Source organism: Puma concolor, chromosome F2 (genome assembly GCF_028749965.1).
Source record: "Puma concolor isolate L17-30 chromosome F2, mPumCon1.1.hap2, whole genome shotgun sequence".
Classification (NCBI taxonomy): Eukaryota; Metazoa; Chordata; class Mammalia; order Carnivora; family Felidae; genus Puma; species Puma concolor.
Genome location: NC_141684.1, coordinates 41,753,586 through 41,825,674, shown reverse-complemented (window position 1 = coordinate 41,825,674; position 72,089 = coordinate 41,753,586). Strand labels below are relative to the sequence as shown.

Below are 72,089 nucleotides of genomic sequence, written 5' to 3'. Positions count from 1 at the left end.
AAAAAAATCGTTTGAAAATTTGAAAAAGTGAATACACTGAAGTTGACTAAAATAAAATGATGGAAGTAAAATAGAATTTGAAAAAATTTACACAAAAGTAAAAAAATATAGTAAAAAAATATTTTTAATAAAAATTGAAAATAAAAATAAATTTTTCTTTATTCAAGAAAAAGAAAAGAAGTGAAAAAGAGAAAAAATAAGAAAGAAAATTGAACAGATGGACCTGCTAACAGATTGAAATAGGACTAAAATTACTTCATTTTTCCCCAGAAGTCAGACTATGAACTGCCTTATAGTCCATAAACCAAGCAGGCGGAGAGACTTGTGTTCTTGTAGAGCGAGGTTGGCCCAGTTGGGCGGGGCTCAGTGTAATGGTTCCATTGTCCACTAGATGGCGCTGCTAGCCTACTGGGGTGGAGTGTTGTTGAGCTCGTAGGTGCATTTGCGCATGTGCGGGAGCGGTGAAAATGGCATCACCCAGTACCCAGTCTCTAATATCGGAGCTCTGTTCTCCCGGATCAGCAGTTGTGCACCTGTCCTCTGTCTTTAGCTTTTGTCCACTCCCCGCTTTTTCACTGTGACCAGGCCCCAGGCAGTACCTCTCCCGAGTTTTGTCTCAGATGCGGCTGTTTTCCCCGGCCCTTTACTTCTGAAGGACTGCAGCTTTGACCTGTTCTGCCCCTCTGCGGGAGGGTCTCAATGAGCAACGACTGAATGTTGGCTGTACCCAGGAACACTTGCTGGACCCTGCTGCTGCCGGTGTCCCGAGACCACGGCCAGGTGCCAGCCCACCCCAGAAAAAGTTCGTGAGATAGTGTAGCAGCACCTTTTCAGAGATTATGGAAAATCACAACACACATCTGGCACCGGACTTCACCCTTAACGACCTTGTTCCAGCACCCGGAAATGTGGCAGTTCTCTGGGGTCTGCTGGGACCAGGTGGTTTCAACAGTCTCTATCAAATGTCCTTCCAGCAGTGGAACTGCTTTCCCTGTGTGGCTCAAGAACCTCCCGGACCCCACTCTGCTCCTGGGGATTAGTCCTTCCTACCAGAACACCACCTGGTATGGAGCTGTGGAGTTGCAGACTTTGCGCTCCCCTTGTTTACAGTCTTAATGGAATTTAAACCCTCTCCTTTCTCCTTTCTCCCTTTTTAATGTAGTTCCTGTGGCTGTTTCCAATTTTCCACTTTTTCTCCACCTGTTTTTGGGGAGGGGTGCTTTTCCCATATTCTTCCCTCTGCCCCAGCCTCTCTCTGCCTGCAAAAGCACCTCCCTTCCCGTGGCTTCTCGCTCCCCAAGTTCACCTCTCCACACTGCATACCTGCTGAACTCTGTGGTTCATGTTGTGCAGCTGTTGTGTTAATCCTCCAATCAGTTTTCTAGGTGTGCAGGATGGTTTGGTGTTAGTCTGGCTGTATTTTATGGACACGAGACACAAAAAACTTCGATGCTCTTCCACCATCTTGGCCCCACCCTCCTCAAGACCGATTTCTGCACTAATTTTTATTATTTCCCTTCTTCTGCTGGTTTCGAGATTTATTTGCTGTTCTTTCTCCAGCTCTTCAAGGTGTAAGGTCAGGTTGTATATCTGAGACCTTTCTTCCTTCTTTAGGAAGGCCTGGATTGCTTTATGCTTTCTTCTTATGACTGCCTTTGCTGCATCCCAGGGGTTTTGGGCTGTGGTGTTATCATTTTCATTGGCTTCCATGTACTTTTTAATTTCCTCTTTAATTTCTTGGTTAACCCATTCATTCTTTAGTAGGATGTTCTTTAATCTCCAAGTATTCATGGTCTTTCCAAATCTTTTCTTGGGGTTGATTTTGAGTTTCATAGTGTTGTGGTATGAAAATAAGCAAGGTATGATCTCGATCTTTTTGTACTTGTTGAGGGCTGATTTGTGACCCAGTATGTGATCTAGTCTGGAGAATGTTCCATGTGACCTTGAGAAGAATGTGTATTCTGCTGCTTTAGGATGAAATGTTCTGAATATATCTGTTAAGTCTGTCCAGTCCAGTGTGTCATTCAAAGCCATTGTTTCCTTGTTGATTTTCTGCTTTGGTGATCTATTGTGGTAAATGGGGTGTTGAAGTCCCCTACTATTATGGTAGTGATATCAATGAGTTTGTGATTAATTGATTATATATTTGGGTGCTTTCATATTGGGGGCATAAATATTTACAATTGTTAGATCTTCTTGGTGGATAGACCCCTTATTAAGATAGAAGTCCCTTCTTTATCTCTTGTTATAGTCTTTATTTTAAAATCTAGTTTGTCTGATTATAAGTATGGCTACACCAGCTTTCTTTTGACAACCATTAGCACAGTAGATGGTTCTCCATACCCTTACTTTCAATTTACAGGTGTTTAGGTCTAAAACGAGTCTCTTGTAAGCAGCATATAGATGGGTCTTGTTTTCTTACCCATTCTGATAAGTATAGCACACTTCTTAAACTTTTTCCTTCTGGTGAAAATTCTTGGCTGATAGTGGCTTCATTTTCTTTAGGCCTTAATGATTATTTTTGGTTCTTGGGCCTTCTCACTCCTCTTAGCATGTATGCTTAATACTACAGGTAGGTCAAGAGAAGCCTGCTGGAAATGAGGTTAGTGATTCTGCCTTATGTGGAGGTGGGGTACAGGGAAGGGAATAATAAAAAGAAATCCAAACCTCCTAATTCTCCTTTTCTCTTGTACCCCCTTTGCAGCCCCAAAGCTCTCCTAGAGGGATCCTAGCTGCACTGCCCTCTGGAAACCCCATAGGGACATACACAGCTCAGCAACATGTCCTGCTGGGGTACCCAGCATAGTGTCTGGACAGCTGCATGATTAGGCCAGAGAGGAGCCCTTTACTTGTCTCCTGGTACCTACATTATTCCCTTGCCTGTGAGTGGCCAGCCAGGATGCCTCTGCCTTATTAGGCCAGGTACTTAATATTGAGTTTATCCCTGCACATGCTTCTCACTTTAGATTAGTATAACCATCTCTAGTTGACACCGGAATTGGCCTCTTTATGCACAATTGGATGTGTGTTCTTTAGGCACAGTGACAAACAAATTTCTTTGATTATTTTATGTTGATTATTATGTCAACCAGTCATCTTTTTTGGTTAAAGAATATAACAATATTTATGGCTACTTTATATTTCATACTTCGATAGGGCACCTGGGTGGCTCAGTCGGTTAAGTATCTGACTTTGGCTCAGGTCATGATCTCGCAGTCTGTGAGTTCGAGCCCTGTGTCAGGTTCTGTGCTGACAGCTCAGAGCCTGGAGCCTGCTTTGGATTCTGTGTCTTCCTCTTTCTCTGCCCCTCCCCCCCCCCCCCCCATGCGCACGTGCTCTCTCTCTCTCACTCATTCAAAAATAAACATTAAAAGATTTAATATTTTATAGTTAGAGATGCTAAAATAGTTAAAACTTAGCTAAGAGAGTCTCCTGTAATATCTCCTAGTTAGGAGGTATTCCTCCAGGAAGCTATTAAAATACTTACTTAGTGAATCCTTTCTTGACTCAGGAGAGTTGATCTTTCACTGGGTTCTGTTCTCCAGATGAACTTGCTTCAATCATGGTCTTTCCTCTTCTTCCCAGAGCACTAACTGAGCTTGCCAGTGGCTCACCCTTACTGAGAGGGGTTTCATTATTCATATGTGTGTTTCTGAGAACCTATAACTGCTTCCTATCACTCTGTGAAGGAAGTGATAGCCTCTTTGGCTATCTTCTTCTTCTGGTCTCTTCTCATTCTTGTCTAACAGAATTAGTTGACAGGGTTTCAACCAAAAAAAGAAGAAAAGGTTTGTGCCTAATGTTTCTGGAGGTTAGTTCCCTTAGGTGTGGGCTCTTCTGGAGTATAAGAACATGAGGTTCAAGATTCTATCTGTTTAGGCTTTTTATGCAGCAACTGGCAGTTAACTATAAACACGCTTGGAGACCTAGCTCCAAGCTTACCTTTTAGATAGATCCCTTTAAGTCCGACCTTGGTCAGGGAGTGCCCTGCCATTGTTTGCATTCATAGTGCGTATTTGTATAGTGTTCTTGGCGACTCTTCTTATTCTGATATCTCTAAGCTAAATCTCACACAGCTATTGAACTTCCATTTTTAAATTGCACTGTAACTTGCACATATCATTTTAAATTTCCTATCGATTAAATCTTTTTTAAGATTAAGATTTATCGATTAATTTTTACATGTGTGTATAGCCATGTAATGACCACTCAGGTTATTTCCAACACTCCAGAAAATTGCCTTGTGCCCACTAGTAATATCTCTGTCAAAGTAGCCACTATTTAGACTTTTATCACCATAGATGCATATCAACTATTTTTAAACATACATATAGAATTCTATAGAGTACACCTTCTGCTTGACATTATATCTGATATTCCTCCATGTTGTTGAAAGTTAGTATTTTTTTTTCTTATTGCTGTCATATCTTATATAAATAGATCATGATCTATTATTCCACTATTGATGAATATTTTGGTTTCCAGTATTGGGCTACTATGACAAAGCTGCTAATGACATTCTTATTCAGGTCTTTTAATGTTCAAACCCACTCATTTTTGTTGGAGACATACTTAGGAGTCATAGGCATATGTGTGTTTGGCTTCAGTAGGAACTTCTGAACCAAAATGTGTTGTACCCACTTACATGCTTACCACCTGTGTAGGAGAGTTTCAGTCCATGTAACTTTCATATCTTGTCTCCCTGACATGACTGGACAGTGTGCAACCAGGCTCATATATTTTGTATTAGACATGGGGCCTGTACAGAGACTGTGGGTGGTAGGAGTGTGATAAGCCTCAAAAGACTGAACAACATGAAGCTCACACTGACCAGATCTCTACATTGCAAAAAGACTACAATAAACTGCAGGAAAATCAAGATCATTTAGATCCCGAGAAAAGGAACAGTATGACTCAAAACTTCCATGCACTGTTTGAAAATCTTACCCCAGTCCTTACGATTTAATGTCAGGATATTACCCAAGGTGAACTGAATGACTCTTTGTAGACAACGCAGCCAAAAAGGCTGTTTAAATAATAGTCTTCTGCAAACAGCGATCTTTTTTATTTGAGAATAATAAAATGGTTTTGTCATCTTAGATGATCTAACATTTTCTAGGAAATAACTGTAGCTCTTTGTTCTAAGCTCTCCTGTAGGTTCAGGCAAGGGTCTGAAATAACTTCTAGCTAGTTAATGACCATGGATGGGACACTCCTTGCAGAGACTGATGCATGATATAGTAGAAAGCACATGATTTGGGTTTAAAATCTCACCTTTGATAAACCCTCGCTATGTGACCATGACCGAAGGTTTGTCTTTCTGGGTTTGTTTGTTCATCTTGGTGAGGACCATGTCTACCTGTCTTTGGGTTGAGAAGATGGTGATTGTGAATATGCACCTCTGGAGATGGCACATAGATGAGGCCTTAAAAAAAAATGTCAGCCTCTCTTCAGTTTTTTTTTTTTTACTAATTTTTTTCAGCTTTATTAAGCTAGAATTGACCTATAACATCATGTAAGTTTAAGGTGTACAACGTGTTGATTGGATATGCTTATATGCTACACATGTTTTCATCAGTAATGCTAGCAGACCTGTTATCACATCACATAATCACCATTTTTTTTTTTTTGTGGTGAGAACATTTAAGACCTACTCACTTAGCAACTTTCAAGTATATAATACAGTATTATTAACTGTAATCACCATGCTGTGCATTAAGTCCCCAGAACTTATTTCATAGTTGGAAGTTTGTACTCTTTGGCCAACACTGCCCTCCTCTAGCCCCTGGTAACTACTAACTCTATTCTGTTTCTAGGAGTTGGACTTTTCAAGATTTCACACATAAGTGATATTGCAATGGTATTTGTCTTTCTGTATATGGCTTATTTCATTTAGCACGATGTTCTCAAGGTCCGTTCATGTTGCAAATGACAGGATTTCATTCTTCATGGCTGAGTAGAATACCATTGTTAATATATACCACATTTTCTTTATCCATTCATCTATTGACAATTAGGTTGTTTGTGTTCTTTGGCTATTGTGAATAATGTAGTGAACATGGGGGTGCAGATATCTCTTTGGGATCCTGTTTTCATTTCCAAGAAGTGGGATCATATGGTAGTCCTGTTTTTAATTTTCTGAGGGACCTGTGTACTGTTTTCCATAATGACTTCCCTTCAATTCCTTGGTGATAGTGATGGTTGATGTTAGCATTGGTTTAGAGTCTGACCTGAATGGGAACCTGGAACCTGGCTCTGACATGAACTACCTGTTTGATTTGGACAAATTACTTAACCCTACTAAGCCTCAGGTTCTTCATTTGTAAGAAGATATTTCCTACTTTATAGTGTTGCAGTGGGATTAAATGAGCACAGTAGACTTCTTAGTTATTTTTTATTTATTTTTTTAATTTTTTTTTCAACGTTTATTTATTTTTGGGACAGAGAGAGACAGAGCATGAACGGGGGAGGGGCAGAGAGAGAGGGAGACACAGAATCGGAAACAGGCTCCAGGCTCTGAGCCATCAGCCCAGAGCCTGACGCGGGGCTCGAACTCACGGACCGCGAGATCGTGACCTGGCTGAAGTCGGACACTTAACCGACTGCGCCACCCAGGTGCCCCTAGACTTCTTAGTTATATGTAAAGCCACCTACTTAGAGGCTGATACATAATAGTAGTTTGATATCTTTGTTTTCCTATTCTAGGATTTCTCCAACACAAGAATTGTGACTCTTTTTTTTTTTTTTTTTTTAATTTTTTTTTTTTTAACGTTTATTTATTTTTTAGACAGAGAGAGACAGAGCATGAACGGGGGAGGGTCAGAGAGAGAGGGAGACACAGAATCGGAAGCAGGCTCCAGGCTCTGGGCCATCATCAGCCCAGAGCCCGACGCGGGGCTCGAACTCACGGACCGTGAGATCGTGACCTGAGCTGAAGTCGGACGCTTAACCGACTGAGCCACCCAGGCGCCCCGAGGCTGATGCATAATAGTAGTTTGATATCTTTGTTTTCCTATTCTAGGATTTCTCCAACACAAGAATTGTGACTCTTAAGGTTTTGAATTTCCCAAGAATCTTAGCATAAAAGGTCAAAGTTGCAAGGTGTTCAGTGATATGAAAGACTTGCAGTTATCTGTTTATCTATAATCAGAATATGCAAATCTTGAGCTTTTAGGGGCAGAAACTAAGTTTTCTAATTGAGTAAAAGAATGGTACTACTAAACGGTTTCAGTTTTATGAATAATCATGTAGTAGGTAGTATATAATCAGCTTTTCAGTTTGTATTTGTTGTATAGGTTTAACCCTTTCCTTCACCTCCCAAAAATAACTGAGAAACACTGCCTGTGAACCCAACTTCCACATCAGTCAAGGTGGATGTACACTGAAGTTCAAAAGGATAGCCTGTTTTCAGGTGGAGACTTTTATTCTTTATTTTTAATTTTATTTAAATCCAAGTTAGTTAACATATAATATAATAATGGTTTCAGGAGTAGAATTTAGTGATTTGTCACTGACCTATAACACCCAGTGCTCATCTGAATAAGTGCCCTCCTTAATGCCCATCACCCATCCGGTGAAGACTTGTAGATCAGTGGTTCTCATTGGGGACATTTCTGAAATCTGGGAGTGGGGTATTAATGTGCAGCACAGAGCCCAAGGATGCACAGTGTCCCCATTACATGTGGAATTGCCTCACATATAAAAAATATCCTATCTCCTGCATTTTTGAATGTCTTCATCTTCAAGGTTAATCCCTCATTTTCCTTATTGCCTTCAGATATGAAGTTGCCAAAGGTAAGTGTATATTATAATATAATTTAGTATGCACCAGTAACTTCTCTTTCATTTTCTTGTCCTTCTACAGAATGGCTTCTGATGTGTTCTCAAAAGCAAACATTCATAAAGAGCAAATATATGTGTCAGATCATTTCATTGTTTTCTGCTACTGTAATCCTGCACAAGCATTTACATGTTGAAACACAAATCATTTTATCTATTATAGTTAAGGTAGTATGTATAAACAGTTTCAGAGATGGATATGTGTGTAGGTTAGGATTTTTCAAAGCCTTTTCAGAATTGTACAGTGATGAGACGGATAGGTTGGATCCCTTCTCCAGAAGTCCTTTGGAGAATTTTTTTTTTTTTTTTTTTTTTACTTTAATGAGCTTTCCAGTTCTATGCCTCTCCAGTGCAGCATTCCTACATTACAGATAAGTCACACTTAGGTTTGGAGAAAAAAAAAAAAGGTGGAGAGTCTTTGCACCGTGCCCTGATTATTCTCCTGTTGTGTACTTAGGATTCTTCTAGGTGTCAGGACTTTTTTGCTATTAAAGGGCAGAGGCACCTAACTGCCAGAAGGACTGACCCTACCTTGTCTTCATTTCTACCCCCTAACACCTTCTTGTTCAGATGCCTTAAACCATACACCTGCCTCTTTGGAGACTTTGCTTCCCTCCTTATCTTCTTATCTGCCTAGGATTTTTGCCCCATCTTCTGCTGGATCTAAGGCATTCCCTCCACTTACGGCTCTTTTCTTTGTTGTTCCTTTTACTCCCTCCTGCCCTCTTACCTGCTTGTCTGGTAAACATATGAAGGGATATGGTATTTATGAGCAGATCCCAACTGAGTAGGAAAGAGTCTTAGGCTCAGGAAGCCACATGGCAGAGCATAACCTAGAGGCACAGCTACCAGAACAAATCATACTAAACAGAGATTCCTTCTTTGGTGCCATTTTGCTCAAAAGGCAGAACTAGTCCAAGATAAGGGTAGTATCAATTCTGGGCATCAAAGAAGGCTCTCCTTTTGAAGCTTTGGGATTCTTTCAACAGTCTGATTTCTTTGTATCCTGTTGAGCTGAGTAGAAACAAAGAATCTTATGCCCTGTTTTCTTGCTAGGGGTGAGTGTAATGTATGAACTAATCCTAATGTAGAGATGATGTAGTGGTTAGAATGCAGGCTCTGGGATCACGTCCTTCACTTGATACTCCCTAGCTATGTCATCTTGGGCAAGTTACAAACTTCTCTGTGCCTCAGTTTCCTCATTTATATAATGGAGATGATAAAAATGCTTACCTCAGGGTAGTATGTAAAGGCTGACTTTTGTCTGTCATATGGTAGGAATTTCTCCTGTCCAAGTATTAACTAGGCCTGACTCTGCTTAGATTCTGAGATCAGATGAGATTGGGCATGTTCAGGGTGGTATGGCCATAGACTGGTAGGAATTTCTAGGTTATAAGTATGTAATTGTAATTTGTGAAGTAGTTTCACTTCCCCTGACCCTCAACAGAGGCCTCATATTTGTCATTAATTTTACAACCTAAGTTCAAGAATAAGTGTTAGTTATACATTTTATTGTGTTGCTAGGTTTTGAAAGATAAGATTAAATTTGTGGCACATTCAGATTCATGTAATGAGTTACTTTATAATGGAAGTCTACAACACTTGGCTTTCCCAAGATATTTACTCCATAGAGCACTATTTTTGCAAAAATGTTCTCCAGAAAAATTTTCTGGTTTGCAGCACGTAAAATGTCACTCTTGGAGACCCATGACCTACACCAGCATGTCAAAGGCTTGTACAAAAGCTTGTCAAAGTACTGTAAAGAAACTTGTTTAATTAAAAAAAAAAAAGTACTATTTAATAGTTTTCCTAGAAAATGGAGCCTGAGCCAAAGTTTGCATCCTAAGGATTTATCAGAGGTGCAATCCTAGGGCAGTAAGAGTGAAGCAAAAAGGGAAGTGACACAGGGAAAGCAGATGCTAGACTACCTGTGTTACCCAGGTAGTCACAGCTTCATCAGTGGGAGCACCTTATGACCACACCAGGAGGGCTGTGTCTTTCAGATCGGCTGTGTGGAACTGCCACACCTTGGAATCATCTGGAGTCCTTTCCCACTGAAGTTTACCCATGAAGTGTTAAAGCCACTGCACTTAGGGGTTGTGTTACCTGGCCTTTTTGGACAGTTTCTGGGCTAGGTAGATCTTTTGCTCTGCAACATGGCCTTGGATCCCTGTTAGATCTGACCACCAGAACCCCTATGGACCCTCTGCAGAGGACACAGTGATGGCTTTGTTAAAGCCTTGTTCTCACTCCAGGGGAGGCTGAGATAGCCTGTGGTGCAGTGCTAGGGGATGAGGCCATGGTGCCTGATGGCTTGAAAGAGTATGAGGACAAGCAAATCTGGAAGGCATATAAAGTGGCCCTGCATTCCTATCTGTGTACAAACTTGGCCGGTATAAATCTCACTTCTTCTCCTCCCCCCTTTTAAAATTATGTTATTTCCTAAAACTTACCTCCTGAGGCATAGATTATGGAGCTGAATTCAAGAACTGTTTATAATGTGGTAGAGAATTAATAAGACTGAATTGCATAGCTTTTGTGAAGATGTTTCTAGATATAGTGATATTTAGAATTTTAGAGCCCTGTGTTTTAGTTAAGATGGTCCATTTTAAATTTGGGCCAACAGTCACACTGAGTTAGAATCCTAATTCATTGTATACAGTATTTCTTTGCAAATAGATGATCCCAAGTAATACACTTAGGAGCAATTGTGTTTCCTCGTAGTGTCTGTTTCTTCTTTTTCTGCAACCCTCAGTTTGTCATTTATCTTCTGACTTTGCTTTTGATTTAAAAAAAAAATCTGTAGATATTTAAAAATTAAGCCTTTTAATAACACTTTTTTAAATCTTGAGACTATTTTAAACTTCCAGAAAAATTTAAAAACTGTACAGAGAATTCCCATATATCCTTCACCTAGAGACCCTACTCAGGGTTTGCCAGTTATCTCCGTGATCTCTATAGCAAGAGGACTGAGGTCTGAATCATGTGTGCTTTTTAATTTTTTAAATTTTAAAGCAAGAGGGAGGGAAGAGGGGCAAAGAGAGATAATTTAAAGCAGGCTCCACACTCAGCGTAGAGCCAGATGTAGGGCTCAATCCCACGATCCTGGGATCATGACCTGAGCCATTAAGAGTTGGATACTCACCTGATTGAGGCACCCAGGTGCCCCAGAATCATGTATACTTTTAGTGATCATGTCTCTCTAGAGTGCTTGAATCTGAATAGTACCTCAGTCTTGTAATGACTTTCATGATATATTTTTAAAGATTATAAGCCAGCCATTTTGTAAAACACTGCTCTATCTGGGTTTTTCTTTTTTTTTCTTTCTTTCTTGCTTTCTTGCTTTCTTGCTTTCTTGCTTTCTTGCTTTCTTGCTTTCTTGCTTTCTTGCTTTCTTGCTTTCTTGCTTTCTTGCTTTCTTGCTTTCTTGCTTTCTTTCTTTCTTGCTTTCTTTCTTTCTTTCTTTCTCTTTCTTTCTTTTTCTTTCTTTCCTTCTTTTTCTTTCTTTCTTTCTTTTTCTTTCTTTCTTTTTCTTTCACAGAGAGAGACAGAGCATGAACGGGGGAGGGGCAGAGAGAGAGGGAGACACAGAATCGGAAACAGGCTCCAGGCTCTGAGCCATCAGCCCAGAGCCCGATGCGGGGCTCGAACTCACGGACCGCGAGATCGTGACCTGGCTGAAGTCGGACGCTCAACTGACTGCGCCACCCAGGTGCCCCCGATCTGGGTTTTTCTAATGTTTCCTTATGACTAGACCCAATGCGTCTGTGTTATTATTATTATTTTTTAAGTTTATATTTTGAGAGAGTGAGCGAGCGTACAAGTGGGAAAGGGGCAGAGAGAGAGGGAGACACAGAATTGGAAGCAGGCTCCAGGCTCTGTGCTGTCAACACAGAGCCTGACTCGGACCTCAAATTTATGAACTGAGAGGTCATGACCTGAACCAAAGTTGGCACTTAACCAACTGAGCCACCCAGGCACCCCATTTTTTTTTTTTAAGTTGACTTATTTTGAGAACAAGCACGAGCAGGAGAGAGACAGAGAGAGAATCCCAAGCAGGCCCTGTGCTGTCGGAGCAGAGTCTTATGTGGGGCTTGAACTCACAAACTGAGATTATGACCTGAGCCAAAATTGAGAGTCAGACGCTTAACTGACTGAGCCACCCAGGCACCCCGAGTCTGTGTTCTTCATAAAACATAATGTGGCATATGTTATTGACTAATTACTGGTGGTTATTAATTTTATCAGTTGGTGAAGATGGTGTCTGCCAGGTTTCTCCACTGTAAATTTCCTTCCCCGCACCTTATTGATGTAATTCATGAGTATTTTGTGGACGTATAGTTTGAGACTGTAAAACCCATTCCTCATTCCACTTTGACCCACTAGTTTGAGAATGCATTGGTTTCTTGCCTCCATTATTATAGTTCTAGTTGGAAAACATGATTTCATGGTGCCACAATTTTGTATTTGTTGACATTCTGCTTTAAGGAAGACCTTTCTTTTCTTTCCACTTATTTTTTCACCTATATATAGGAGAATGAACTACTGGATTCCAATTTGTTTAGTGGGTCTTAATCCATTACTATCCTTATTTATTTTGGTGCTCAAACTGTCCCAGACTTGACATGAAGAGACCTTTCAAATTGGTTTCTGTGTTCTTTTGATACCTCTCCTTCATGTTAGGAGTACTTCCTTACTCGCCCATTAGACTGGTGTTCCAGGTTCATCTTGGTCTTTCTCTGCCCTAGTCTGAGAATCAGCCATTCCTCCAAGGAGCCTTTGTTTCTTTTAGTGGAGGGTGATACATTTTTTTTTGTAGTTTTATGGTTTTATTAACACAAATACTATGTGTGTATAAGCTTGTCTATCCAATTTCTTTGCTGTGCAGCTTGGTGTTGGGATTGGTGACTCTGGCCATCTGGGCTGCTCTTTCTAAAATGGATTTGGCGTTCTTATAAGAGACCTTACAAATAATCTCTGCACAGTAAGATTTGTTGCACATCAGCAGTATGTCAAGCTCCTTGATATTGTGGACTTGGAATTTCCGGAAACAATTAGGCAGCATGTGCTTTGTTTTCTTGTTGCTCCTGGAACCAATGCTGGGCATCAAGATGTAGCCCTTGAGTCTTCTGTGTACCCTATTGTCAATGTCTCTGGATTTGTGCCAGTTGCACTTAATTTTGACCTATTAGTCTGGTGCCGGATGAACTTCTTGGTCCTCTTTTTAACCATGTTGAGCTTTACCAGAGGTCTGAGGGTGGCAATGATGATGAGTAGGAGATGGCTGCCACCTCTGCAGGCAGCACTGAAGAGTTTGGAGAGTGATACTTAGAAATCTATATCTGAACAGTAGCTGTGCTCATTGTTTGTTTGTTTTTTTTAATTTATTTTTTTTTCTTTTTCTTTTTTTTTGTTTTTTATTTATTTATATATGAAATTTATTGTCAAATTGGTTTCCATACAACACCCAGTGCTCATCCCAAAAGGTGCCCTCCTCGATACCCATCACCCACCCTCTCCTCCCTCCCACCCCCCATCAACCCTTAGTTTGTTCTCAGTTCTCAACAGTCTCTTATGCTTTGGCTCTCTCCCACTCTAACCTCTTTTTTTTTTTTTTTTTTCCTTCCCCTCCCCCATGGGTTCCTGTTAAGTTTCTCAGGATCCACATAAGAGTGAAACCATATGGTATCTGTCTTTCTCTGTATGGCTTATTTCACTTAGCATCACACTCTCCAGTTCCATCCACGTTGCTACAAAAGGCCATATTTCATTTTTTCTCATTGCCACGTAGTATTCCATTGTGTATATAAACCACAATTTCTTTATCCATTCATCAGTTGATGGACATTTAGGCTCTTTCCATAATTTGGCTGTTGTTGAGAGTGCTGCTATGAACATTGGGGTACAAGTGCCGCTATGCATCAGTACTCCTGTGTCCCTTGGATAAATTCCTAGCAGTGCTATTGCTGGGTCATAGGGTAGGTCTATTTTTAATTTTCTGAGGAACCTCCACACTGCTTTCCAGAGCGGCTGCACCAATTTGCATTCCCACCAACAGTGCAAGAGGGTTCCCGTTTCTCCACATCCTCTCCAGCATCCATAGTCTCCTGATTTGTTCATTTTGGCCACTCTGACTGGCGTGAGGTGATACCTGAGTGTGGTTTTGATTTGTATTTCCCTGATAAGGAGCGACGCTGAACATCTTTTCATGTGCCTGTTGGCCATCCGGATGTCTTCTTTAGAGAAGTGTCTATTCATGTTTTCTGCCCATTTCTTCACTGGGTTATTTGCTTTTCGGGTGTGGAGTTTGGTGAGCTCTTTATAGATTTTGGATACTAGCCCTTTGTCCGATATGTCATTTGCAAATATCTTTTCCCATTCCGTTGGTTGCCTTTTAGTTTTGTTGGTTGTGTTTTTTTTAATTTAAATTCAGGTTAGTTAACATATAGTGTAGTACTGATTCAGGAGTAGAACCCAGTGATTCATCACTTCCATATAACACCCAATGTTCCCAACAAGTGCCCTCCTTTTTTTTTTTTTTTTGGTGCAAAAAAGGTGATTTTATTTTTTTTTTAAACATTTTTTTTTCAACGTTTTATTTTTTATTTTTGGGACAGAGAGAGACAGAGCATGAACGGGGGAGGGGCAGAGAGAGAGGGAGACACAGAATCGGAAACAGGCTCCAGGCTCTGAGCCATCAGCCCAGAGCCTGACGCGGGGCTCGAACTCACGGACTGCGAGATCGTGACCTGGCTGAAGTCGGACGCTCAACCGACTGCGCCACCCAGGCGCCCCAAAGGTGATTTTATTAAAGCACGGGGACAGGACACAGGTGCAGGAAGAACTGCACTGGGGTCCTGACGTGTAACTCATTATATACCCTTAGGTTGCCCAGGGGGTCAGGGATAGAGTAAGTCTCTAAGGAATTTTGGAAGAAAGGTTTCCAAGACTTTGAGGGGCTAGCTGTTGCTAGGGAAATGCCATTTATTACCATTTAATAAAACTTCAGTCATGAGACCCTTCAGATGTATAGTGGGGGGCCATAAGTTTGGAGTGTGATTGCCAGCATATATTTTGGGGCAGTTGAAATAAAACAAGTTGACTTACAGGGTCTTCAAGGTTGGGATAATGTTAAGCTAAGGTTCTCTTTTGCCCCTAGCAAAGTGTCATTATTGAGGCAGTTGAGCTGAGTTGAGCTCCTTGGACCAACTGTTACTAGTTGAGGGGAGCCTCGAATGCAGGGACCTGAACCCAAATAGAAGGGATAATTGTCCCAAGTGACTGGTAAGAGGTAAGCCAGAGGATAAATGGCATTGTTGTCTTAGGAACAAGGGAGGCCAAATAGGGTACACAGAGAGCAAAAGAGGCCTCTGAGCAATTGCCATAAATGGAGCTATGGGACCTGATGTAGTATTGAGGGGCTCTGGCTTCTTGTTTTATTTCTATTTTTTATTAAAAAAAATTTTTAAAGTTTATTCTGAGAGAGTAAGAGCGTGAGCAGGGGAAGGACAGAGAAGGAGAGAGAATCTCAAGCAGGCTCCACACTGACAATGCATGGCCCAATGAGGGGCTCAAACTCACAAACCGCGCCATCATGATCTGAGCCAAGATCAAGAGTCAGATGGTTAAGTGACTGAGCCATGCAGACACCGCTCTGGCTCCTTGTTTTAAAGACTAGAGTTAAGGCAGACAATAGCAGAACATGGAACTAATGTTTTGTGGGAATAAACTACAGTAAATGTGAGATCCTTTTCCTAGATCAAAGTCCATTTGATCCCTTCATTCTATATGTATGTTTTAAATAATTTTAAATAACACATTTGAAACATATAAGCCATTCTTTTGGTCAGTCACAGAAACCAACTTTGTATAAACCCAGATTTTGACTTATTTTTCCTGTCTCTGTGGGCTCTTTACCTGAAGGCTGTGGCAATTCCAGTTGTAGACACAGGTCCTGATCCAGGACAGGCCTTATCAACAGCTGTGATGCTAACGCTTGGCAGGACTTAGAATTAAATTTTCCTTTAAGACTTGGGAACTGGTGGCTCAGTTAACACTGGGAAACAGTGTGGTACAGTAGAAGGGTTCTGAGCTTTGTGTTCAGAGTCCAGCCTCAAGTTTCTACTCTGTCATTTACCAGTTGTAGGTATGGAAAAGTTGCTTAAATTAAAACTCCTTTCCTTACCTGTGAAATGGAGATTAATCTATACCTTACATGACTTATTTGCAGAACCTGTTTATGAAGTGTACCTAAAGTACAATTTGGGTTTACTGCTCAGAAAATGGTAGCTTCTTTGTAATTAGGACTACTACGGTGTTCCATGTTGCTTCTTGAGTTGCCCTATTGTGAAACATTCCTGGGATACTCTAGGAATGACCACCAGATACTTGCAACTCAGAGGAATAGCAATTTCTTTCTCCATTCCAATGGGACTGGAGGTTTTGCACTCAGCATTTACTTACTCACTTATTCCACTATGTCCTTCTGTATGGTGGAAGCTGGGAAACCTGGGGTTCTGGATGAGATCCATTTCCACCAGTTAGACACACTTGTGTGGTATTTGGAGCACTGCTTAACTATCTGTTAGTGAAAAGCAAGGTAGAGTAGATGCTGGCTTTTTTTGTGGCAATGATTCTACCACTTGACCCCTTGGTGAGGGTCAAGGGGTGACTGTAGTGATGATGGCAGTCAGTTTGTACTGATTTCATTGATTGCAGAAGCATTCCAGGGTTTACTCCCTAGTGTCATGGGGGCAAGAGGCTGTTGTGGAGATGGTAGAAGCTTCTTGATTCTACACCTTCTTCGTGAAGGCAGAGGAAGCGACTCCCTTGGCAGGCAAATTTAGCATTGTTGTTTCACAAGTCCTTCTTGGAGTCAGCCTTGAGCCCATTTATCCAGCATTCTAATGATATTGCAATGAGGACTTGATTGTATTGAATCCCTTTTTCCTGAAGATAGCTAGAATGACTTTGGTTTTTTTCAGTTGAATGCTGTCAGATATAATTTCCACTGTCTAATTTTGTTCACGTTCTATTGGTCATATGCTCAGGCTTGTGACTACAGATCCTGGTCTGGTACCTTGCCTTCCTCTTTTGAGACTTGTTCTGGGACTAGAGCCTTGACTCAAACCTGTCCTGTAGCCATGCACAGATATTCTGATTGGTACCTGCTGGCCTGAGGGAGCTCTAGCTTTTATTGCTGCTTAAGTTCCCCCACTGGGCTCCACTTGTCTGACTGGACTGCCTAGTGCATACTGTTGCTTGGGGTATCCTGAACTTGATACAGCTTTTGAACTCCATGAGTGGACTTCCCAACTGCCTCCCTTAATAGCCATTCATTCTCCCAGCCTGACTCTGGCCTTAAGCTGAGAAGATTCTTGTGGTCTGTTCTCTATGGCCATGAATGATCCATGGCACCATGTACAGTTGGCTTGATCACAGATCTCCATGGGGTTAGTTCCATGGCACTCGCCCTTTACCCAGAAGAGTTTAGGGTGAGCCATCAGTATATATTACTAGGTACTCATTTTAGATCACATGCAGAAATAGTAAATCTTATAAACCAAATTGTGCAAAAATATCAAAAAGTCTACTGTTCATATGTTTCCAGTTAGAGAAGATTTAAACTGCCCCTGAATTAGTTCTCTATTGTGAAGAAATTGAAGGATGCCATTGTTTTTAAAACGTTTCTACTGAAGTCACCATATGTTTCTACCTATGCCATGATTGATAAAAAAGATGATTTTTTCCCCCATCTTTAAGAGGATAGGAATAGTTTTTATTTTGGTTGAATTATAAAATTTGTCAGAGTAGTAAGTAGGTTAAACAGTGCTACACAAATTTTCTTGTAACCAATGAGAAAATAGATAAGTGTACTATGGAGTACTTATTAGAAGAGAGATGGTACAGTAAGATATAAAACAAATTCTTATTTTATTTTTTATTTATTTTAATTTTTTTTTAACGTTTATTTACTTTTGAGAGAGAGAGAGAGAGAGACAGAGCGTGAGCGGGGAAGGGTCAGAGAGAGAGAGGGAGACGCAGAATCCGAAGCAGGCTCCGGGGCTCCGAGCTGTCAGCCCAGAGCCCGACGTGGGGCTCGAACTCACAGATGGTAAGATCATGACCTGAGCTGAAGTCGGACGCTCAACCGACTGAGCCACCCAGGTGCCCCAACAGATTCTTATTTTAAATAAGCGCTTTATCCCCTAGCTAAAATTTGTATTTGAGAGACTGAATGTACACATGGACAATGGTCAGACTATATATACAAATAGAACTTTGACCCACAACCTGCAGCAACCTGCCTAGGAAACTCATTTCTTCCTTTTTTTTTTTTTTCCTCCTTTTTTAAATTAATAGCCAGCCTAGGAAGCCAGAATGTTATCAAATCAGATTTGGAGGAAGTCAGACAGCTATTTTTAGTAATAATCCAGGCAGCCAAACAATAACCTCTGTAACACTTGGCCCCAAGTAATCAGGACTTGATTAATAACTGACAGCTTCCCTAATCTTTGCCCCTGCTTCCAACTTAGGAGCAATTGGAGAAAGCCAAATGTGCCCCCTAATCAGTCACATATCATGCCCCACTTCTAGTTACCCCACCACCTCCAATCAGGGCATACCTAAATCATTCCCTTTTCTCCATTATGAAATACCCCATTCCTCTGCTTGCCTTTGAGTCTTTGACAAAACTGTAGTATGGTGACTGACTTTCTTGCTATAGCAAGCTCTGAATAAATAGCCTGCGCCTGTTCTCATTTGGTTGGTCTTGCTTTATTTCCACATATCAATAGTGTCTACGGAATCTTATAAAGTTGTTTCTTTTTTCCCTCTTGCCTTGAGTATGCTGATATTCTCGAAGTCCTGTGTCAGTAATTTAAGGTTTCTTGATCTCTCAATTTTCCTGTTAGTAGAAATCTGTGTCTTCTGATTTGAACTTTAATTAAGGCTGAATTTGAAAATTTGGCTTATAATTTAAAATTCAACATTCTCTATCCATAATGAAATAGTTTGTCTATGGTTCTAGATTGCATTATAACTAATATTTTTTACCAAAGATTGTTAAATTTGGAACCCATTCTGAATGTTAACTAGAATACACCCATTAATTTAGTTTTATGTGTATGCTTATGTTTCTCCTCTGAGAAATGCAAATAAGCAGGTATCCACAAACTGCAGTGCCTCATTTTTCCTTAAGTGTTTCCTGGCCTTCTAACATCTTCTCCTTATTAGTATCCTCATATTATTACAATCTTTATTTCATTTTATTCTCTCTTCTTCCCTCGCATTATAGTAAGTCATTGTTCTTCAAAGTGTGGTCCTCAAGCCACCTATATTACCCAAGAATCGTGTCAAAATGCAGATTCTTGGGCCTAAGTTAATATCTACTGAAGCAGACTCTGGAGTGGGTTTCAGGAATTTGCATCTCAAACATGTCCCTCAGATGATTTCTGTATATAACACATTCATTTTAATCTTTGCATCTGTCTATATGTGTTTATGTATCTGTTTACAGACTCCAATTTAGGAATCACTGGTCTATATGACAGGCACTTGACAGGCATTATAATTTATTGCCATTTTCAAGATTAGAGAGATAATTTCTACTTTATTATTAAGGGGGACTGTGGCTCAAGATAGTGACTTGTCCATGCCCACAGCTAGGAAATTATAGAACTGGGAGTACAAGCCAGATTTCCAACCCAGAAATAATCCTTTATGTCAAAGAAAAAATCTTTACCTTTTCTATGGGGACTAACCTTAATGCCTTACTGAGTCACTCATCCAATTCAGCTGCCAGAGTCTCTTTGGTAGCTGGGTATAGACCTAGGCTAAGTTGTGAGATATGTTTTTGTCAGTGAAACTTAATCATCATCCCATTTATAAGATAAAGCAACATCTCAGTGGGGAACCTTGAGCAAAGGTGTAAATGATGAATTGCACCCAGGGCAGTTGTGAACGATTGGCTTAGAGCAGCAAGCAATATAGTTTCAGCAGCGAATCCTGTGATTGTTGAGATTGGGACTAAACTTGAACTACGGGGATCTAAGTTCATTTTCTTTTGGCAAAACATCTTTAAGGGAAAGTCTTAAAAAGGCTTATAAAAACTTAAAAGGCCCTTGGACATCAAATGGCTCTTACAAATTAATCAGAAACATACGGATTAGATTTCTCATAAAATACATTTAAGCTTAAAATTATGGGAAAAAGCATCAGGCAAAATGTCTTTTAGGTTTGTCCAAACCAAACCCTAAATGCTTGGGAAAAGTTGGAAATACTTTAACAAAAGCAGGATGACACTGAGTACATACGTGGCATCTTTAGGTGACACAGGAAAACAGAATCCCTTTCTATAGTGGGGTGGGGCCTGAACTCACGTGGAAATGTAGAAAGCAGCTCTAGCAGGTTTTGGTGATGCTGGGTAGTGGGATAAAGGTTTCAAGAGGAGACAGGAAGGGAGGAGGAGAGTTTGGAGTATGAGGAGATGGGCTTTCACTCTTTCTAGGGAGGCTGGCATTCTTCTTCTCCCTCAGTGCTGGCTCATTCCCACCCTTTGCGAGTCTTCCAGGAGCAACCTGGGTGTAAAGGAGTGGTATATGGCCAGGTGGCAGAAAAATCTACATTTAATCCTAGCTCTGTCTTTTCCTAGCTGGCTGATGATCTAAGGCACTACCATCTAAGACAGAGGGATGACTACTGTAATCCATGAGGCTCACTAAGCCTCCATTTCCCATCCATTAAATAGGAGGTAGTACAGTCTTTGGCTGTAGTGTTGTAAAGGTTTGGGTGAGATGATTGTTTAATTCATTGAAGCACTAATTCGTGGCACCTTCTAAGGTTATTCTTCGACATAATCTTAGTGTACTTGTTCTGAGATTTCTAAGGAAAAGGGAGACTTGCTACACAGAATGCATCAAGATTGAGGAATGGAGAAGGGACTGAGGGAAAGAAGGGTTTTCCTTGCGTCCAGGTGGAAGAGAAATTTTAGCACTGAATTTATTATTTTTTAATGTTTATTTATTTTTGAGAGAGAGAGAGAGAGAGAGAGAGACAGACAGTGTGAGTGAGGGAGGGGAAGATAGAGGGAGACACAGAATCCAAAACAGGCTCCAGGCTCTGAGCTGTCAGCACAGAGCCTGATGTGGGGCTTGAACGCAGGGACTGTGAGATAGTGTCCTGAGCCAAAGTTGGATGCTTAATGGGCTGAGCCACCCAGGTGTCCCAGCACTGAATTCAGAACTAAATGTGGAAATGAGTGTTGCCTTGTATTGAGGGATGAATGTGATCTATTAGTTCTTCCTTTGGATGCAGACAGCTTTTGAGTCTTAAAATAAGTATCAGTATGGATGCACAAGTGGTTAGTCTTCTAAATTTGTATTGTTTTGGAAATGATCTAGTTTCTTAATAATATATATTTTTGTATGAACTATTGTTCCAAAGAATTTTGAGGCTGCAAAAATCTTTCCATGGACATGGTACCTTTCCAAAACCAAAAGGAAAGGTTATTGTAAATGAATAATTTGAGTGTTATGAAAATCCTCAATCCAGTTTGATCAGTTTCTTCCCTCCTCTCTGATCTAGGCTTCTGTGTAGACAGCATGGCCTCCATAAGGGTAACTCAACTTTTTGTAAAGCTGACTAGGTCTTTGGAAGTGACCCAACTTTTCTCCCTCCTCCAACCCAAACTCACAGCTTACTCAAAGCTCGGGGAGAGGGAGTACCTGACTAAATTTGTCTATTTTTGGAATCCACCCACAAAAATGATTTCTTTTAAAATGTTTTGGTTACTGTCTTCCAGTTTAAAAAATAGCTTGAATTAAAATGCATAGACACAGCCATCATATAGTTGAATATAAACTCTGGACGTTTTATAAAATGTTAGATACTTTTAGAAATATGTAAGCATCTAGGTATGTTAATAACTTGTTCTTAGATCCTTTACATTTATTTTTGTGTTTGTATTTGTCACCTTGTAGACCATGGATCAAATAAAACACACCTGTCAAGTTGGAAAATGAATGTGAATCTCCTAATTGATTGCATAATCATTTTTTCATCTGCGTGACTACATACATATTTAATTATAGATTTTTGAATGGGAGCTCAAATGCAACAATTTAACGTTACCATGAGAATTCAATTTCTTTTCTTAAATTTATGTTTATGTTTTTGCTTATGCATTATGGTTGTTACACATTTTAGGGGTATGTGTACAATGGAAAACACCCATTTACTGCTGAGAACCTCTTGTTAAAACTGGGTTGTGTAAACTCAGACCAGTGTGTTACATAATAAGACAATTTACAATCATCATGATAACAGAGGCTGTTTTCTGGAAAGAAAAGATAACAATATCTGTAAAACTGCACCTGCAAGGAGGCTATAATTTCTGTGTGGCTGTGACAGACAATGTGAATCATGGATTATTACCATTTTTTTTAAGGGCTCCATGCATTTCCCATTATTTATTATAGCTCCTATAGGACCTGCTCCAGTATACTCCCATGGATTGAGATATATATTCAGACACACAGATGTATATATAGCTATATACTTCTATACATATATTACATGCACACATTACACTTGTAATTTATAGCAAAGAAAATAAATAAGCTCAGTGGTTAAAATCTTGCAAAACACCCAAACTCAGACAAAAGGAAACTTTACATCTGCCTGTTAGGCTTAACTTGAAGGATTCTCAAAGCTGCTGACCAGATTTTCAAGGAGAAAGCTCAATCTCGTTAATGAACCATAGCCAAAGGCCAGGGTTCCCTCTGGTGTACATGTACCCAGTGGCTTCATTTGTCACTTGGCTTTGGGCTCTGCTGAGCTGCATCCAACCCCAAGTGCCCATGGATATGACTGATTCCAGCAAAACCCAATGGAGTTCTTTTTTTTTTTTTTCCCCTCCACTTTTCCTGTTGTCATCACACTGTTTAGAAGCCCCATTGTCTTGGTGCCAAATGATTCCCTGCTGCAAATGAATCACTTCTGTGAAATAATTATAGGATAATCAATTAGATATTTAATAATTCTACATGGCAACAGGGAAAAACAAAGTGTCAAGTTTGATAGGTTTACTTTTTCTTTCTTGATTACCTTCACCATTCTCAAACATTTCTAGTCCTACACTTTCTGTATTGATTACTTACTGCCACAGTAATGCTGAGTAACAACTATGCAACCTCAGCAACATAATTAGCATTTATTCCTCATTCTGGAGTCAGCTGGGGATTAGCTAGAGGGTCTTGCTGATCTTGGCAGGGCTTGCTTACTCATCTGGGGGGTATTGGGCTGTTGAATGGTCTAAGTAAGATGGCCTCAGCTGGGGCAACTGACCTTTGCTAGGTGTCTTCATCTTCTGGCAGTTGAGTCCAATCATGTTCTTATGGTGTTGGCAAGGTGTGAGAAAGAGGTTAAGCTCAACTGTGAAGCACTTTTCAAATCTTCTTGTGTCAGAATTGCTAACATCTCATTGGCCAAAGCAAACCATGTGGATGAGCCTAGAGTCAGACTGGTGGACATTGCCAAATTACATGGCAAAGAGCACAGATCTAGAAAAAGGTGAAGAGTTAGGACCATGCTTTTGATATATTATACCCTTCCTCCCATAGAACTACTTCTCAGGAAAGGATTCAAGTAATATTTCTAGTGAGCTGCAGTGACTGTTTTGTGCAAAGAGAATGCATTGCCAACACCATGGCTGCTTTTATAAGATAAAAATATAGAAGAAAAGGAATGAGGCTCTGTGGTGGGTTAAAGATGTCCACTAATTCTTAGACTTTTCCTCTCAGGGAGTGACAATTTCTCTATCCCTTTCAACTTGGGCTGGACCAGTGGCTATTTAATAGAACACAATGGAAGTGACCCATTGTCTCTTCTGGGCCCAGCCCTAGAGGAGATGGGCAGCTTCCATATCCCCCTTCTTGGAATATTCCTTCTTGTCATATCCTCACTCAGAACACAGTTGTGGTGAGATAAAAACCCAAGCCACATGGAGAGGCTATATGTGGGCTCTCTGGTCAAAAGTTAGCCTCAGCTGCCAGCCTTGTGATGTCAATGGTTCAGCCTAGTTTGGCTCCAGATGACTATAGTCCCAGCCAATGTGAAGAACATGCCTGCTTTGGCTAGCTTGGCCAAGAATGTGACAGATAATAAAACAATTATTGTTTATTTAAGTTGCTAATATTTGGGCTGGTTTGTTATACAGCTATAGATAACTCAAACAAGTTTATGAGCCAGTTTCCAGGCATTAGATCAGGGTGAAAGAGGTATTTTTGATGTAGGAGTTTTTCTAGGGACTTTAAAAAAGGCAGGGACCTATTTTTACTTAAACTTAGAGCCAACTTCGTAAATAGTTCTCTAGAAAAGTAAATGCAGTTTATCAAGGGTGCTGACTTGTAAGTAGAAAAGCATAAATCTTAGACCTTGGCCATTGTAGGTTTTGCCATATCATCACCTTGGACTCTATTGTTGGCTGTAGAGGGTTCAACAGAGAGCTCTTTGAGCAAGAGGGGCTACCTTGTCTCTTATCACTTCCTAATGCATGCATATGCTTATGTGTGTGTTTGTGTGTGTGTACTGCCAATTTCATTCTTCAGTGCCACCCAGCATGATTCAGGGCTTGTGTTTCACCCATTCATTGATAAATACCTATCTCTGCCTTGACATTGTATTTAATTTTGAAAGAGATTTGCTCTTGTGGCTGGCAAATCCCATCATGTCTTCTCAGGACAAATAGCATCTCTATTTGAATTGCCACCTGCTATGAGTCCTCCAGACTTTTGCTTCTTCCTTATTGCAGGTGGTCTGAAGCTGCCTGTACCATCATTTAACTCAGATGATTCTCCATTTAGCTGCAAATTCCTATCTGGTCACTTTTTTCTTTTAGTACCTCCGACATTTATTGAGGTATAATTGACAAAACTGTATATAAAGTATACAGTGTAATGATTTGATGTGTACATTGTGAAATATTTGTCATAATCAAGTTAATGAACACATCTACCTCCTCACATAACCACCCGTTTGTGTGTGTGTGTGTGTGTTGAAAACATTTAACATCTATACTCTCAGCAAATTTTAAGTATACAATACAGTATTAAGTATAATCACATGCTGTGTATTAGATCCTTGGAACCTGTTCATTTTAAGTGAAAGTTTGTATCTTTTGACCTACTTCTCCCCATTTCTTCTACCTCTCAGCTCCTGGCAACCACCATTCTATTCTGCTTCTAGGAGTTAAACTTTTTTTTTTTTAAGGTTCCACAAATAGATACCATACAGTATTTTTCTTTCTCTTTCTGGCTTATTACACTTAACAGAATGCCCTTCAGATTCATCTACATTGTTGCAAATGGCAGGATTTTCTTTTATTTTTATGGCCGAATAATATTCCATTGTGTGTATTTGTATGTGTACATATATATACATACCACATTTTCTTTATCCATTCATCTGTTGATGGATACTTGGGACTGCTTCCATAGTTTGGCTTTGTAAATAAATAATGCTGCAGTAAACATAGGGGTGCATATGTCCCTTCAAATTAGTGTTTTTGTATTCTTTGGGTAAATATCCAGTATTGCAATTATTGGATCATATGGTAGTTCTATTTTTAATTTTTCTTTTCTTTTTCTTTCTTTCTTTTTTTTTTTTAATTTTTTTTTTTCAACGTTTATTTATTTTGGGGACAGAGAGAGACAGAGCATGAACGGGGGAGGGGCAGAGAGAGAGGGAGACACAGAATCGGAAACAGGCTCCAGGCTCCGAGCCATCAGCCCAGAGCCCGACGCGGGGCTCGAACTCACGGACCGCGAGATCGTGACCTGGCTGAAGTCGGACGCCTAACCGACTGCGCCACCCAGGCGCCCCTCTTTTTTTTTTTTTTTTTTTTTGAGAGAGACTGCATGTGTGCACAATCAGGGGAGTGGCAGAGAGGGGAGTGAGAGAGAGAATCTTAAGCAGGCTCCACATGCAGTCATTTAACTGACTGAGCCACCTGGGTACCCCCTATTTTTTTTATTAAGAAACCTCTATTCTGTCTTCCACAGTGACTATTCACTTTACATTCCCACTAACAATATACAAAGGTTCCTTTTTCTGTCATTGACAACACCTGTTAGCTCTTCTTGATTAATAGCCATGCTAACAAGTATGAGGTGATATCTGACTCTTAAACAGATAAGCCACCAAAGAACCAGGGGCAAACTGTAAGCCTGGTACAGTGAAGATAGCTCTGGACTCAGGCTTAGAAGATTTATTACCACCTAACTGTGTGATGTCTGTGAGTCTCTTAAGCTTCCCTGGGTCTCCAGTTCCTTATTGTAAAGTGGGGGCTCATTAGAGACGACAGTCCTGTAAAGCCCCTCATAGCCCTATAATTCTTATATTTTATGGAGCACCTGGACACACTAACATTGACTTTTGGAAACTCCTGAGGGTTCTTTCCATAATGTAGGCAGTGTGGGGTGTCCTAAGGAACATGTCCCTTAGGAAAGAGGATGACTATCATGCTTCAGATCCTTATGTCCTGGCTCTCCTTGTTTACCTGCATGTTGAAAATGGGATCCATGGTCTTAACAGTTCTTTGATGTACTGCCAGTATTTGCTGGAGCAAACCAAAGGGAGGATTCAGGCTAGAGTAAAGAGGAACAGCTGACAAAAAATAAGTCCTTTCACTTCAATGCTTTGAAAACCTAGTTCTTTTCTTCATGGTGGAGAGGAGGTCTCAAGATCTCTCCTGGGTGTGGAGGGCTGAGTCCCCATCCCACCCACTCTCTCACCACATATACTTCAGCATTTTATGAGCTGTTGGGAATAGCTCCTAACTCCTAGGGTAGCTCTGGGATTAGCACATCCTGGCCTGGACTCATTCCCTCAGGAGGTAGGGGGCTAGACTCTGGGGTGCATGCTAAGGGAAGCATACCATATGGTCAGATGAAGACCATATTGGCACCCGTTTCTGTGTCAAAGCTCTGGGGTGATTAATGGTGCACTAAAATGATGAGCATTACATTAGAAACTTGGAAAGGTATATTCACACACTCATGGCAAACACAGCAGTGATTTGGATGTATCCAACCACTTTTCAAGTGCTAGGAGGTCAGCAAAAACATAAAGCTTGTCTTAGTCAGAATTTTTTTCCTCATAATTTTTAAACTCATGTACATTTTAATGGACATTTAATCATATGTTTCAGATTTATTTACACTAAAATCATCAAAATGTTTTGCAAGAGTGATTCAAGGTCCAAGAAGCCTTTTGAGTTTTTTAAAGGTTTTTTAAGGACTTTTTCTCTTTAAATTTTTTTTTTTATGTTTATTCATTTTTGAAAGAGAGAGAGACAGAGTGCAAGCAGGGGTGGGGCGGAGAGAGAGAGGAGGACACAGAATCTGAAGTAGGCTCCAGTCTCTGAGCTGTCAGCACAGAACCCGACCGGGGGCTCGACCTCACAAACTGCAAGATCGTGACCTGAGCCGAAGTTGGATGCTTAACCGACTGAGCCCCCTAGGTGACCCTCTTTTTTTCTTCTTATAAATAGGAAGCCATGTATCACTGAGAACAAACAAACTTGAACCCCAAAAGGTTCAAGTTTGATTTAAAACTTACAAGTCCTGAAGAATATTCTGTTGTGAAATTGATTCCCTCATAGCTATTCCTTAGAAATTTATGGGGAAACAGCTGAGCATTTCAGCAGAATACTATCTTGTTTTCTAAAATTAGTGAGTATCCCGAAATGTATCCTACAAATTAGCAATGTTATAGCTAGTTTCCCCCCTTTTATAGCATTACTTGCTTTCGATACATTTTTCAATGCTTATTTTTTCTGCATTGGGTGAAGCATGAAACCAGATCATAAGCAGAGATTTTATGTCAAGGAAGTTTCTCCATGTCCAGTTCTCTGAAATACATGATATAAATTGCTCTTATGTGAGCCTGTCATTTTCTTTCCTGAAGTTTGTGGTGTATGTGTGTGTATTGGTGTTTTGATAGAAGAATAAGCCTTCCTAAGCTTTATATGCTTTGTACTGTGAATCTACTATAATTTTAAATATGGCTGTTCAAGGTAAGATTAGTTTTAAAACTAAATATGAAAGCAATTCATATTAAGTTTACTTATTTGGCATTTACTCACTACCTACATGTAATGAATTGGATGGGTCTGAAAAGGGTTTTCAACAATCTTAAAGGTTAATTCTTGTTTTAGCATTAACATCTTATTATAGATAAAAAAAAGTCTGTAAGTGGCAGAAACACCTTTTGGAGAAATGAATAGGTTAAAAAAAGTGAACCACTAAAATTTATCAATTCCATAATCACAGCCAATGAAGTAACTGACTAGAAACTTCCCCAGGTTCACATCCTTTCCAGCTGTTCAGAGGAACTCTATCAGATCTGCCTGGGAGAGCAATAAAGAGACTTGGTGGCAAAACACAGCACAAATAATTGCTCATCCTGTGTGAAATGCCTTCCATCCGCTTTGGGGAAAACCTCCTTGCGGCAGGAAGAAGCCAGGTAGCACGGAATAAAAGGATACGTGGTTTCTGCCAAGCAAGTACCCAAGAGCCAGCTGGCTAAGAAGGACTTGTGGGCGGAGACCCAGATTTGAAGAGCAAAAGCCACAGGAAAAACAAGGATTGCACCAGCTTCAGAAACAAGCACTTAATGGCCTCATCGAAGACGTTGGGGAGGGAGGGGGTGGAATTCACATAAATAAAGATAAACTTAAAAACATGCTTTATAGGCCTGGTGTAGTGTGTTAGCTGTTAGGGGCCTCTGCAAGTGCCCAAGGATGTGTCATTGTGGGTGGTTATGGCTCTTGGAAAAATGTAGAACTGTGCTGGTCTTCGCTGGGGTGGTGCAGGTAAATTGCTGCACTTTTATGTGGAGGTTGAAATCTTTTTATGATTCAGTTGCAAACTGGGTCACGCCGTGCCGTACAAATGCTGGTCACATTCATCTTCATTCTGAATTTGAATACATCTACATTATCAGTGTTGCAGTTTAATAATTCTGTAACACCTCTTTTGTGAAGAATTCAGAGAACACATTGCATGTAGTTACAAATGATGTCAAAGCAGAAACCCTCAAAAAGTATGACCCACTTGTCCGTACATATATATGTGAAACTCCCCTTTAAATGTTCATGTTACTTTTTTTTTTTATTTAAAGTGAAAATATTTTGATAAATGACATGGATTCCGTGTGAGAAGAGGGCTTATAGACAGGTTTGTAGGAAGTGAGAGTCTTCTTGGCAAAATTTCCAGTTTAGAGTTTTTGATGTACAAGTTCTTATTTAGATTTAGTTTAGGCTTATTATAGTAAAGCAAAAAAATCAAAATTCTTTTTTTTTTTTTTTGAGAAACAAAAATCTCCAAGTTTCTTCCCTTCTCCTCACAATCTAAACAAAATTCAGATATCCATTACAACTTTGTTTCATCTTTAGAGGCCTTTACTCAAAGAAGCCAAAGAATTTAGACTTCTCTGCTCCATCCCCTGGAATACATTTGGCTTTGTTCTTTGCAGTATAGGCAATTGCTGTTAAATAGACTTTAGGTTTAACATGTAATTAATAGTTTGGCATTTCCCAAGGGCTTTCCTTGGGACCCTTTCTGTATCTGTTTTGTATTACAGGGCTCCCTTGCTAAATATTTCCAGATCATATAGATTTAGATAAGACAAGTTCCAGAACTTAAAGTATTTTTTATTTTGACATTTACAGTATTTATTAGTGTAATGAAAATAATACTTTGACAAGTCCCCAAGTAATAAATGGCAATATTCTCAACCTCTGAGAAGTTTAGAGTAACTTTCAGTGGCTAGTGACTACCTGATATCCAACTGTTCTCTTTTCAGAGGTGTTAGCAAATTTAATGTTCCTTGGGATTGGGCCTTTTAGCATGCTTTCTGATGCTGGTAATTGTGTTTCTTCCCAGTCCCTCTGGGTAGTCAGTGGGGCTGACATACCTTGTTCCTTCATCTAGGAGAATTAGAGTTAAGAAAGGATGAACTACAGCTTTGGGCAAATCACATCCTTGTGCCTGGGCTGAGTCTGGGGAATGCTGGGAGTCTTGATGTATTGGGGAAGCAGCCATTACCCCCAAACCAAAGTGTGTTAATCAGAGGGCAGTGTGGGTCATCCTGAGTATCAGGAGGCCTAACTGAACTGGAACATAATTTCAAGTCCATCTGGGAACTAATAATGGTTCCCTTGGATGTTTTCCAGAAGTCTTCAGTGAGGTGAGTTGGGTGGCCTTTATTCATTCTCCCTCCTACAGATTGTTGCTTTCTTATGGAATTCACCTCATTTTGCCTTATAGGAACTTGAATATGTTTATGCTGTACTAGGGAAGGGATATATTTTCTCATTGTTCAATCTCTCCAACTCTTAGCATTCTGCTTTGCATAAAGATTTTTCAAATTGTAATGAAGCTCCAAATCTCTTAGAACTCTGTACTACTTGTAGTTAACATCATGCTAGCTGCTTGTGGCAAATAAACCACCAAATTTCAGTGGCTTCACCTAAAAGTTGACTTCTCATTCATGTGATGGTCCATTGTGCATGTTCCTGGTCAGTGGCCACTTCACACAGTGATTCAGGAACCCAGGCTCCTTTTCTCCTGTGGCTCTGCCTCTTCTAGGCCTTATAATCCTCTACATCCAGCCAGAGATAGGGGAAGAGTAAGTGGAAAAGGGACATCAGCATCTTAATCACCTTGCCTGGAAGTGACAGGCATTATTTCCACTCCTGTTCTGTTGGGGAGAACAAGTCACATGGCCCCACTAGCTGCAAGTAGTTCCTGGTAGGCTGCTGCTTCTGAGTGGAGAAAGGGAAGCTATAGAAGAAAGAGCACATTTTTGAAGACCAGCTGTCTCCGTCCTCTCTCCCATGAAGTGTACAGCTTGAAGAATGACAGTTGTTCAACATAGGATCTGAGAGGACTTTAGAGCCATTATATCCCCTTTCTCCATTTTACAGCTGAGGAGACATGGATGTTAAGTGGTAATGAGAATGTTCCAAGTCCACACAGCTAGTTAATGGCAGAATAGGGGCTAGAAATTGGGTTTTCTGACTGTCAGTTACTTTTGTAGCACTCTGATTGAAGTGCTTATGATTTTTGCACTGCTTAGGTTCTCAGGTTCTCAGGTGACTGAGAACAGGGGATGGGGAGTCTTTTTTGTGGAAAGTTCAGTTGGAGTTGTGGTGTCAGGTTTCCTTTTGGGGTATTTAACCCCACTTCTACTTTCCCCTTGTAGCCTTTCATCTCTGGCATACAGAAGTGAAGTGATTCCCATACTAGAAGGTAAGTCTTGGTATGATTTAAAAGAACCTCTATTCAAAACCTTCTAGTGCTCAACATAAATCTTCTTTTGAGATTTTTTTTAAAGATTTCTAGAAGGTTCTTGTTAAAGTATACTTGTAGACATCACTCAGGTAATATATAAGCATCCAAGAATCTCTCTTTACTGATTGGTTTGTCAGCATGTTGAACAGTGGTGAGCAGGGACTTGAGGGAACAAGAGAGGGTGGGTAAGTTTTGAGAAGGAAGAGGAGACTGGGAAGGTTTGGAGGGTGGGATATTTTGGGCAGGGGAGACAGGAATGATGGGAAAACTTTGGCAAAGGTTTAAATGAATGGCCTGGAAGGTGGAGGAGCACTCAAGACACGTTTCTTCTCTCCCCTTGTGGGTGATACCACTGGGGCTGACCATTGTCTTGTGGCAAAGAGTCTAGGGTTCTAGACCTGGTTCTATACTCGATCCTTGAGTACCATTGGGGCAGAGACTTAACCTTTCTGGGCTTCAGTTTTTCTGCTTTTAAAAGAGCAGGGTGTATTAGACCAGTAGTTTTCTAACTATGTTATCTGGGGACTTGGGGTCTGGTGGATGTGCTTCAAGGGCATCACTGCAGGAATGGCTGTGAATAGCAAGTGGTTTGTTGTGCTTTGCCACCCCTACTTAAATTAGCTCTGCTCTGCTTTATATTGAATTTCTTTAATTCTTTATTTAAGAGAGCATGTGTGAGCAAGCAGGGGGTGGGAGGAGAGGGAGAGAGCATCTTCAGGCTCCATGGTCAGCATGGAGCCTGATGTGCGGCTCAATACCACAACCCTTGGATAATGACCTGAGCCCAAATCAAGAGTCAGACACTCAACTGACTGAGCCATCCAGGTACCCCTTGTATTGAATTTCTGTGGAAACTTTTTGTTTGAAGAATGGCTTCTGTGTGTAAAAGAGAATTTGGAAAGTATTCAGCCTAGACAGTTCTTTAGTTTTCTTCTAGTTATAACATTTGGGAATCTGATCAGTACCCAAAGTCTTCAAATCTTGGGGGCTATATACTGGCCAGATCTTGGGCTTCCATGTTCCCTGTCCTCAGGAGGCTGTAAATAAAACTGACAACTATAGGGATTTGGACAACTACTGAATGGAACACACTGTCAAATGCACAATAAGGAAGACTCCTTTACTGAGGTCTACTAAGTGCCTGGCTCTGTTTTAGGCATTTTATGTAATTGAATATTTAAATCTCAATTCAGTTAGGTAGATACTGTTATTACCATTGTATTAAAAATTTTAAATGTTTCATTTTTGAGTTAGTGCACATGGGAGGGACAGAGAGAAAGGGGGACAGAGGATCTGAAGTGGGCTCTGTGCTGACAGCAGAGAGCCCACCCATGAACCGTGAGATCATGACCTGAGCCAAAGTTGGATGCTCAACCAACTGAGCCACCCAGGCATCTGCTATTACCATATTAAAAATGAGGAAATTAAGGCTCAGAGAAGGCAACTCAACTCTCAAGAAACAGGGTCAGGATCCAAAACTGGCTCTGACTCCAGGGTCCTTGCTCTTGGTTCTCCCTCTGAGTGGCTCTTGGCTCTGTTTGTGGGCTTTCTCACCCCCCATTCATCCCCAGATGGCTCTTCCATAGTGGAGAGACTTTCTGTCACAAGTAGGTTTAGCTATAGTAGCTACAGTCCTGTAGCTGTCAAGGTGACTTAAGTTCTCAACTGGGCTACAAATGCTTCACTAAGTACGGGTGCTTGGCCCAGGACAGTCTGATGCATGGTAAATGACCCATCACTTACAAGCTCCTTCAGGATGCAGAGTTCCTGAGGGATTCAGCATAAGACAAGGAGCTAGGCTGCCCTGAGAACCTTATCCTGATTATTTTACAGTAAAGTGTACTAAGATTCTGGTTATAGGGAAGGAGAAACCACTTGACAAAAATGGACCAAAACCTTTAAGTCTAAAAATGGCAATATATTGAGAGGTACTAGATTGTTCTCAGATTTTCAACTTCCCTTGGCTTTTTGCTTCTAACTCAATATATTTTCAATGTCTTTGCCAATCTTAGTCCTATTAGTAAATGCCATTCAACCTGTGAACTAATTGTGTAGGAGCAAAATGAAGTTGAAGACGGACTTGTAACCTATGCTTCCTCAGCCCACTTCTGTGTGTGCCTAAGTTGTAGGGTTTAGCCTGTCTCCCTTATGCTGGCTGTTTGAGTAGTGTAACCTTGGTGATGAATTCCAGATGTTGAACTATGTAGTGCTTCAGGAGTTTAGATGTTGTAGTTCTGAGTGAATAAATGTATTTTTGTTCTTATGATTAAAAGGCTAAACAGCAGGTCATGCGTACCTATGCATGCAAAAGGATATTTGTATTTTTGATCAGGTGAAATGCACCTGGGGACTGTAAATATCACAGATTGGTGTAATGTGATTGAACCTAAAAGTCTAAATGGCTCAAAAGACCAACTCTAGACATTCTTTTTCCTTTTTCCCCAACCACAGTTCTTCACTCCCCTTCTGTTACTTCTTTGCCTCTTCCACTCCCCCTCTCTCCTGTTCCTCCCTCTTTCTTTTTGCCTTAGTGGATCACTCATCCATTAGTAATGAACCTAGATCATCAGGGTGATGTGAGGATTGTCTTCAAGTCTCAGAAGAAAACCAAACTATTAGAGTTTATTGGAAGGTTTTTTGGGAACTGTTTTAGTAGAGATCACAATCTTTAGATTCCTGTAGAAGTCTGGAGTCAACATCTTTTAGAGGATGGGTTTTCTCTAATAGTGGTTTTCTGATTAGTATTTTGGGGAGGTGTTTGGGATGGAAGAACTTTTCCCGTGACTTCTTACATCTGGTAAAGGAAACTCCACTAGCTAGAGGGATATTCCTGGCCTCCTGGCCCACTGGTTGGAGAAAGAATGATGCAAAGTGGCCTAGCTGGCTAAGCCTTCTCTCTGGGAGGTATTGGATATATCTGTTACCTTGCTTGGTATGGTATCACAGGTGTTTGTATATGTCCAGACTCCTCAGATTGTATACTTTGAATGTGTAGTTTTTTTTTTTTGTTTAAAAAGCTGGAATAAAGGGGAAAATTACTGGAAAAAAAATTCTACCAAAGGGCACAGTCATATTTGTCTCTTTGTTCAGAATTATCAACCTCATGCTTAATTACTGATTTTTTTTCTTAACTCCTAGAAGCTAGAGTTTTTTGTCATTTCATTTCATTCATTTGTTCATTCAGAAATCTTCATTACTGTGCTGAATGAATAAATTGGGAACAACACAAATGATACATGGTTGAGCTCTTTTCTTCTGTCTGGTAGAGAAGAAAAATAAATAAGCCAAGAACTGGTATAAGGTGTGGTAAGTGTTCTAGAAGGGAATGTTGTATGTACCATGGCTGAGCAAAGGAGAAGGCAGAATATATGAATGGGATGGTTGTGGAATGTGAGTATGACTTAGCCTGATCAAGTGGGGAAGCAGGAGGAAATTCCAAGAGTCCAGAACAGCGTGGGAAAGAACATGAGAAGAAATGACCTCCATCATTCAAGTAAAGTGAGGGAATCCTGATTGGCTGAGGAGGGCTGGAGTTGAATAAAGTATTAGTGGGGGAGATGAGCATGCTTGACAGTCTCTGCATACCCCATGGTAGCATTACCGTACCCATCATAACTTCTTATTTACTTGTCTAGCACCCCTCCAGGCAGAAAGTTCTTTGGGGGAAGACATTGTATCTCTTTGAGTACTGTGTGAAACCAGCATGAAGCACAGTGCTTGGCATGTGGTGGGGAGACTCAACTACTTAATGGATGATTGGATGAAGGGGGAAGGTGAGAACAGCATATAGCAGGTATAGTTACCAGGTGGTTTCCACACCATTCCAGTCACACCTTAACTCCTTTCACTCAATCTTGGGTCAGTCACCCTCTCAGACTTGCACCCAGAATGCTTTCCTGGTGGCTGCCAGCCTTTTTCCATCATTTGTTGCCTGAGCCATCCTGCTGCCTTCTCCAGACTCAGCTTTTTTGGTTGAGTCAGTTCCTGCCAGACTCACTTTGCCCTCTAGAGACTGTCTGGTCAAGGCTTCCTTTCCCTATAATCCTCCCTGGTGTCCCACCTGTGAGGTATAACACTGACCTTTCATTTTTTTTTTTTTTTTTTTTTTTTTTACTTAAAACAATATTAGTGCTCACATGGTATTACTTTCATTCTTCTCAGTGTTTACCAAATACTTATTCACTATAGAATTATGTCATCAGAAGTTTCATATTCTTTAGAATATGTATTTCATGAGGACAGGGATTCCTGACTTTTCCCTTCCTGAGTATCAAGTGTCTAGTACAGTACCTGACATGCTCAATAAACACTTACACAGCAAATGAATGTCACATACTTGTAGAGAACTCCTGGTGTATTGCACATATTGTGGTAGTTGCATGTTATGCTCTTTTTGACTCTCTGTGGCAAGATTTTGAGCATAAGAAACATAAGGCAAGACTCTATTCTCTTGGATTTGATATTGAGGGATGGTCGGTTTTATTTTTATGGCTCATGTGGTAACTCTTGAATTTCTCTTTAAGCAGTCTCCACGTTATCCAAGCACACGATTGCTATGTTGTGATCCTGCAGCCGCTGAGGCTGACAGCCTTCTGGGCCACACCCCCTTTTTTGAGATGGCTGATGTCAGTCCCAGCATGAGGCAATCTCTTAATTCCAGCTGCTGACCACTGGGGTTTTCCTTAGGTGTGCATGCCAACTCTCCTGGTTGAGTGCCCTCTAATATATAATTAATGATGACTCTCAGCAGTTCACATTTTCAGAAGCCTTTCTAGGCATGATCTCACCACCAAGCTGTGATGCCTCACTGCCATGGGGCTCCATGTGGGCCCAGGGGAGGTCTCTGAGTCCAGCCAGTCTGCAGATTTGGTGTTCAGTAATGTTATGAGGTGGGGAGTGTGCCTGGATCCAGCCACGCATTCCCACCCTGCCCCCCGCCGCCCCTCCTCCCCCCCCCCCCCAAATGTAAAGCATATAACATTGATTTCCTATGGAGACTACGTATCTACTGGATATGAGGCAAGCTTTCAATAACCTAAGAGCCTCCAAATACTGAATCTTAATTAGGGTGACCAACCGTTCATGTTGCCCAGGATTAAAGGGTTTTCTGGGAAGTGAGACTTGCGTTGCTGAAACCAGTTTAGGGAAAACTAGGCTGGTTGATCACTCTAATCCTAATAGAGATTAGAGAATGCAATTGGTCCTTGAATGGAAGAAAGCTGCATAGAGAGAGCAGGTCTAGCCTGATTTATCCCTTGGATGAAAACTGAGGGTGGTTTTGGTAACCCCTTGAACCTGCAATTGGTGTCGGAAGTGAGCAATCTTGTGGGTTGACTGTGCCCCTCTAATACTGTATAGTTAGCAAGCTCTTGCTCTTGGACTAAATTGTTTCCATCATAAGAAGCATTGGAACCAGGAACTGAACATCTGTTAAGCTCAGCACCTTAGTTTGGGTTGACCCAGAGACAGATCCTGAATAAGGATTTAAGTACAAGTGGTTTATCTGGGAGGCGAAGGAACGCAATGGTAAGGAAAGAGAGAAGGAAGAGAAGGTGGCCAGTAAAGGACACCGTAGTAAGCTGGTTACTTGCTCTGGGGAGCTTAGTCTTCAATCTCTTCCACTAGAGCAGAGTTTCTTACACTTGATGCTATTGCCATTTCGGGCTGGGTAATTCTTTGTTAGGGGGCTTTCCTGAGAATTGTAGGGTATTTAACAGCATCGTGGTCTCCATTGATAGATGTCATGGCACTCCTTTTCCCCCAGTTCTGACAACCAAAAATGTCTGCAGACATTGTTAAATGCCCTCCTCGGGTACAAAATTGCCTGGTTGATAACCAGTGTTCTAGCACACACACTCAGAGTTATCCCATGTAGAGGTTGAGGGAGTTGGAGTATCTATGCACTCATTTTTCATTTTTTCAGGGCTGCTGAGGAAGGCTTTGGATAAAGCTGGCCATTTGTGGTTGGCTAGTGCACATGAAGTGGTATGAAGGATCTGAGCAGGGCACTGACAGTATCGGCTTCTATCTCCTATATTCTGTCTCTGCAGGCCAGTTTTTTCTCCATTTAGTGGAATCTGACTTCTGACCACTCCTAGCTGCACATATGAATCCTATCAGTCTTTAAATCCTAATTCCAAATTCCCAGGACAGATGATCTGAGTTGCCAAATTTGGGTCAGATGTTCAATCTGGCTAATCAGCTATGACCATATAGTACAAATATGGTTTTTGAGGGGCCCACTCCTGTTTCCGTTCAGTACAAGTGGGCAGCATGAGGAGATTGGATATTGTGTATAGCTGGGTTGAAACAGGGATGGGCAATTATTTCAGCAAACACGTATCAGGCGTCTCCTATGTGCAAGGCTATTTGAAGGGTACACAGACGAATGACTTGTCAGAATGCCCAAAATGTGTGAACAGAATACACAGTTTAAAAACAGAGTCTATACCTCTGGGGATGACATGGTAGGAAACACTTTCTTTCACTGATACCTAGGTGAGTGAGTGTGCTAGAGAGAGCCAGAAGAAAAGCTGAGGTAATTGTCACTCCATGTGTATACTCCATGGTGAACAAAATGGATGTCTTTTAAAAAGATTCAAGAAAAGATTCATTTTGAGCTGGGGGGGGAGGGAGGGAGGGAGAGAGAATTAGTGAATGAATAATGAGTGGGGGAGGGGCAGAGAAGGAGAGAGAGCATCCTAAGCAGGCTCTGCACTGTGAGCTGAGCCTGATGGAGGGCTCGATTCCATGACAGTGAGATCATGACCTGAGCTGAAATTGAATGGAATGTTTAACTGACAGAGCCATTCAGGTGCCCCTAAATGGACATTTTGATGGGCTGGGGCAATTTTCTACCTAGACCCCAAGATGAATTTAGAGCTCATGACCAAATTCTCTCAGGCCTTCTCTTCTAGGGGAAGGTTGTGTGGTCTGGTATTAGGTTGACTGCCAGGGCAAAGAAGGTGGGGTGGGGAAGAAATGTCTATGTAGGATAGCCTATTGTCTCTTTTCTGTCTGTAATAAGGCAGGGGCATGGGGAGTGCTGACTGCCAGCCCTTCTCATCGCCAGCCCTATTCTTTTTTCAGTGCAATTAAAGACACAACCAAATCAGGAACAGAATGATTCCTTGTTAGACTCAGGTGTGAGGGGCTCTTCGCCCTTAGCAAGGCTGTTTGCTTGGCAAGTGCAGAGGGGTTGAATTGTCCTATGCCCTGTGAGTCCTTCAGATTTCACATGGGGACAGCAGTATATGTTTGGCAGAGTAAGGACCTTGGTTTTTACTTGGAACGTGTGTTTATTGGGAGTGACTTTCTGGAGGGTCTGACAGAGGTTATGGGGGTTTGGGCATAGCCCTTCCAGGTAGCTTAATGCCATATACAACCCAAGGAGACACCAGCCATGTGGGTTGCAGTGTGACATTGCCTCTGGGACAGTGGCTCTGCCAGTTCATGCCTAGTTCCTTTACAGAGAACCGCTTGCCAAAATGTGATGGTGCTTCTGCCCTGTTGTACCTCTTAGTTTCTTCTGGTCATTTCCCAGGCCTGACTGTGGTGGGGGAAGGTGAACCATTGTTTAACCTGGGTCCTCCTGAACTCTTGGAGGACAGCTGATTTGTTTGTGGTGGTTGTCATCCCAAACCTTGAGGCTTCATTTGGGTAGGAGGCCATTAGCTTTGAAATCCATGTCTAAATTTGTGCTGAGGTCACTTCCTGAGGGCTGCTCCTAGCCTATGGCTAATTGTGGCAGGGAGACTGAGGCAGGCCTATTTATGGGGTGGGGGGGAACATATATATCCTCTGGAGGCCAACCTTGGCTCTTGAGCTCACTGATGGCCTTGCCAAACCTTCTGTAGGCTACTCAGCCACCTTGGAAGCTTGCACCTACCCTCTCCTCCCTCTTGAGACATGCCCAGTGATCTGAGCACTCTCCAGCTTTATCCAGCTCCTCCCCATTTCATCTCTGTAAAGGTACTTCTCCTAATACAGGCCTTGCACATGTAATCCAAGATTGGTATCTGCTTCTCAGTGGGCCAGACCAACACAGATCACTCTGTAATTTACAGTTTGAACTGAGGTACTAATGGAGTGAAAGAAACAAATGATAAAAAAAAATAACAGTAGTAAACTAGAGCTGGCCTAGAGAGACCTAAGCAAAATTTTTGAAGAAAACCTGATTGCTTTGATGGAGATTCCTCAATATACGAGTAAAGCTGATACCTGATACTTTGCTTGGTGAATATGAAAAATGAGAACTCAACCCATTTAATTCTACAAAATGACCAGTTTAGTTAAACTAACATTTGTAGAGTGACTCTTGTGTGCCAAGAAAGAGGCTGGGCATCGGAAGGTGAATGAGACGTGGTCTCGGCCCTCATGTGGCTTGTGATCTAGAGGGGAAGATCCACGTGTTTTGATAGTTTTACTGAAATAGGATTCATGTAAGATAGAGTTGGCAATGGGACTGACTCTGCTGTGTAAAGATAGGAACCAGTTCCCTCCCTCCCCCCAATTCCTAGTACCTTCCTAGGAGGCAGTGTTGACACTGGGGGAAGGACCTGGGCAAACTTTGGAGGCCTGGTTTATGCCAGGGGAGGAGTGAGAGGGGTAGCCAGTGATAAAAGTAAGGCAAGTGAGACGTGTGTTCTAGCTCTAGGATAAAGTGCTATGGATCCCTAGCACTTCTTTTTTCTTTTAAATTAGCAAGAAAGGCCGTGTCCCCTTCCTCCCATACATGGGTGGAAAAACAGCTTTGTAATGCACACAGTGACTAGACTGAAGATGTGTTTTCTGAGGAATTCCTGTCATATGTACAAGTATACAGAAGCAAATCAACCAAGCCCTTCTGCTCCCTCCAAGGCAGCTTGCATTTAGCAAATACTGGTGAATAATGAAGCAGGTAGGTAATCGGCTTCCTCTGGGCTCTCTTTTTAAAATTTTTTTTTTTCAACGTTTATTTATTTTTGGGACAGAGAGAGACAGAGCATGAACGGGGGAGGGGCAGAGAGAGAGGGAGACACAGAATCGGAAACAGGCTCCAGGCTCTGAGCCATCAGCCCAGAGCCTGACGCGGGGCTCGAACTCCCAGACCGCGAGATCGTGACCTGGCTGAAGTCAGACGCTTAACCAACTGCGCCACCCAGGCACCCCTCCTCTGGGCTCTCTTTACAACACCTCTCCTGTGAAGCAGCTGGTGCTACCAGGTTTTCTGGCAAAGGTGCTCTTTCTACAAGTGGGGCTAGGAAGGAGCACAGTGCAATGAAAAAACCAAACAAAACAAAACTTGAACAAAAATCACTTGAATAAACAGATGCCTGCTTTACCCCTCTAGCCTTTTTCTTGGCCTCATGATGCCTGACAAAAATCGAGCCGCAAGTAACGGCTGGGCTAAGATGAGGCCAGCAATATGTCACCTGATCATGCCGAGACCACAGGGGATGGAAAAGGCATTTAGCTCTAAGCTCAGCCATGGTTGCTGCAGTAAGACAGCAGCAGCTGTCTTGCAGCTCTGGCAGCTCCTCCTCCTCCTTTCTTTCTTTTTTTTTAATATATGAAATTTATTGTCAAATTGGTTTCCATATAACACCCAGTCCTCATCCCAAAAGATGCCCTCTTCAATGCCCATCACCTACCCTTCCCTCCCTCCCACCCCCCCATCAACCCTCAGTTTGTTCTCAGTTTTTAACAGTCTCTTATGCTTTGGCTCTCTCCCACTCTAACCTCTTTTTTTTTTTTTTTTTTCCTTCCCCTCCCCCATGGGTTCCTGTCAAGTTTCTCAGGATCCACATGAGAGTGAAAACATATGGTATCTGTCTTTCTCTGTATGGCTTATTTCACTTAGCATCACACTCTCCAGTTCCATCCACGTTGCTACAAAGGGCCATATTTCATTCTTTCTCATTGCCACGTAGTACTCCATTGTGTATGTAAACCACAATTTCTTTATCCTCCTCCTCCTTTCCACATGATTCAGTTTCATGCCATTTGCAATTGTGAGACAAAAGAATGTTCCAAGATCCAGGCCCCCATCCTGAAGCACCCTTGGTAAGCCCAGGGAAGGAAGCTCAGCAACCTCACACATTCCACTCGCCATGGGCAGCTAGTGGTGAGGTTTGCGGGATAGAGCCATTCCTCATTTTCAGCTTTTAACCCCAATGGGTAGGAGATCTCTTGAACTTGAAAACAAAGTTTTATGCTTTTAGGGAAAAATTTTAAAATGGCAAAAACTTCTTAAAGCCTGGGGTTTATTTTTCTGTGCTGCATAGGAGATCACAGCATTGGCATCCATAGCTGTAGTCCATGAAAAAGTGCTAGACGTTGTCTGTACATAGCATATTTGCCTTATCCATGGGGTGAAAAGCAACAAGCATCTCAGAAAACTTCAAAGCCCACTTGCATGTTTGCTCAGAACCATTATCACTTGCCACCTGTTGTATCATAGATTGCACTTTTCATCACTTTGGTGCTGGCTTTCACCTACAAGCCTTTTCAGTGCATGTGGCCTGGCTTCTGGGGCCTAAGCTTGTGTTGTCACAATTGGGCAGAGCTTTATGCAGGAATGCAGTGACTCTGGAGTGTGTGTGCACCTTGATAGCAAAGGGGGATTAAAAGGTAATACTTTTAGTCTTTTAATCTGTGGCCCAAAGATACCTTAACATGGGGTCGTAGCTTGTCTTGTAGGAACCTACATCAAAATGAAATAGTACCATATCATCATGATGGCACTTTAATTTCATTTGGATGGGTCATCTGAGCACCAAAGGGTTTTAGATTCTATCTAAACAGTTCTAGTGTGGTGCCAGCAGGGTGAAGCCATAGATCAGGTGAGGATGTGAGTGAGAAGCAACAAAAGGGAGATAGGGAATATAGGTTGCCCTTTCAAAATTATTTCTAGCTAATGGGAGGAGATCCAAAAGGTAGAAGATAGGTGTGTGTGGGGGAAATAGAAGAAAGTGTTGTGTTTTTTCCTTCAGTTCTTTTTCTTAAGAAGAGAGTGATGGGGGCTAATGGTGGAAAGTGAGCATTGATGGGATGTCTTTATTTCATTTCCTTCTCTTTCCCCTTTCTCTTCCTTTGCATCTATTTCTTCCATTCTTCCTAGTTAGCCAATCAACTTTGGTCAGGAAGAGGGTATAGTGTGGTAAGAAATTACTTGCAAAAAGGGAAGATCATTTGCTATTTACTATTCATAGACCCTGTCTTCTAAAGAGGACAGATTCTATTAGGTAATGCCTCTTGTTTACCAGAAGAATCACGAGTGTGAGGATTCATGATTAGGGAATCCAGGAGAGAGCTAAATTGCTGGGGATGATAAAAGGGGCTGGGAATTAGGAATTTCCAGGAGGCAGTGAAGACTGGGATGGTAAGTCTCAAAAATCTGCATGGAAAAAATGTCAAGAGGAATAATTCAGACTGGGTCTTTAGAAGGAAACATTGATCTAGTCTGGATTTTTATTAAATTTCACCGGGTAATGTGTGATCTAACCTATTCCTTCATATTCCCATTAGATTTTCAGCAAAAATCTGCATTAAGTGCTAATACTTGGCAGAATGGGATTTGCTTTTAAGAGCTATGGTGAAGTGCCAAATCCAACTTCAGGAAAGAATAGAGGATATTTGTGGTGTTATGGAGGATGCTTTTGGCTACAAGTGACAGGGAAGCCAGCAAGCTGTGATCAAACCAAAGGATGATTATCTGTTTAGCACATTGGAGACAGGTGGTTTCAAGACTGGTTGAACACCTCTAGTATGCCCTGATGCTGGCTTAGCATATCTGGAATTTTCTTGATCTGTCCCTCCTGGTTGCAAGATGACGATGTCGTTCTAGTCATCAAGGCTTGGACTTGAAAGAATGAGCCCTTCTTTTCTTATTAGGGAGGAAAAGTCTTTTGCAGAGGACTCCCAACAGATGTTCCTATGTTTCTCATTGACCAACAGTAGGTCATTGGACTCCTCTAGCTCTAAGGGAGGCCTGGGGAACATCTGGTTTTTCTTAGTCTCTGTAGTGGGATTGAGCAAGAGGTGACTGGGAATGGTGATGGCATAGCCACTGCTGTGTGTGTGCAGGTGTTTGCAGGCACTGTAGGTCCTTAGAGGAGATGCTTGCACAAAGGTGGCTATGAAAGATTTCCTCTGCATTTTTCATGAAAATGGGCTTCTTTTTTCTCTTTTTCCAGTATCTGCTTCCTTTATAGGATCGCCTCTGGTGATATTGGGAGATATTTGTTTGTATCCTGGTCCTTACACAGTGAATTTCAGAAAAACTCATTTTCTTTCTTTCCCTGGTGGAGTATATGTCACCTAATTCTGAGGAGACACAGCACATATTTCAGGGTACAGATCAGACTGGACCCCAGCAGGGTACTGAATGAGCAGGAGTCCATGGCTAACCCAGATTTAAGGAGCTTGGTTTTGTGATTGTGTATTGCTAAAGCACTAGGGGCCCAGATTTTAAATGAGAATTTCCTATACCTGGCTTTGTTTTTTTGTATGCTTGTTTCTTTGTTTTTTTTTTTTCTTCTTTCTTTGTTTTGTTAAAAGAAGTGACATTAATATGACTTTTGTAAGGGGAAAAAAAATCCGATTTCCTGGAGTCTGTCTTGCCTATAGGAGGCTGTTAGCTGCATGTATCTTTTAAAGAAGACCAGTTGCTGATAATAAAAAGGCATTTAACAGGACACTCTGAAGAATGGCTTCCAGACCCTAGAAGATTGAGTGCTGTGTTTAATGGTCACCTTCAGAAATCACTGGTTTATGTTCTTTCGATGTATCTGTTAACCCCGAACTTCAGTGAGTCACATAATTCTTGCAGCCTTTCCACTCCTGCTGGGTGAATGTAAATCTTGCTGACAATGACCTCTCTATCTTTTGGCCTGTTCCCAACCTTCTGTGGGCAACATGGAAGCACATATCCACTCTTGTCTTCTGAGCATTTCCTTGTCTTCTGAGAGATGAGGCACATCTCTCTGGTACAGAGAGCCAATAATTTACCTTGGATTACACTGTTTACTATTATTTGTGGGCTTTCTGATCAATGGTCTTTAGAAGCTTTTGGGCACAACTGTAGTTAGAGAGGTTTGTAAGAGAGACCTCTGCCAGATGGTCCTCCCTCCCGGCTCAGTCTCCCCTTGCTATGTGCATGAAGGTACTGCTCATCCTGTATCTCCTCTGGACTCCCACCTGGATGGTGCAAAGAGAGAACAACCAGCTTGTCTTGAGCTGAACACTGTCCTTCAGAAGAACCACCCAGGTGCATGTGATAGTCAGGTTTGCTTCCTATGGCTGGTTCCAGGAAAGGCAGGGATGTGGACAACTTGGTGTAGAGGAGCACATCTAACACCAGATGTTTAGATGGTGGTTGTTTCATCTATTAACTCTGGCCTTAGCAGATTGTGTCTACCTAAGATGGGTGCTGTGCCTTAATATTTTCCATTGTGCCTGTGTCTGGAATGCTTTATATTTTAACTGAATTGATCTCATGCAAGGTGACTTAGCTTCTCTGAACCAGTTTTTCCCTTTGAAAATGAAAATAATGATGTCTTATATGGAAAGGACTAAATGAAATAGATTTTCATAAAATAATTTGCTGTAACAAAGGGACACCAAAACACAATGGCTTATATGATCTAGAAGCACAATTCTCTTAGCTAGAAGCTCAAACTCTGAGTTTGTAGGTAAGAAGATCTGGGTGAATGTGGAAACACTGTTGTCCTTATCAGACCACTCCATATATCATCATCTCTCAGTAATAGGAAGGGAGAAAGGCTAGGGATGCCGACACCTAAATTCTTTTAGGAACAAGACACAGAGTGGCACACATCACTTTTGCTCACATTGAATTGCTTAGAATGTAGTCAAATGACATTGATGCAGTGGTAAACAAAACAAAGGTCCTTGCTCTGGAGGAATGAGGCAGGGTGAGAGAGTGGGGGAAGATAGATACATAAAGGGCCATAATAAGTAGCTTATGGAGAATGTTATATAATAAATGCTATGGAAAAATGGAAATGTAGACTAGGGTAAGGGGACTCCTGAGTACCAGAGGTTGTAGGAAGCAGACTGTAGTATCAGATGTCCCATGAAGAGGGTGAGGGGTGACCAAGGGCATAAAGGAGACCAGAATTTGGCCAAGTGCATGCAGTGGGAGAGTGATGGAATGTAGGGCCCAGCTTATTGGTATTCTCACTCCTGTTGTTTGCCAAAGCCCACTCTGAGGCTAAATGCACATGTGCTATCTTCCCCTGCCTTCTGACCTTTCCTTGTATACCATTTTTCTTTCCTGATTCTGTTTCCTTTTCTATCTTTTCTCCTTCAAGCCCTAAGTTGGACTCAGTAAGGAGGCCAGAGTGATCAGTGGATTAAGCACTTGCCAGGATAGGAGAGAGGTCAGAAAGGGAATGGGTGTCTGCTCAGTACAGCCTCCCACTTTGGCTTTCACTCTGAGTGAAGGAGGAGCCAGTGGAGTGTGTTGAGTCAAGGAGTTTAGGACCTGAGTTTTCTTTTAAGAGGATCACTCCCTCTGGTTGCTGTGTTGAGAATTGACCATGTTCAGGTGGAGGCAGGGAGGGAAGTTGAGTAGCCACTCTAGTAATCCAGATAATAGACCCACTTGGCTTGGACTAGTCGGCAGTTTGGGAGGTGAGAAGTAGTTGGATTATGTGCCTTTAGTGGGGATTCAGTAACCAAGAGGTGAGAACTAGTGAACTTGCCCCCCTGGGGTTGCTATGGTGGGTGGCAAAATGAGCATACCCAAGGGGGTTTGAGATGAACAGTCCATAGATCAGAGGAAGGGTGTGGCTGACACTCTGAGGGACAGCAAAGAGTCAAGCTGGGTGTTATTCAGCCAGTGGGGGTTCTTGGGCCCTGTCCTGGCCAATGGAACAGGGCATATAGGTACCCAGCTGCTGATACTTGAGAAGGGTTTGCATTAGACAGAGGCCAACACCCAGGTATTAGGAAATGTAACAGTGCTAAAGAGAAGGGTAAAAGGGACTCCCCTTCTCTCAATGCCTTTAGAATGCAACAATGACACCTTGTACATACTCCCAATGTTGGGATACAGGAGTGGCACTTAGAGGAATAAAAACAGCCCTGAAAAGGAGTTCAAACTTTGAGAGAATATCCCAAATGATACCGCTTTAAATGGAAAGAGATTGAATAGGCTTAACTAGCAAGATTATTTTCTGTGCTCTGTCTGGGAATGGGAGCTTTTGGCAAGTTCATTTCAGATCTCGAAAAATAAAAGAAGGAACAGTTTTGCGCATTGGAGTGGTAGTGTGTGGATTTCAGTCCTTCAATACCTGTTACCAACTAGAAAAAATAATTGAGGCCCCTTTTGGTTATGATGTTGGATTCTGCCTTTTAAGTTTATTCTGGTTGGATTTCCTACCTCGAGGAGCAACTGAATGGTGGGAGTTTCCCACAAGAGGATTTGTAAGCTGGTAGAGGAGAGATTTGCGTCCTCTGGTTCTTTCTGTACCCCTCCTGTCAAACCAGATGAGTCCTGACTGTATTGGGTATGGGCAAGGCAAACCTTCCTGTATCAGAAGATGCTTTAGAGGTGCCTGGGTGGCTCAGTCGATTAAGCATCCGACTCTTGATTTCAGCTTAAGTTACGATCTCATGGTTCATGAATTTGAGTCCTGTGTTGGGCTCTGTGCTGACAGCGGGGAGCCTGCTTGGAATTCTCTCTCCCTCTCTTTGCCCCTCTGCCATTTGCATGTGTGCACTCTCTCAAAATAAATAAACATAAAAAAAAAAAAAAAAGATGCTTTCAGGGACTGTGGAGGAATCACAAGTCCTTAGAAGTAACTAATCAAAAGGGAACAGCAATACCATTATTTTAGTTTTACACACATGAAGAAAACCACCATGGGTTAAGTTGGTATGATAAACAACCACTGAAACAGTGTTCCCTCTTCTAAAACAAAAACAAAAACAACCCCCCCCCCCCAAAACACAAAACCCATGGCCCTTTCTCCTCGCATTCCAGGCAGCCATGGCACTTGGCCATGGGGCTGCTGCCCCTGAGGAGCCATCTTACTTTGTCTGGTTCCCTAGTGGAAATCAGTTAGGTGACCAGATATTCGGCACTAAGCTTTGCAGATCCTCCCTCAGATAGCCCTTCCTCAGGCCACTCCTGGGGGCTGTGAGGAAGACAGACGTTTTCTTGGAGCATGACTCACTTATTACCTCACACTCTGGGCATGCTATGATGTCATACTCTGCTGCAAAGCCTTGCAAAGGGGTGAAGCCACCCCAGGAAGCCTGGAGTCTAGGGGAGATGTGGTCAATTCTAGGAACTTTTGGGGGAGAGGCCAGGCTTGAAGGCAGAGCTTGTGTTTCTGGCCTGTCATGGAAAAGCATTGCACCACTTTCCTTACCATCCTGGAGATGGCTGGGGAAGATGGATGGCAGCACACTGGCCCACATCTGTTGCTGCAGTGAAGGCCCCTCCGCCATTCAGTGGAAGCCGAGAAGTGTGGTGCTGGCAGCCTGCTCACAAACTGTGAGGAGGGTAGGGTGGGGGCTGCTGCTCTGCCAGCAGAGTGGGGTTGGACCTGTTCCTGGGCGTGTGCCTGGATATGATTTGCTTCCCTCAGTACCAGAGCGCGGGCTGCGTTTGAATTGACAGAAAATAAGACGCTTTCTGCTGGTACTTTCTTACCTGGCTCTTTTCCAGACATGGTCCTTGTGAGCCCAGTGGGGCCCTGACATCCTGCTGTTTTGTGGATTAAAAGAAAAGTTAGGGTGCACCCTCCCCTGTTCCAGAAAGAATTTAAGTCCATTTGGAAAATCACACATGGCCCAACCAGATGGCACGTGACTCATCATGAATATTTGTTGAAGGTTGTTTCAGGGAAGACCAAGGGATAAAACAGAATACTGACAGGAGTTAGAAATGAAGGGAGTCATGACATCTTTGTTTTCTTTATTAGGTACTATTAAAATGACAGTAATAATTGCACCTGCCTCAAAGGGTTGTTGCAAGGAAGAAGTATGTTTGAGAAGTGGTTAACATGATACTGCAACATGTAAGTGCTCCATATCTGTTAGCTATTACTATCGTGGCAATGATGGTTATTTCCATTGTGAAGTACATCCATGTGGCAGTCTAGCTTACTGGTTAAGAATATGGGCTTTTCACTCCATTGAATGTAGACTTGAACTTGATGCTGGGTTTACTGCCCTCTGTGATGGAGGACAGGTTAGGTGACCTTTCTCTTCCTAGACTTTTGTATCTCTTACATGCAGGTAGTAGTACTGACCTCACAGGGTCGTCATGAGAATGAAAATCAGAATGTCATGTTGTGTTGTCATCTTGAGCTGCTATAACAAAGTACCCGTAGACTGGGGGACTTAAATGTAATCTCATTCTGGAGCCTTGGAAATTCAAGATCAAGGTATTGGCAAGGTAGGCTTCATTATGAAGCTGCTTTTTTTGGCATATGGGTGGCCGCATCTCACTGTGTGTTCATGTGACTTCCTTGTGTGTGGCAGAGAGAGAGTGCAGGATTGATGAAGCTCTATGGTGTCTCTTCTTATAAGGACGTTAATTTCATTGGGTCAAGGCTCCATCTTTGTGATCTCATTTAACCTTAATTACTTCCTTAGAGGCCCATCTCCAAATACAGCCATATTGAGGGTTAGGTCTGGAGGCAATGGGGGAGGCACAAACATCCAGTCCATAATGGCTGTCTGTCAAGTGGTGATGTCCAGCTCACTCTGAAGGCTCAGTGCAGGTTTTATTTAGTGTTGCTTAATAACCCATTGTGTGCAAAGTGAGGAATTGAGACCTGTGGGCAGTGGATGAAGCTGTGAGGTGGAGTTCTCCAAAGGGCTGACTATTTAGTGTAATGAGCAGACCACATCCAAAAAGAAAGGGAGCGAATACAGTGGGCTGCCCTTGACAGGGCTAAGCACCGATGAGCCTCTGTACCTGAGCCAGAGTTCTAGGGAACAGCTGCTTTTCAATGGGAAGATTGTACACTGGCAAGGTGAAGTCTCAGGCAGTACACACCTGTGTGGCTATATCTGTAAATGATTGGTAAATGGTCTGGGCACAGCAGGGGCCTCTAGCGCCCTGCCCACCCCTTGGCTGAGTGCTGTCTTGTTGGTTGAGAAGCATTTCAGGTATCATGTCTGTATGTGAGAGTACAGTCTGGGGAGAGATTCAGGTTAAGGAGCCCCTGGGGCAAAAGTAGGATAAGGGAGAGGCCCATTGGGCTTTTTTGCACCCTCAGTCTTCTCTTTTTCATGTAGTTTTCAGGTATTTGTGTAAAAACAAAACTGTATGGATTATTATGTTTATGTATGCATGGAATATTGGATAAACTCTCAATCTCTAAGACTGTAAAATAAATCAAGGAATAAGGCTGAGGGCAGGGATTCAGGACTCATATTTTGGGTGCACCAGTCTGAGTCATTTAAAGGTTTGGTAGCCAATGGAATTACAGGCTAGGGAGACCCAGGACCATTATCTTTGAGGGAGTAACAGACATGGGGCTTTGTGGTTTTTTTTTTCTTCCAGTGGTATGGAGGAGGGATTCTGGACATTCTCTGGGGCTCTTTTATGGACTGAATGTCTTCCCAAATTCATATGTTGAAGCCCTATCCTCTTTGTGATGGTATTTAAAGATGGGGCCTTTGAAAGGTTTAGATGAGATCATGAGGGTGGGGCCGTCATGATGGGATTAGTGTGTTTCTATGAAGAGACACCAGAAAGCTTGCTCTCTTTCTCTCCAGTCCAGGACCAAGCTCTCACCAGAAACCAATCATACTGGCACCTTGACTTTGGACTTCCAGGCTCCAGAGCTGTGACAAAATAGATTTCTGTCTAAGCCACCTAGTCTGTGGTATTTTGTCAGAGCAGCATGAGCTGATTAAGACAGGCTTCCCAGTTTTTATGTGTTGAAGGGTCAGGGAAAGGTCTTACTGTGTTTTCTGTACCTTGTTTATTTTAAATGTGCTTCTTTGCACATCCTTTTACCTATCAGCATCTGTTTTCATGAAAGTCAGCAGCATGAAATGGTGGGCAGTGATGAAGATTAAAGGAGAACTAGGGTTTTGGGCAAAGAACTTTTAACTGTGGCATGCCAAGCATCAAGTCCTTCCCATCATCTGGAGCTGGGCCAGACTTATGGTGCTGCTGGGCACACAGTGAGCACTCAGTGGATGTTGGAAGATGACTTAGTTGAGCGTGTCAGTGTCTGTTCCATCAGCAGCCTGCTTAGAATATCCCGTAGAGGAGAAAGAACATTTCTTTGGGGTATTCTGTTCTCTAAGCAACCTCTTAGAAGAAGAAACAACTACCAGAGATTCAAGGAGTGTGGCTTTCTCTTGACTCCTCCCAGCCAGTTGAGGGCTATTGGCCATTTAACCGTGGCCTGTGGAACTGGAGAAATCTGGGGGGACTGGCCTTCTGTTCTCTGCTGTCTTGCATGTTTAAGCAATCTTTTTGTATTCAGGGCTATCCTCTGAAGCATTTGAGAGAAAAGAAACCCTTTCAGGATGTCTAAATTCAGAATTAGGCTGCAGAAGAAAATGAACACAACACAGGGAACTCTTAAAATACCCTCCTGGCCGAGGATTCCTCTGAGCCACTTTGTCTCTAATACTTCAGTCTTTCTCTGATTAAAACAAAACCAAAAAACAAAAAAACAAAAAAAAAACCACAACACTAGGTTCTAAGAAAAGGGGACAATTTGGGGCACCTGAGTGGCTCCGTTGGTTGGGTGTCAGACTTCAGCTCAGGCCATGATCTCCTGGTTTATGAGTTTGAGCACCATGTTGGGCTCTGTGCTGACAGCTCCGAGCCTGGAGCCTGCTTCAGATTCTGTGTCTTCCTCTCTCTCTGCCCCTCCCCTGCTCACACTCTGTGTCTCTCTCTCACAAATAAACAAACATTAAAAAAAGAAAAGGGGACAGTTCTAGGTGGTTGGGTTGCCAGGGTACCAAACCAAGTGATCTCCTAAAGGGCAGAAAAGGCTAAGTTGGTTCCTTAAAACACTTTTCTTTTGTGTATAACTTTTGATTTTTTTCAGAGCATTTTCAGATCTATGATCTCGTTTATCTTAATGACAACCTTATGTGAAAGGGCAATGAAATTTAGGGCCAGAGCCGCATGGCTGTTTAATGCCTTTTAGAAGATCCTGTAGCTGGTTGACAACCAAAAGCAGGCCTAGAGAGGTGGCTGCTAGGGATGTGAGAGTCTGTGAGCCTCTGACAGGCTGGAGATTCCCATCCAGGCTGAGACAAACAAGTATTTCCTTTTGTCCCCGGTTAGCCAGGGCACAGGGAGGGACTGGGTGGAAACTGCTGGTGGAAGAGACATTGTTTACCTCCAGTGGAAGAAATGATGACATAGAGTGTGGGTGGGTTGGGCATGTCAGATGCCTCAGAATTACCAAAGCATTTGTTTTTCATCATTAATAGCAGCAACAAACATTTATTAAGTGCTAACTCTGTGCAAGGCCCAAGGCAGGATGCAGTGATGAATAAGACGTGATGTTTGTAGTTCATCAGGGGAGGTAAGACAGTCATTTGAAAAAACACAAATGTCAACACAAGATGGTATTTGGTGAATGCTGAATGAGTGGTAGAGAAACAAGAGCTCAAAGAGTTTGAAAGTGGGAGAGTGAAAATTCTCCTGAGGTGTCCAGGGGACATTTCTAGAGACGGGACCTTAAAAGGTACAGAAAAACAGAGAGCATTTATGGTTGAGACAAATCATGTAGGGAAAAAGTGTTGAGAGAATGTAAGGTGGCTTGGTTTTAGGCTTGGATAGATCATTTTGGCAGGAAGAGAGAATTGACTTAGGAGAAGGAATGGGAACCTACCCTGGAAAGGGAAAATGGAATGGGGCTGAAATACCACACTAACAGGACTTAGGGCTTTGGACTAAGAGTCACAGAGAACCAGGGAATATTTTTGATTGACATGTAAGGCAGAGTACAGGGAACAGCACATCCTTTGTGAAGGCAGTCATCATAGTCCTGGCTTCCCAGAAAGCATACAGTGGGGCTTTGACATATTAAGTTGCTACTTTGTGCCAGGCACTGTGTTAGTTCCTGAAGATGCAAAGGTGAGAAAGAATAGTTCCTGTCTTCAAGGAGCTTTTAGTTCAGGTACTTGGACTAGAGCATACTCTTCTTAGTAAAGAATTACTGTTTGCTCTGCTCCTGACAATTTGACATTCATTCATCCCTTCCCGCATTTGTCTTATTTCCTGTCAGCCTCCTCTTTGTGTCTTTCCTTTAGTGCTATAAATACCTTTCATTAGTTTCAGTGAAATCTACTGGAACCTTTGCATCACTTGGTCTCTTCAAGGTGTCTTTGAATACTCTGGTCTCAACTCCAGCATTATGTGTTGATTTTTGTTGGATAACCCTCCGGGGGGGTAGCCTTGTTTATTTTGTCTCTGAATTAAAAAGGAATGCTCTGTTGCGGTGCCCAAAGGTTGTATACATATAGGTTCAACCATAAGCTTGAAAGTCTAGGGTTTCTGGAGTACATATATATATTATTCTGTTTTTGAAAATAGGATCAGAAGTTGCTCAGTTGCTTTTCACATACCTCCCCAGTTTCACATTCCTGGTTGGCAACGGACAGTGGCAGATTCTCTTTGTATTGGGTGTAGGTTTTATTCAAACCTGGGGCTTGAAACCTACTGAAAGCTGTTAAATGTTCTCTTTCTGGCTCCTTGACTACTACGGTCTCAGGATTTTCTCCACCGCATCATCACCCACTATCACCTTTATTGTTGAATATCTATTTGCTAACAAATGTACTAAAAAAAACCCCCCTAGTTCTAAAATAAAAATATATCTATATTCTTAGTAACACTGGAAGGTAGCTGTTAATATCCTTATGCACACATGGAAATTGGGGTCAGATTGTGTGATTTGTCCTGGACCACATATCTCCTAAGTAGAGAAACACAGGTCTGAGTGCAGATCTGTCTAGTCCCGAAGCTAGAGTGTGAGCCCTTGCACCGTACTCCCTCTTCCTCTCTATGTTCTACTTCTTTCTAGCCCTATTCTAGCCACTATTTGTGGTTTCCCTCAGTGCCTTCGCCTTTAGGCTTCATCTTCAGAGAAGAGGAATAGGAAGGCAGACTGGGTGGGTGAAAAGAGTCAAACTTGAGAGATAGGAATCTGAATCCCGAATCTACCACTTACTAGCTGTTATTACTTAATCTTGTAGAGTCTTTGTTTCCAGATCTATAAAAGAGAGAGAACTACCTCAGAGGATGTTGTGAGGTTTCAGAGAGACCTGCATATCTCCTAGGACAGAGCCTGGAATAATGGTAAATGCACAAAAAGTGGGGCTGTTACTCACAAAGCCTACAGTCAGAGCTTGGAGAAGCCCCAGTTCCTTGGCACTACTCCAGTGGTGCAATTTCTCCTCATCCACTTTCCCCCTCTCTGTCAAGTTCTTCTGCTCACCACCTCCTTGCTTCTGGTTCTGATGCTTTTCTATCTGAGGAACTTTTTTTTCCTTTTTTGGGTTTCCATCTCAGGCTACTCTTCTACATTTTGTCCCATAACTGGAATGGCTTCTTAATTCATTTTCTGCTTTGGCTTGAGTCACTCAGATGTATGGCACACACGATCGCTGACTGGCTCAAGGAATTAAAAAAAGGCAAACTTAGTTCATACTATACAGGTCACTGGCATTGATATTTTACTGTCCACAAGTCTTGGGACGTGTATATTGTGCTTTCTCTAAACTAGGGGTTCTTGGACCAGTACCATCAGCATGACATGGAAAACTGTTAGAAATGCAAATTCTTGGGTTCTGCCCCAGAAACTCTGAGGGTAGCTAGCTATTTGTGTTTTAACAAGCCCTCCAGGGGATTCTGATCCACATTAATGTTTGAGAAACACTGAAGAGACCCTCCATAAATCAGGACCTTGATTGTGAACCTTTGGGCTGCCTAGCTACTCCCTTCTTAGGGCTAGCCTTAGCCTGTGGCCAGGTGTTACTTACTTGCATTAGTTTGCATTTTCTGATTGAGTAACCTTGTGCCAAAGGTCTTTGATAGCTCATGTGCGGTAAGCCCTTGGTATAGATCAAATGGCTTCTTAGAACTGAATTCTTGAGATTTATTTTATCTTATTTGAATTGAATTTAGGTTAATTTCCTCTTTTAAAAAATTATGTAGACTTTTTATTTAGCCCAATCTGTATAGCTTTCTTTTAGTATATAGCCCACGTATCCATTTATCTCTTAAGGATCACCTTTATCTAGTATATTTGAGGTGTGTTCTTGTTAGGGCTATTTGAAGACCAATCTTGGATGAAATCTTGTTTGAAGACTATTCCTGGATTAATAGGAATATGGGTTATATGGACTTAACAATTTATATGGATGGAGTGGACTAAAAACTGAAATAGGTTCAAGAAGAATGGGCCTCATCAGACTGTGAAATGTAAGAAAGATCATGTCTTACTTGCCTTTGAGTCCCCATCATTGAGTACCATAGCCATCAAATATTTATTGAGAGCCTACTGTCAGTAGGCATTAGGATTTGTGGCTACAGATGAAAAAGTGGATGTGGTTCCTGCCCTTAGAAAGTCTATAGTCTGTTGGTACTCAATGAATAAATCGCGACTTAGTGGGAAACAATATATCATGTGTTGTTAAATGAAATGAAGAGTGTATGAGACTTCTTGGACCCAGGAGTTAATATTGGGGAGGGAGGAATATTATTTCACCTAATGAAAGAAATTGGGCTAATGCTTTAAAATATCTTGATAACATATATGAAGCCTAGTCTTAGTGTGAGCTTCTCAGAAGTCCTTACTGTTGGCAAAGATGAAAATAAGCTGTATTATTTAGCACCTCGGAGTAGCAGAAATAATGACAGTAGCAACAGGGACAGTCACAGCCAACTTTTGTTTCATGCTCCCCATGTGCCAGGGTGCCATGTGCTATGCAGCTCTGGTCCTATTAGACTTATGAACAGTGAACAGAGAAAAAAATCTGTGTTCTCCCAGCTCTGCCGCTGACTTGTAGTGGGAATCTGATAAATTGCTTTGATTCTCTGGCACTCAGTGTTTTGTTTTTAAAATGAGGGGATTAGATTAGATGTTGTCTGTGACATAAGTTTAAAAGCCCACTCTTTGTGTGTATCTTGTTAACAATTAGCGGAAATATTCAGTTCGAGATGTAGGTTTAAACCTCACCCATTTTTCTTGTATATAATGCTTTTTAGCACAGTGTGCGAAGCATGGATAATCTATGAAGCTGTAGCAAGTTCTGCCCATATACTAGGGCATGGTATAGTGTCCATAGAGGATAGTTCCTTAAATAGGGCCCTGAGTTAGGAACATATATGCGTGAGGATCTATACAACTGTCCTGTCCTTTTGGACTGAATTTACCAACAAAATTTTTGCTTACAAATAACAAAGTAATGCATATTGTATTTAAAACGTATGTCCATGATATCACATTATTTTGCTTATTAACAACTACAGAACTTATGCTAAATTTATGAGACGTGCAACAGAATGTTACAGCGTTCTTGAGCCACCACTGTTTTACAAATTTGGCATCTGCAGGCCTCAAAAAGCTGAAATGTTTTAAATTTATTTACACCCTGCAGTTTCCTTAGGGAACTGTTTTCCATAAGCTAATGAGGCGCTGGTGCAAGGCCTCTCTGTTATTCCTGGCAGGAACACTGAGACACATCGGCCTGCTGCCCTGCTTTTTTTCCTCAGTAGTCCAGTGCAAATAATAAATATGGGAAAATACATCATCCCTTTGAATGTGGGAGCCAAGCTGCAGGGCTGCCAAGGTTAAAACAAAGCAATTGCGAGCTTGGAGTCTGTTTGTGGCCTGTACCACATGTGCCCGCATTTTAGGGACACTGAACGTGGCCTTTATCATGTCAGATTACTTATTCTGAGCACATAGTCCTTTGGAATCTACTCCATAAAATAAGCTTTTCTGAAAACATTTTGTTTTAGTGGATTCAGTGCTACCCTGAGGTCAGGGAACTTGTCGTCTCCATTATGGGTTGAATAGAATTTATCAAGCCACCTTCAGGGTGCCCGGCTCTGTGTTTTGACAGCAGCAGTGAAAAGAGGTAGCAGGGTACATGAGTTCTTTAACAAACACTGAGGGTCAGCTGGACAGGTGTCAGTTTCAGGTTATGAGGGTTGCTCTTATCAAGGTCAATAACCCTCATATGTCCACCCAACTTACTGAGGAGTTCAACATGATGGAGGCCTGGATGCACCCTTGACACACAGTAGGTGCCCAATGAATCAGTGAATGAATTGAAGTCACTGCTTTGTTTCTAGTCTCCTATGAGGGCAATCTAGCTGGTATTTTAACATGGGGGTAAATTGGTATTAATGTTGGCAAAGCCCAAAGATTAAACAAATGGCTTAGGGGTACCTGGGTGGCTCAGTTGGCTGAGCGTCCGACTTCGGCTCAGGTCGCGATCTCACAGCCCGTGAGTTCGAGCCCCGCGTCAGGCTCTGGGCTGATGGCTCAGAGCCTGGAGCCTGTTTCCGATTCTGTGTCTCCCTCTCTCTCTGCCCCTCCCCCGTTCATGCTCTGTCTCTCTCTGTCTCAAAAATAAATAAACGTTAAAAAAAAAATTTTAAGAGTCTGACTTTGGCTCAGGTCATGATCTCTCGGTTTGTAAGTTTGAGTGTGCATCAGGCTCTGTGCTGACATCTCGCAGCCTGGAGCCTGCTTCAGATTCTGTCTGTCTGTCTGTCTCTCTTTCTCTGCTCCTCCCCAACTTGTGCTCTCTGTCTTTCTCTCAAAATAAACATTAGGAAGAAAAATGGGTTAAATGGTCTCATGGCCTTCCTAGCCTCCAGACTCAGCCCCTAATGCATGCAGACATTCCCACCTCCAGCTGTCCTCTGATATCACCCTTGTCCAGCTTAACTCCATATGGGCAATTAAATCCTACTGATTTAATTGGATGCATTCCCCCCCACCTTCTTTTCTGCTTTATTTTCTCTGCTTGTCACTCAGAGCTGGTTGAGGTCAATATGCATGTGTTTCCTGAGTTTGGGGAGGTAGTAAAGAGAAAACAAAATTCACATGGTGGCTCATAAGAAATGAAGGTCTCTTTAATAATTAGACTTGTTTCTGTATTTGCTCTAGTTCTTAGGTAGTCTTGGGTTTTGGGGGCAGAGGATGAACCTGATGATTTTGAAAGTCCTTTTCCAGTTCTGGGACTTAACTAGAACAACATTATTCTTGATGCTTAGGAGACCCTGGCACAACAGAGCTGATCCTCAACAAGGATATGGAGTGAGTGATGCTTTCTTGTGCCCGTTTACCTCCTTCCCTGGTATCCATCCCTCTCCTCCTGCTCCCATCCCTTAACTCTTGATTGCTTTCCCCAGCTGTCTGATACATCCTTGGATTTTGCCTGTCCAAAAGCTGACTGTCCCTCAAGGTATTATTGGAAAACCAGAATCTTAGCTAATAAGGGCTCAAGGAAGTGCTAATGGAAAAAAGGTAGATCAGAAAAAGGGTGGATATGGGAGCTAAAGACTATGTTCAGGGTCATTGCAAAATAGCGTGCCTGTGGCCTTTGGGTATATTTCTGGCACACTTTGGCCTCTTCTGTCTAATAAGACCTACCCTTATGTCTACTTCTCCATTGCTTTTCTGAGACCACAGACCTGAATGCTGGGAGTTCGTTTTAAAAATTTTTTAATTTTAATTTTATTTTTTTACGATTTTGTTTATTTTTGAGAGAGACAGTATGGCCAGGGGAGGGGCAGAGAGAGAGGGAGACACCAAATCTGAAGCAAGCTCCAGGTTCTGGGCCGTCAGAACAGAGCCCGACACGAGGTTCAAACTCACGGACCATGAGATCATGATCTGAGCTGAAGTCGGATGCTTAACTGACTGAACCACCCAGGCACCCTCTTTTTTTTTGTTTGTTTATTTTATTTAGAGAGAGAGCAAGCACGTGAGGGCATGTGAATGGAAGAGTGGTGGTGGTGGGGGGGGGGTAGAGAAAGAGAGGGAGAGAATCCCCAGCAGGCTCCATGTTGTCAGCACAGAACCGGACGTAGGGTTCCATCTCACGAACTATGAGATCATGACCTGAGCTGAAATCAAGTCTGACGCTCACCCAACTGAGCCCCCACAAGGGTCCCGGGAGTTGTTTCAATTCTGTTATGATTGATGCTTACCTGACTGAGTCATTCCCCTGCCCATGGGTTCCGGAAGTTGTTTCATTCTGCTGTGATTGGGATTAGTTTCTCCACACAGGTATATGGGCCTGGAGAGGAAATCAGGAAGTAAGGGCGCTGTAAGATTTTTTTTCTTCTGGGGTGCTGGGTCCTTCACATATACTACCTCTATAATTGCATATTTAAGACAACCTTATGAAATGTATATTTTATCATTTTACGGACAAGGAAACCAAATTCTGAGAATTTAATTGCCTCAAATCACCTAGCAATTAGTGATTAAACCAATATGCACACCCATGCCAGTCCCCCCCCCCCCCCATTCTTTACTACACCATGTTACTTCATTCAGTCTATCAGCCCTTGAGTTGTCTGGACAATTGATTTTAAATTTTTTTTTTTTTTCAACGTTTTTTTTTTTATTTATTTTTGGGACAGAGAGAGACAGAGCATGAACGGGGGAGGGGCAGAGAGAGAGGGAGACACAGAATCGGAAACAGGCTCCAGGCTCCGAGCCATCAGCCCAGAGCCTGACGCGGGGCTCGAACTCACGGACCGCGAGATCGTGACCTGGCTGAAGTCGGACGCTTAACCGACTGCGCCACCCAGGCGCCCCTGGACAATTGATTTTAATTCTTCACTGATCTTTTCAGGGTAGACTATTTGGCTGTGTCCCTAGAACCTCTTTTCAAATGGTAGGAAAGTTAGGAGCCTGGCTGTGGGTAAGGGCTGAGTGTTCTGCACTTGGACAGAACTCCTGGCCTTGCCCTCCCACAACTTCATACTCTCCCCTTTTCCTGCTCCCAAATATAACTGAGAGAATATTAGTCTTCTGTAAATCTCCCATGTGTGGCTCTAGTAAGAGGAGCATCTTTCATGCCATGCTTTCCTTATTTGTATATATTTTTGTATATATGTCTGTATCCAGAACATAAAATCGTGAGTTTGATGGAGACCTTCTTAAGCCTTTATACTCAGCATGACAGACATTTAGTAAAGATTTAATAAATGACTCCTTCAGTAAAGATTTAACAGATGATGCAGAGAGACAAAATTCTCATCACTCCTCTGTGTTTCAGGATGACACCTAGCTAGTTCTTGCCTGAGCATGGGAGAAAATTCCATCCTCTGGAGGTTACTGTTTGTTAAAGCAAAGGCCAATGGTGGACTGGAAGTGTCAGAGTATAGTGCTGATCAAGGTTCTCCTGAAGTTTTGTCACAGAGGAAGACTGTTGACAAATTGTCCCCACTTAACTTTGTGTCTCCCCATTTAGCATAGGTTGATAAAGTCTTAAAATGGAGACCCCTTCCAGAGGAGTTAAATCTACTGATGTTTCAGTATCATTTATTTCACTCATATTAGTAATTATTAATCATTTTTAAAAGATTAAAACTGCTTTCAGTCTACCTGAGGTGATCTCTTTGAGGGAAATAGAACAGGGAATGGGATGGGGGACTGGCTTGGAGGACACAGAAATCCCCTGGGAAGATACCACTTTGGGGAGACCTTTGCTCTCCATGAGGAGTACCCTGGGAAGGAGGTTGTGGGCAGCCAGAAGCAGCATGAGGCCACGTGGAGCTATGAGGAAAGAGAGTAGGAAAGGGAGGAAGAGGAAGACCGAGAACAGTGCCATTGCTCTGATAGTGAAGACAGACTTGCAAGGGAGGATTTCCTCCCATGACTGATGCCTAGACTAGAGCGAGACTTGTCAGTGAAATGACCATATTTGTCTGTGACTGTGAGTAATTGCTCTTGAAGAGGAGGTCCTCTGCTGCACATAAATGGTGCCAGCACCTAGGAGGTCTCAATGAACATAAAATTAACCTCGGTTCAAAGACACTTCAACCACATGGAACATAATTCACCAGAATTCCCAATTAACTGATCTGTTTGAGACAGTCTGCAATTAAGAGAAAGCAGCAGGAGAGAGCAAGCTGGCATCTAGGATTTATAGGGGCTGTTATAGGGACTAAGTTTTAGATCTAGCAAATTGCCTACAATGCCTGCATCTTGCTAATGAGAAATTACTTTCAGAATGAGAACTCTGGAGTCTTGCAAGATTCTCATTCACCAAAGTTAGATCTTCCAGTGAAGGTACAGCAGAAAGGTGATAAGACTGTTCTTTGAACCAACGCACCAGAACTTGCACACTCAGATGGGTTTTCCCACTAAGTCAAAGTAGTTGATGTAGGAATGTACACTACAGTTTTATTTAGGTAATCCATCCCCATAATCTTATCAGGGCCTGTGGTTCTTTCTTCTGAATATCCCTGATGGATTCAAATTCTCTTCTGCCAGTGGATGAGTTTGGTGAAAACCTCCCAGTGTCTATAAGTAACAAGTTTGGGGAAGAAGACAGCTGACCAAGCTGTATAAAATGATGTAATTTTGATACAAATGAATGTGTGGCTTTGACAGATGAAGTCATGGAGAGGTTTGTGGGTGTATCAATCACTGGTGCTGTGAATGCAGCCTGCTGCAGAACCCAGGGCCCCCCGCTGTGGTTCAGGAAGGACACATTCCCAACAGAGCCCCTCCCACCCCCCCAAATCAATCCCTAGTTCTGACCCAGCACCACTGTTGTGGTGCCTGAGATAGCAGCCCAAACAGCAGTTGGCATGAGAACCTTTTCTGTGCATCTTTCAGAAGACTAATAAGACAAAGGAAGGGGGTCTTAGACTGACAATGATGCCCATTCATGGCTCCTACAGGACCTGTGGGAAGGTGTTTCGTTTGCAGAGTAGTGAGAGTAATGACACATGGGCTTTGGGGTTTGCAGAACTGCATTTGAATTCTGAGACTAGGTGGCCCTTATAAGAATCATGAGAACCTGTTTTCCCATCTGTCATATGGTGATGATAACCTTAGAAAGTTATTAAAAGACTAAAAGAGAAGACAGAAAATTCCCAGCACATAGTAGGCTTTTCCTTTAGCTAACTCCCTTCTATCCATAATAGTTTTGTTCATACATGCCTTCCCTCAGGAAACCTTCTCTGATCTCTAAGTCTATAGACTGTCCATAGACACTATTCTTCTTTACTGTACCTCTTAACACACTTCAAAACATTGTTTTCTAAGCTCCACACTTCGGTTTTGAGCAGTAAGACTGTGTTTACTTATCAGAATGCCTGACGCACAGTTGATTTTCCATATTCAATATTTGTTAAATGAAGTAAGTGAATAAACAGTAGATAGTATTTGTTTCAGTCCTTTGATGGAAGGAAGAGGCTTACTGGTGTGGCAGAACAAGTCTGGACATAAGATTTTTATGGGTTCAACTTGGTGCTGCAAATAATGGGATGCTGGGAATGGTCACCCAGATGAGGCAGCTCAGCATTGTTCACTTGACTCTACTGCCTCCTTTAGTTCTGGCCACAGCTAGTTTTGAACATGATTGCCCGCAACAGACAAGTCAAGAGGGGAAATGATGTGTGTGTGTGTGTGTGTGTGTGTGTGTGTGTGTGTGTGTGTGTGTGTCAATTACAGGTATTGAAATACTCAATGCATGTGGTCAGTGGTTAGTTTATAGAAGGAAATCTAGATATTTTGTCTTGAGTCTTTAAAAACATGTTTTTTTAAAAAATGTTTGAGAGGGATGAGCCAGGGAGGGACAGGGAGAGGAGACAAAACTCGAAGCAGGGTCTAGGCTCTGCCCTGTCAGCACAGAGCCAGATGCGGTGCTTGAACCCATGAACTGTGAGCTCATGACCTGAGCTGGAGTTGAGCACTTACCTGACTGAGCCATCCAGGTGCCCTGAGTCTTTTTTAAATGTTTATTTTGAGAGAGAGTGCGAGCAGGGGAGGGTCAGAGAGAGAGGGAGAGAGGGAGGGAGAGAATCCCAAGTAGGCTCCATGCTGTAATGCAGAGTCTAATGTGGGGCTCGATCTCACAAACTGAGATCATGATCTGAGCTGAAATCAAGAGTCAGACACCTAGGGGCACCTGGGTGGCGCAGTCGGTTAAGCGTCCGACTTCAGCCAGGTCACGATCTCGCGGTCCGTGAGTTCGAGCCCCGCGTCGGGCTCTGGGCTGATGGCTCAGAGCCTGGAGCCTGTTTCTGATTCTGTGTCTCCCTCTCTCTCTGCCCCTCCCCCGTTCATGCTCTGTGTCTCTCTGTTCCAAAAATAAAAATAAAAACGTTGAAAAAAAAATTAAAAAAAAAAAAAAAAAGAGTCAGACACCTAACTGACTGAGGCATCCAGGTGCTCCTCTTGAGTCTTTTTTCTAAAGGTTAATAGGTGGAGCTGTTTATTTCAGGCTTGATTCTACCCACTGGGTTGAAAGGGGTACAGTTGTTGGACTAACATGGGGTTTAAAGAATCTTGGGTTGGCCCTGGGCATGTACCAGAGATTCCAGAAATTTTGATCTGTGTTTATCAAATAGCAGTGTGTGTGGGGAATGGACCTAGAGTCAAATGACCAGAGTTTATGTGACCTATCATCCTTGTGCTAGCTGATAATCTTTCTGACTGCCCAATCTGTCCCCGTTTGCTTATGTGTGAAGTGGGCCCAGGAGTACTGATTTTACAGGCTTGTTGCAAAGATGAAATTAGTGCTGTATCAGGAAAAGAAGTCCTGTATCACAGTGATCTCCAGTAGTTGCATAGGCTGAGCCCAGTGAGCACGCATGGGAACAATTTCTATTGTGGCAGGTACCAAGAAATTTGGCACCCCTCTGCTGTTCTTTTCTGTGATGAAATCAGCCATCAGGCTCTGGTTGGCTTATATGTAAATAGAAAAATAATACAACCAAAGTAAACAAAAATGGGAAATTGCATTTGTATAACTTAAAAATAGTTTATTTTTTAAAAATTCAAGTCATTTGTTTTCATTCAAGCCATTTCCTCTTGGTTTGAATGGATTATTGCTTTGTCATTAATTGCACTTTGCTTAGAGTCCTTCTCCTCCTATTTCAAGACCAAATACTATTCTTTTGTTGACATAACCACTGACCTTATTAAAAGTTTGTCCAGATAAATCATGATTTTTAAGATAAGAGGGACACTAACACAAACATGGAATGCTGGTCAGCACATGGAGGCTTGGAAAAGCCAGTGCTCTACAACTGGTTAATGGGGGCACATTTTAGCCCACGGTTCTGATTTGCCTTTTTCAATCCATTTGCAGCCTTGCTGGTAAATGGGGAGGAGCTGTGAGTTTATGTATAGATTTGCACAGAGTGTTACATTTTTAAGAAATTTCCAAAGCATTTTGATTCAGACAAGCTTTTTGTTGGCTGAGAAGTCATATGATGCACCCAAAATACTTATGCAGAGTGTAGTGGTGTTGAGTGCCATTTTATTCCCATGAACTAGAAGTTCAGTACAAAAGGCCAGGATTGCGAAATGCAGTCTGACATTTTATATACTTACATATATCTCACTTAGGGCCAAGCCATTCCTGAAAGTTAGTTTAAATTTTTTTGGTATCTTTAGGGAGAGACAAAAGCCTCAAAACCTAAGAGATAGAGAGGCATCTCATTTGTGGGGCTATTCAGAATTTCCATTTCTTTATTATGTGTGGATGATGGAAAGCTCTTTAATGTTAGAAGTAAATAATGGCCTTTAAGGTAGAAGCACTCAGATTAGTGACTTTAAATATTTTTATACATTTGTAAATGCAGCCAGATTATTTGATAATGCTTGTCTCTGTCTATTATCAGAGAACACTTGGAATGCTTTTGGCCTATTTTACAAAGTTTTGTTTCATAAGAGGAAGTCGATGTTTTAAAATATGATAACAAGGTTATGAAACTTCAGTTTCAGATGTAAAGAATGGTTGTTTGTGATGAAAACAGAGCATGGCCAAAGCAGAAAGGCTTTTTATTACTGCCATCCAGGTTGACCTGCTTTAAGCAACAACAGATGAGTCTTTTGGATACTAGATAAGGTGGAGTGAATTGTAATTGTATTAGTTATCTGCCCTTGTCTTAATTCATATTTACTTATTGCAAATGTAATTGTCTTATTTATCTGCATTTTCTCAGGGTACAAGGGTGGGAATTTGGGCACCCTTCCTACAGTCTTTCCTATTGACTCCCTACATTCTGGTCTTCTATGAGCACATGACTACATCATAGGCATCTAATACAGAGCCCCATTCTGCTAGGTAGCAGAAATAAACTGACCGGTTTACAAGTAGTCCATAACTTGAGTTACCACATCCTGCAGATTTTTACTTTGCAGCATCTCTTGACTCTGCCCCCTTGTTTATTTCCATTTTCTATACCACTCTGCCAGCCCGGGCTCTGATCTACCATGACTGGACCAACTGCTCGTCTGTGTAATGCAGTTCACTCTCTACTATGCTGTCAGGTTAATTTCCTAATATGGCACTTTATTCCTACCACTTCCCTGCCTAAAACACTGCCATAGTTCTCATTGTCTGATGAAAAAGTGCCAATTTTTCAACCTGGCTTTTAAGCTGCTTCTAATATGACTCTATCCCTGGGGGGTGGCAGATGGGGGTGGGAAATAAAAACATTTGAGAACCTTCTCAGAACACTGATGGGTTCTGTGAACATAGTGACAAGGACAGGAAGTGCCTCAGTCATCATGGATATTCTGAGGGAGACATGTTAAATAGCTTATGACAAAATTATTTATTGACGCTTGTGTGATGTGCTACAAAGGAGAAGCACCGTGTTTGGAAAGTGTGTTACAGGAATGTGACATGTCCGGAAAGGCTTGCTGAACTCTGAAAGATATCCTGAAGTATGAGCAAAAGTTAGATCAAGTGAGGTTGCAGGTGGTGGGAGTGGGGAAGGGGAGGGTGGTCACACAAGGGGAACAGACCATTGGGAAGAAGAAGGTGCACATGTGAGAAACTGAAAGGGGACTTTGCGGAGTAAGGAGGAAAGGGGCAAGAGGGCGCAAGAGAGGAAAGCAGGCTCCATCTACAGGGCTTGGTAGGCCTGGGAAAGATTCCGAACTTTCCTCCATGGGCAATGGGAAACTGTGTAGGATGTGACTGACATAGGCAGGTCTGAGTTTTAAAAAGTTGCCTTATCTGTCATGGGAGAAAGTTCTGGAGGCAGCCCTGGGTGCATACAGAAGGAAGCTCTTGCAAAAGCCCAGGCAAGATACTACTGTTGGGGAGAAGTTAGATATGAGAAATATGTTTGAGGTGGATTGGGTAGGATTTGGGAGCTGTTGGGACAGGCAGGTAAGGGAGCAGCAGAATGGCTGTTGGGGTGGTGGCAACCATTCTCTAAGACAGGGAATACTGGAGAAAGATCAAATTTGGAGATAAATATTAGGACTTCGGTTCCTATTTTCTAGAAGATATTCAAATAGAGATTTTTAGTAAGCAGATTGAAAGGTGGTGGTGTAGTGGTTAAAAGCATGGTCTGTGGACCCTGATTGACTCTTACCAGCTGTGTGACCTTGGAAAAGTTTCTCAATCTTTCTGTGCTCCCTGGTTTCTTCATCTGTAAAATGGGGATTATAATAACAGTATCTACCTTATAAGGTTCCTTTGAGGCCCAAAGGAGTTTAGCATGCATAAAGAACTTATTCTTTAAGCCTATTTATTTTATATGTGTGAATGTGAGTGTACAAGCAGGGGGAGGGGCAGAGAGAAGGTGAGACAGAATCCCAAGCAGGCCTCACACCATCAGTGCAGAGCCCGATGTGAGGTATGAACTCACAAACTGTGAGATCATGACCTCAGCCAAGATCAAGAGTCGACTGAGCCACCCATGCACCCCAGCATGTATGAAGAACTTAGATTGGTGCCTGGCACAGAAATAGGACTATATTGATGTTGGTCACTGTTACTATTATAAAGAAGTCCGAAACTCAAAGAAATCTGGGCTGCTTCTGTAAATTTCGGTCTTGTTTACAAATGGTAAGTGAAGCTGCATGTGGGATGAGGCCCTTTTGGGAGTGGGTATAGAGTAAGGAAGGAAGATGGCCTCACTCCAGGTTTTCAAGGAATCCAAGAGCAGACTGAAGATGATGAGTGAGTCACAGTGCCTGGGATGGAGTGGGATAAGAGAAGCAGAAGTTTGGGAGCAAAGGAAAGACAGTACTTTGAGGAGCGGGCAAGGGGGTGTCTTTCAGCAGTGTCAAATGCTGCTAAGAGTGCTTGAATGCTAAGACTGAAAAAGCCCAACTGATAGGAAGTGATTGAAAACTTTTGTAAATTTTAGGTGGCATAGTAGAGATTGAAGACAACTTGGAGAGTGGGGAAAGAGGGAGGCATTAGGTGGGAACAAATTATTTGAGGAGTTTGGCTTTTCAGGGAAGAAGATGTCAGCCAGGAGTATAGGCTACCTCTGGGACAAGTGTGGGGTAGTCAATAAGGACTAGCCGTGATGTATCTAAATCCCCTTTTGCATGCAGTGGAGAGTGCTGTAACTCCCTTGGTCATGGCCTTCAGTTGGATGCAGGAACTAACCTTGGAGGTCTCCTGCATTGGCTGAGTTTTGCAGTTATGGAAGTGGCCTATGTTGGCCAGGTTTCTGTAGGATTCAGTGGTCTTGACTTCACCGTGGGTGACAGAAATATCTTACCACCCAGGGAAGATGACACATGAGGGATTGGGAAACATGCAGCCAGGCTCTTTCTGGAAAGTGAGCTAGAGCCTGACTCAGAAGGAAGCTGGCTTTCCCTGGCAGGCTGGGCTCAAATGCTTGTGTTGGAAAGAGCATTTTTTTCTTGTCTGATACAGATCTGGAGGAGACCCCAGATCAAAGTACCACTTTAACAAATGAATGTTCCATCACCTCAAGTGAGGAAACCTGGCAGAATAATCAGGTCCAAGTTGAAAATAGATGTTTTGTGGGAACATCTGCTTTTGGGAAAACTTTCCTCTAATGTCCCTCTCTGACTACAGAGTGTGAGCCTTTCATTGTAGCCTGCTGTGATTTGCTGACAACGGTTGGAATGTGGAGGTGAACTACCTCAGGTCATCTGGTTATGATGCCAGGCCGCTGGAGGGCTCCAGGCAGGCTGGATTCAGAACTGTGAAGTCATTGGATTTTGTAAGAGAAGGATTCACGGAGATTGATGGTACTCATTTTCCAGAGTTTCTGCCCCCTGAACATTATACTTTTTGTGCAAGAAAGAAGCAAATAATAGGAAACCTAGTCAATTTACATTATGCATGGTAGTGTTGTTCTAAAAGATTCTGTAAACACTGAATTAACAAATACTGAACTGTTCCTAGAGGAAATACAGACTTAAACTGTGAGCCTCTGGTCACATTTTCTTCAGTGGTTAGTATATAACCTTGTTTTTTGTGTGGTTCTATTTAAATATACTTTATTATATTGTTGATTCATTAACCCTGAACTCTTGGCCACAGCACTAGAACTCATGATGGAGTGAAGCTTATCTAAGATGTATTTTCTCTGTAGTGTTTATCATAGCATAGCTTTCTTGTGCTTAGGAGGAGTAGATAGAACTTCAGTACTATGGCGCCATTTTTAACAGTGAAATCATCAAAAAGGTACAAAACAAAAATTGTGACACGAAATATACCATGAAAAAGGATACTTCTATATAGTCTGAAGTCTGAAACAAGAAGGCAGGGTGTCCTACTGTTTGACCTCAGCTGGGGATGTGTGTGTCAGGCAGCTCAAAATCTCCCCCTACTCTGTGCATGTAGGAGTGGGAAAGCAGGATGAATATTGATATTGGGGTTACAAATTGTAGTGAGTAGATGAATTCATAAATATAGAATCCATGAAAAATGAGGCTCTGTTATATATTAGCCTTTTCAATTTTCATGGATGTCTCTAATTGTATAGTTCCGTAGAATTTGATTATCCTAACCATTTAACACAGCTTCTTACACTGAGATTCTGTCATTGTCCCGAGGGTTAAAAACAAATCAGTCTAAATGTCTATACATTCTGTATCTAAAATGCAGCATAGGAGATACTCAGAAACATGGAAAGACACCGAAAGGTCCATCGTTAGACTCGTCCTTCTCATGGCTGCAAAGTGGCTGTGGCAGTTCTGAGCATCCTATTCAGACACAACAAAAGAGAAACTATTTTTTCCTGTGTCTTCTATTGGTAAAAAACAAACAAACCCCTCTCTGAAACATTCTGAGAGATTCCCTCTTACTTGTCATTGGCTAGGAGTATGTCACAGGCCTAACCATTTATTGGAAAGGGTAATGAAATCGAGATAATGGACTTAAACCAAACCTAATCCACTGCCTGGTGCTGGGGATGTACATCTTTCTGAAGCAACATGGCTGTTTAGAGAAGGTGATTTTGAACAAAATGGCTTGCTCAGAAGAGGAAAGTGAAATGAATTTGGGAAACAATTGTGTCTACCATATTTACTAATGAAAGAGTGTGTGCTAACGTAAGAGAAAAATGTTAATCTCAAAGTAAGTTTGTGTTTTACTTTGTTAGAGTTCCTATTACTTCTAGTAGGCTGCTAGGGCAATTACACAGTACCCTTCTGGTTACTTCTCCTCTGAGGGAATCTTAAGAGGTTCATTCTTTCTACAGGCACATATAAAAGAAGCTCTCATTAAAACTATTGGGGAAAAAACTGTGAGCAAGAATTTGTGAGACTTAATCTTGTTATGGTAGAATAAAGGGGAGTCGGATTCTTTGCTACTACTCCTTTTGAGAGATGGAATCTAATTGCTCACCCCTTGAGTTGGGCTGTTACTCCTGGGTTGCCTAATCAAAAAGAATGTAGACCCAGACCTCTTTGAATATTCAGTCTTGAGATACAGCTGCTATGTTATGAGGAAGTCCAAGTATCCCAAGAAGAGGCCCCTGTGAAGAAGAACCAAAGTCCCAGATGACAGCCCGGGTTGAGCTCCCAGATGATAGCCAGCATCAACTTAGCACACAGGTGAGTGTATCATCTTGGAAGTCAGTCTTCCATCTCCAGATGAGCCTCCCCCGCTGAAGCTGCATGGAGCCGAGATGAACCATCTCTACTCCATGAGAGCTCTACCCTAACTAGATTTATGAGCAAGATAAATGACTATTTTTGTTTTAAGCCACTCTAGTTTTGGGTTGTTATTAGACCATATACAACCAGAACACTTAAGAGAAAGCAAAATAGATTCAAGATACTGATAATTCTAGCTGGATGCTTCAGAAATGGATAGGCTTTTAATTAGACTCTTAATCATCCTATCTTGACTGTGGTGCTCCGAGATGCTTATTGAGTGGATGAATGAATGGTCATTTCATCCTTGCTCTCTTCAGAATAGGGAATAAAAAGAAACTTTTGGCCGTTCTTTTCTAGGAATATACTTAAAACTTCAGTCCTTTCTGTTTCTTTGGAACATCCAGAAGAATCCTAGAATCAAAGAGCTGAAAAGAGCATGTGTGATTTGTCACCCTGCCCTGGGGTTACATGGCACTTCATTCATGTGCTTTCCAAGTTGGTTTTATTGCCTCTTTAACTTTTCTCTTGAAAATCTCAGGAGAAGAAAAGCATCAACCTCAGTTTTGTGACCAGTGAGTCATTAATATTATTCAAGAAAGTGGAGAAAAGAAACCTATCCCTTTAATTTATAATAAAAAAGTATTTATTTATATTTTCTTAACTATACTTCCACATTTTGTGTAGTGAAGTACACTGCATCTTTGAATGTTTTCCCAACAGATGAGAGAATTCCCCTTTTTTCCCCCCCAAAGAATTATTTACAGCTGTCCATAGAGCAGAGCCCAGAACCTTAGAGAATGGTGGTCTACCTCAGTGGCCAGTGGATGCCAGATCTCTCTAATGGGGACATTGCCTTGAGTGACTGGGCTTTCAGGGACCATAGAAACAAATTCTAGGGTTAAGTTTGCTTCCAGCCTGGGCATTGCTTTTGAGTGCTTATGCTTATAGTGCATACTGTGGAGATTCCTGGATTCTTCAGATGAATCTTGTATATGGAGGACATGTTTAAGAGGAAGGTTATGACCAGTAAAGTCCTTGCTTACAAAGCTGTTTCAGTCTGTTAAATTATGTCTTCAGTTTTAATATCTGCCTCAAGGAGGCAGTTTGATACTATTGTGAATAGCTAAGAGTTGAGAAAGAGCTGGTAATTCACACAAATTGGCTCTGTGAATTTTTCTAGTTGTGCAACTCATGTTCTCTACTGAATGTGAAAAAAGAAGCTAGGGTATGTGTTTTGCTAAATTCTAAGAGCAACACCTTTGTGGGACAGAGTAAACTGGAGAATTGCCTCTTAAAGGCCAGTGTGAAAACCCCATTGCTGTAAGGCAGCGTTTTCAAAGGGCAGCCTGCAAACCATTTTTACCAGAGTTAACTAGTGTGGTGTGTGTACTATTCAAATACCTGAGCCTTACTGTAAACATAGTGCATCTGAAGGGGGCTGGGGCAGGATTCTGCTTTTCTAATTAAGCTTTTCCTGTTATTTAAAAGGTCCTGACACCTGCTGTGTCTGCAGGAAGACAACCATTTCAGAGGCATGTCTTCCTCTGTGGTTTGTGAACAACCATCTCAGAGATAAAAAGAGCTTTAGGAGACACTGAGAGATGAATATTTCACATTCCACTGTCCCCAAATGATTGTCAGGAAGTGGAACTTAGACTGTGGTCTTTGGGACTCCATAAGTGGTTCTAAACAGGAATCTTTAAACTCGTGATAAACCATTTTCTACTTTAGATTTCTACCATTGATGTTCTTATGCAGAAGGACCATTCAGTAGAGCTTTGGAGCATTTGTTAAAAATACTACATTATCAAGATCTTGCTTAACCTAACAGTGAGAAATCAAAGGGTATGGATATTTGCCTGTTTAAGAGAATACTTTGACACTTTAGAAGTTGGGGTTAGAATATTTTGTTCCTTATGATGCAATGAAAACTTTTGGTCACAAAAACATTGTATTAAATTGTTACAAAGTGGTTCCAGTAAATCACACCTCCCTGAATTGAACCTGGGCTGGTCTAATGACTTGTTGGGCCAATAATACTTGGTGGAGGAAACATTGTACAAGTTCTGGGACAGAGTCCGCTTTAATACTCTTGTGGTTTGTCATGTAAAGAAACTTAGGCTAGCCTTTTTAAGGATGAGAGGAGCTGGGGAGGAAGATTCCCTGGTGGATAAATGACTATGAGCTGTCATAGGTGAGGTGCCAGAGCTGTGAGTAGAGCCATCTTGGATTCTCTAGTCTCAGTTTGCCAACCGGCTGAAAATACATGAATGAACCCAGAGAACTCATGGAGCAGACAGAGACAATCTACCCAGCTGAGCCCAGCCCAAATTATAGAATTACGAACAAATAAATTTTAGGTCACCAAGTTTGGGAATGATTAGTTACATAGCACTAGGTAATTGTTAACAAACATGGTTGGAGACATGTGTCCTTTGAGTCACATGACACCTGGGCAGGCCATTTAGAAGGAACAATTATGGAAACAGCTACGGATGATGACACTCTAGTTGGGTTGTGGACACTTACATTTTCTCTGAGGGATTGCAGCACCATATCTTGTGCATACTTCTACTTGGCACCAATGGTGTAATATTTGCTTCTCTGCCTATCCCCCTAAAATGTGAGTTCCTTGTAAAAGGGGTCATATTTCAGTCATTCTGTAGCTCTAGTGCCTAACAGTGTTTACGTTATAGAGGTTACTCAAGAAATGTTTGTTTAAAAAAATATTTAAAAAACCTAAATGAAGTGCTACTGTGTTATCAAGGAGTAGGAAGGAAACGGTGTACTCTTCAATGAGCCAGTAATGAGTATTCTAGGGAAACCAAAAAATGGCTTCTTTTTA

General features: G+C 41.9%; 1 pseudogene; it reads right to left on the bottom strand.

The window, feature by feature from the left end:
* Positions 1–12,660: 12,660 nt before the first annotated feature.
* LOC147571981 (large ribosomal subunit protein eL32-like) lies at positions 12,661–47,654 on the bottom strand (annotated as a pseudogene).
* Positions 47,655–72,089: the final 24,435 nt, after the last annotated feature.